A 65,900-nucleotide genomic window follows, 5' to 3' on the forward strand; every position below is an offset into this window, starting at 1 on the left:
CGATAGATTGTCCATGGGTAGAGGGGATGAAGTGACTTTGAACAATTTTCTAGATCTAAGGTCAAGGTTGAAAACTGTTTAATCCTTGAGTATATTTTCTCTCCTCATGGCCAAGTGGGCCCATACATGTACTTCACTAATAGAATACCTTTGGGTAGAAGTTGTGCAGTGACTGTGGATGAAAGATGGAAGTCAGGAAACCTCTTTTCATAAAAAAAAACCCTTGTATGGAGTACATTTTCTCTCCTTTGGCCCTGCAAAGTTCAAACTACACCCTTGGAGTGTCCGTGGGTATGAAGTGTGTAGAGACAAATCATTTATCCTATCAAAGGTCAAGGTCATAAAAGTTGTGTAAAATCCTTGTCTGGGGCGTATGTTTCTTTTTTTGGCTCAGCCTGGTTCATACGGTCACACATATAGGGCCTGTGGGTAGAAGGTGTGCAGTGAATTTTAACCATTTTTTTTTTTAGACCTGGAAAGGTCAGCGTTAGAAACCTTCTGTGTAAAATCCTTGTCTGGAGCATAGTTTCTCTCCTTATAAAGTGCCTATGAGTAGAAAGTGTGCAGTGCCTTGAAGCAATGTTTATGCCCCGCCATAGGGGCATAGAATGTTACCTTGCTCCGTCATCATTGAATTTCTGTTCATTATCTCGGCAACAATTGCACACATTCAACTCAAATTTGACATATGGATACGTCATAGAAATACGCAGGTCAAATTTGAATTATGTCATGGTCCGATGATTTTTTGAGTTATCCCTCTTGAACTTAGAAAAGATTTAAAAATCCACAATTCCTAATCATTATCTCGGCTACAAATGTGCAATTTGAAATTTTAGCTGCCTGCCTGGGCATTCTTGGCGTTACGACACATCTAGTCTAGATCAAAAATAATATCAAATAATCTCTGTGTAAAATCCTTGTCCAGAGTATATTTTCTCTCGAATTGGCCTAGTCGCCTTAAACTTCACGTAAAGCATGTCCCTAGGTAGAGGGTCTGCAGTGACCGCAAAACAGTTTTCTATATTAAAGGTCAAGATCGAAAAACCTTTGTGTAAAATAATTTCCCTTCCCTTGGCACAGTTTGGATCATACTTCACCCGTAAACAGGTTGGAGAGAATACTCGAAATCGGGTATTATCCGTGAAATCGCGTATAGTCCCCGATATCAGGGTATCGTTGAATCCGCAAAATCGGGTATCCCGTGCAACTTTCTGAAACAGCAAAAAATTTAAACAACGGCGCATAATGTCAGTTAGTGTTACATGTACATCAGTATCTTGGGGATTTATTTTTATTGAATCCAATTTATATGGTTGTCTGACAAGTTTAAAATCACACGACAAACACTGCTGGGGTAGCACAGAAGACACGGTAGCGTCATTATTTTTCAATACAATTTCTAAAAATTAATAATTACATGTCGTTTGTGTTTATTTCCCAATATATTATTCCGCAAGCTTAATTTCCTAACTCATGTATTATTCACAAAATGTAAAACTTTGTTGAAATTTAACGACTAACGCAGTGTTATGTTATTTTTACTTAGAAAAGTATGGCGCCCCTTTCACGTTAAATTAACATTATTCCTCAGTTGGTAAGTATTTCTCATCGATATAGAAAGCCGACGTTATCGTCAGGGGAAAATAAAATAAATGTTTAAAAAAAAAAAAAAAACATATGGGAAAGCAGGTCGAAAAATGATATAATATGAAACAAATTTTAATATGTATATGTTCCTAAATAGATTTTTAAAAATATATACAGTGTTTAATTTCTAAAAACAAATAACTACATGTCGTTTGTGTTTATTTCCCGAAAAATTATTCCTCAAGCTGAATTTCCTAATTCGTGCATTATTCACAAAATGTAAAACTTTGAAGAAATTTAACGACTAACGCTGTCATATATGTATTGATATATAGGTAAAGTAAAAATTATATAGTAAAATCATCATTTCTTCCTATGATGTATGTATGCAGCGCAGTCCTGTAATTCCCGCGGGAAAAGAGGAGGCGCTAATTTTTTAAGAAAACAAATTAATGTCAATTTGGCATGGAAAATTTCATTCAAAGACACATTCAATGTTTTGCTTGCATTTTGATCGATGCAAGCGACGTTACTTTACCTGTATGTGTTTGTGTGGAAATTGAGAGCAAGAAGTCGTGTTAAAAGGATTTTTTGGCTGGGGGGGGGGGGTCATATAAATAAAAAATCCAATTCGGATTCATGTGCTAATTTTACATTCCCAATATAGAGCTAATATTCAAATATGAATTTTATATTAAAGTTTTCACATATCTTATTTTGTAAATAATTATGAACAAACTGAAATGGAACCTCGAATGTAATTCCTCATCGGATATTAATATTTCATACAAATTGGAGCCACTTCTTTGTTTATTATAATATTGGATAGACAGGGTAGATTTTCCCTTTTGTAGTATAGTTTATGGTATATCGCTTTATTATACCTTATTATAATATTTTACAAAACGCGTTGTTTGGTTCTAGACAGTACGTCACGCGACATGGAAATAAAATTTCATAACTGACAGTCTTTTTTCTATTCTTTTCATCATTATATTTAGCTATTTTCAATACTTGTCGTACTTGGTAGAAAATAACAGGTTGCTATTTTAACCTCGTATTGTTTTGGTATATAAGCAATTACTGCATGTGATTGAATGTATTGGAGATATGAAGAATTCTATTCACTCAGAAGGGCAATATAGGGAATATGATTTTTATTAGTTGAACAGATCTTCCCCCTTTATCATGCAATGAATATATAACATTCAGTAACGTTTAGCACTAAATTTGCAATGAAATTTTATTATTTTTTAATTACTTTGAAAGGGGGTGTCCCTTGGACACATGCATAACACATTCGAAGTCGTTTTTTGCTTGTCTGAGATGGGCCGAGTAGTTGCGATATCGGACAAGAAATAATTGAAAAATGAATTTTTCCCTAGTAATCAGTAATAACAGCCCCCCGAAATCGCCGAAAAATGGTAAAATATTGCCGACTCAGCAAAATTAAACGATCAATAGTTATTTTCTCTCACAAGCTGTGTTGCTAAGAACATCATTGTCGTTGCTAAAACGTTGGAGGCATATTGAATCCTAAGGAAATTTTAATATTTTTTTTTAAATTACCTTTATTTGTCATTCTCTTTTTGTAAAGTATATGTACTGGTTCATGTACATGTACAAGATATATATATGGAAGGAATGCTACTCTGCAAATATGTATATATGTAAATGATAAAAAAATCAACTCATCAAAATAGATTCGTGAGCCCCCCCCCCCCCCAAAAAAAAACAAATAGAGTACGTATGTATACGTATTATATTGGATTTATAGCCGCAATTTGAAACATCTTTACCATAAACTAGTTTATACATTTTATAATAAATTTGATTTTATGCACAAGATGAATGTGAAAGCAATTAATTGGATACGATAGACAGTCCCCTGTTCACACGTGACATTATTTAGTGTTTCCGTATAATTTGAGTTATTTACAAAATGTTCATGTTTGTCGTATTGATGTGGAAATATTATAAATTCCCGACTTTGGATATTTTACAGTTTTGTTGTGTTAGGTATGACTTTGAAGAAGTTGCAAATACTTTTAACATTATGAAAAATGTAAAGCAGAACGAACGCCTGTTTTGGTGCAGATCATGAAATGCACGAAGCTCCACGGGTATTTATTGCCATATGCGCATTAAATAAGACTTCCAGATCGTTACTTGGCTAGTGATACCTTAAGATAACATTCATCTCTAAGTGAAAATTGACTCGGTAAAATGCGCCAGCCCATTGTTAAAGTTTTATAAAGTAATTACACCGCCTATACCCGATTTCGCGGATACAACGATACCCTGATTTCAGGGACTATACGCGATTTCACGGGTGATACCCGATTTCGAGTATTCAAGTACCCGTGGATAGAGGGTGTGCATGAGCAAATTTTGTAGGTGTTGGATCAACGTCAAAAGACCTCTTTGTTGTAAAATGTTTGTCCGGAGTTTTTTTTTTAATCTTTTTTAATTTGATTTTTTAATGCTAGTGCTAGGATTTTCAAATTTCACATTCCTTGTGACAAAACTTTTTGTTGTGTACCAACATTTATGATTTTGACTTCTAAGTTTGACGTTTGAAAAATCTTTAACCTTGAGCGTCATTTCTGAATGGTTGGTGCAAAGGCTTTCTTAACATTCGAAGGCTTTCTTATTTCACAGGTATGTTCCTTGTGACAAGACCTTTCTCTGGGTACCAAAGTTTGACCTCTCGACCTTGTAATTGACTTTTATTTGAGAAAATCTATACTTGGCAATGATTGTCATACAGGGGCATCAGTGTTTCACAAATACATTTTGCTTTCCATTTCCTTTTTAGCTCACCTGAGCTGAAAGCTCAAATGAGCTTTTCTGATCACATTTTCTCTATTGTCCGTCCGTCTGTAATTTTTTCGACTTCATCTCCAGAATCACTAAGCCAATTTCAACCAAACTTGCCACAAATCATCCTTGGATGATGGGGATTCAATTTTGTTAATATGAAAGACAATGCCCTCTTTCAAGGAGAGATAATTAAGAAATAGTGAAAATTTGGTATCATTCTTAAAAAATCTTCCCAAGAACAACTGTGCCAAAAAAATTTAAACCAATGTGAAACCTTCGCTACGTAGTGTTGATTCAAATTTGTTCAAATCATGACCTCCGGCGTTAGGGTGCATCGGGCCACAATGGGGATAAAAGTTTTACATAGGAATATATATTAAAAAATCTTCTTACCGATAACAGCAAAGCTGTGTATAGTCATATTGATATAGATGCATCCTCGGGTAGTGTAGATTCAAATTTGTTCAAATCATGATCTCCGGGGGTACGGTGGGGCCACAATGGGGTTCAAAGCTTTACATAGAAATACATAGGAAAATCTTTTTAAAACTTTTCAAGAACGGTAAAGCCATGATTAGTCATATTTTTATGGAAGCATCATTAGGTAGTGTAAAATTAATTTTGTTTAAATCATGACCCCTCCGGGTCGGGAGGGGTCACAACAGAGGATCAAACTAATAAAAAGGAATGTAAGGGACATATCAAAAATAAAATTCTCAAGAACAGCAAAGCCCTGATAATTCAGAAGCATCCTCAGTTAGTGTAGATTAAAGTGTGATCCAATCATGTCCCTGGGGATAGGGCAAGGCCTCAATAGAAGATCAAATGTCGGGAACAGTTTCAATGAAAGTGGGGGATATGAATTTGGGTCTGTCTGTCCGTCATCCGTCTGTATTTCTGTCTGTCTGTAACACTTTCGTTTCCGCGCGATATCTCGAGAAACCTTTGAGCTTTCGCAACGAAATTTTGCATACCAACTCCCTATGGCCTAAAGAAGAACCCTATTAATTTTGAGGTCCAAAGGTCAAGGTAATAAATTCTGTTTTAACACGTTCGTTTCCGTGTGATATCTCGAGAATCCTTTGAGCTTTTGCAATGAAATTTTACACAACAACTCCATGTGGCCTAAGGAAGACCCCTATTATTGAGGTCAAAAGATCAAAGTTCAAGGTCGTTAATTCATACATTCCTCTATGTGTAACATTTTCGTTTCCGGGCGATATCTCAAGAAGCTTTTGAGCTTTTACAATGAAATTTTATACCATAACTCCCTATGGCCTCTCTCATCCCTCTCAAAGTGTCCCACCCCGTTTTTTTTTATTTGTTGTATTAAAAGTCGCTTTGCACTATTTTTAGCACAGCGGAATCTGGAGAGTTATTACCGGTCAAAAAGTCAAAGTTCAAAGTCGTAAATTCATACATTCCGTCTGTGTGTAACACTTTCGTTTCCGGGCGATATCTTAAGAAGCTTTTTAGCTTTCGCAATGAAATTTTATACCATAACACCCTTTGGCCTCTCTCACCCCTCGCCAAGTTTCTCGCCCCTTTTTTTTTTTTTTAATTTTTAGTATTAAAAGTCGCTTGGCACTATTTTTAGGGGCATCTGGAGAGTTACTACTTATAATACAGGTTGTCGGCGGACTTTATATTCTAATTACATCTATTAGAACTGTTTAGTAAAGGCTTGATTAGACACCATGTATTGTGTAAAATTTTGACAATATCGAACGTGAATATAAACATTATATGTGACCTAATTGTCATCTCTCGAGAGAGATGACACATTAAGTTTATTACCCGGATCTGAAGTCCCAGTGTAAGCTGCCATTGATAAGCTGGTGGTCTGGCAAATGACACGATTTCTAAATATAGAGATGTAAACAAAACTGCTCAATGACAAAGAATGGACGATCTGTCAAACACACAGGCGCTCCCCATGTAAGTTTGTAGATGACGAAATGATAGTCTACATAGGTCTACCCCTCTTTACTATAAAATCAACATTGATTTCGTCATCTACAAACTTACATGGGGAGCGCCTATGGTCAAACAGGCCATTTTAGAAAAGAAAAACTACACATAAAACATAGAGAGTCACAGAGACAGAATCGCTTGGGTAGTGGTCTTCAAAATACATGCAGTTACATGTACCTAATGATGGTCAGCGCGTGTGTATCAGAATGCACTAAACATGGCCAAGGTCTGTATTAACAGAAAAACAAAGTGGCGGGTCTTCAGATAACATGCAGTTATCTAGGCTGTTGCGTAAATGATGGTCAGCGCGTGTCTATCAAAATACACTTTACATGGCATCGATTAGATCAGCCAAGGCGTGGATCCAAGAATTTACAGAAAAATGATATCAAAGTAAATACTCGCATTAAAAGTTTAAATACATCTGTTGTGAATTGATGTCGAAAATTTTACCTTTATGTGTACCTTAGTCATTCAATAACTTGATGCCATTTTTAAAATATTTTTTTTAAACAAACAGCGAATATGTTATATCCAAGGAAAAAAAAAACAGAACTTGATATAAAAACACAAGCAGAGACAAAAATATTTCTGATAAATTTAAGAAACTACAGGCATTGGAAGAAAGATTATAATCACTGTGAGTTTTCACGCATGTCTGCACTATTCTTTTTTTTTTTTTTAATTTTTGTTCTATAAAAAATAAATGTCAGATATACAATATTGTTATCTCTGTATAAAAGACGCAATATCTTTACCCGACGGGTATTTTAAGAATTTATAATTAAAGCACCTGCAATCATTTTCTTTTTGTAATTTTCAATTGCATTATTAGTTAATGACAAAAAAGCTATCAAATCACTTCTCTTACTCTTGAAATAAATCCAACATTATTATATAAAATGAATGTTTCCTTGAACAACCTAAATATCAGGGTTGGCAGATTGGTACTCTTTCAGATAATTTGCAAATGCCTAATTTTATAACTTATAGCTTATAACGTTTAAATTTTATTACTGACCTTTATTTAAATGTATGTGAGGGTTATTTCGGGAAGACTGGCTACATAGTGAGAGGGTGAGACCCCCCCCCCCCCCCCCCCCGAAGATCGACTGGCTATAGCAGGCCCGTAGGAAGCAATTTCACTTTGAGGGGGCACAACCATACATTTTCAGTTGGGGGAGGGGCACTATGAACTACCAAAATTCCTTGACAAGCAAAGCAAACAAACAAAAAAAAGGTCATCAGACATTATCATTAAGGGGGCACAAGCATATAGCAGCTTTGTTTTCTATAGTATTATATATATCGGCAAAATTAGGGGGGGCATAGCCCCCGTGCCCCTGGTTTCTACGGCCATGTATAGAGTGAGACTTCTCCCGGGGAAGTCTCACTATATAGCCAGTCTCTCCCCCCTTTTGTAGACTTCCCCTCAAATGTAGTTTCCGGAATATTTTTTTTTCATTGTAAAACAATATTTTTCTATACAAACGTTTTCAATATATGAATAAAAGTTCTCCGTTAATTAATAATTAAACATCTTAATAGCCTTTTAACAGTTTGTTAGCCAAAAATAATTTTGGGATGACATGTACATGTATTGATGTGAGGTAACTGAATGAAAAATGTACGTAACTGTTACAAGTATACATCTTTCTTTAATATACTGTATTTATTGCATTCTCCATGCAGGTTAACATAGGCAAATTCCAAGAGTATTTTGGAACAATTCAATAATTACTGTGCAGGATAAATTTTCAATGCGCACTTTTATATTTATTAATTTGTAAATATGCATACATGTATCTATTTTATAAGATCGTTATCAAAATGCAAGTATATATAAATCGTCGATGTAAATAAAATACTACAGAACGTGGAAGGGGGAAGTCTCACTATGGTCGTTTAGAGAGGAAGGCTCACTATATAGTAACCCCCCCCCGGGGGGGGGACTCTTACTTTATATAGCCACACTTCCGGGGGGAAGTCTCACTATATGACATTGGACTAATTCAAGTTAGCGCTTCAAACTTTTTGGCTGTTGTCCGAGTAAGCTGCTGTGAAATAAAGTCAATAGGAACGCCAAGGTTTTACCCAACGTCTTGTATAACGATTGTTTAAAAATTTTACGAATACTGCTTAGTGGTTACATTTTTTTAAACACATATACAAAAATTATTTGAGATTACTGTTGCAAATGTTCACTGAAAGGCAGCTTGCTTCCCCCTTCCCCGCGTTTTTGTTGGAGTATATTCATACCCCCCCTCCCCCCGCAATGTTTTTTTCGAGAAAGTCAGAAAGTTTAAATCTTCCCTCCCCATCCACGAAATAAGAATTTCGAGTTTGAACACCTTCTTTTTTCTTAATCAAAGATTATTCAGGTAAGTTATATATTTTTTCTGACTACCCCCCTCCTTTTTTTGAAAAAAAATTCTTCTGCCTTTAATAGCTGAGAAAAAAAGTTACATTCCACTGTTTATTCTGTGCCCCCTTTTTTGAAAATAAAGTTCTTCTGCTTTATTACAGGCAGAAGAACTTTTTTTTTCGTAATAGCTGATGAAAAAATGTTATGTTCCACTGTTTATTGTGTGTCATTAATGAAGCCAAAGAGATGACATTTCAGGCTTTCTGGAAAGCCAAACTTGTGTTTGCATTTAATTTGATGTATAATCAAGTGCCTCCGTGGTCTAGGGGTATGACTCTCGCTTAGCATGTGAGAGGCCCAGGGTTGAAATCCCGGTAGATCCTTTTTTTGGAATTTCTTTTCTTTTTTTTGGATATACTACATAAATGATAGTATTCAGCATGTGAAATGAAAAAGTGATGACGTCTGGCTTGTACAAACTCATTAATCATTATTACAGTGTGATAAATATTCTATACAAAAAGAATCCTCTATACACATATTAAAGAATAAGCAATCAAATCTTTATATCCATACTGGCATTTTTTATTTGCTTCAATACATGTATACATTTAATAATTCTACAAATCAAGGGAGGGGGGTCCGGACCCCCCCCCCCCCCCGAACTGCGCATGCTTTTCTTTTTCCGCTAGGCAGGGGACACAAATTCTCTGAATTAGCTTCTTAATCAGTTAATTGCATGTACACGTTTTCTATAAGTCTTTTGTACTTTTCAGCACATCGGTCCGAAAAAAATATCGGCTATTCATCTATCAGACCATTGCTTGTTTAGATGTCGAAATCTCACAGAAGAAAAAACATCAATTTGAAACACATGTGGGTCAAGATGTACATTAGTCAAGGTGAAATAAAAAAAAATCAAATAAAATATTCATCAATTACTCCTACAGGTTACACAACTGCTGTGAATTTAATCCTTACTTCTTTGTATCGAAAATAAATCCAAGAACGTCGGAATGAAAGATTCACAATCCGTACTATTAAAGTGCTAGGACATTACTTGTTTTTACTAACTTTATATGATTTTTGGTCTATATTTAGTATTTGATAGCTTCTATGGCTACATCAGGCTGTATGTAGAAAAGCAATTTTCATACGAAGTACATTATGTAGAGGACAAACCATGCAATTATGTATTTAAAAAATCAGCTGGAATCTCATTAAGGTTATATTTATACTACTAAAAGTTGAAGAAGTTAAATACCTTCTTCCTGTTTTCTGTCATATGCCGACCACTTTAAACAAGGAACCCTTGGGCAATATCGTTCACCTGGTCATTTAAATATAGGAAAACGGATATTTGTTCAGTATTAACAAATTTAAATATATACATGTATGAGTGGTGCAAACTTGAATCATCACTGAAGATGCTTCAATATTAATATAACTAATCGTGGCTATGCTGTTCTTGAAAAAATTTTTAAAGATTTTTTCTTGTACATTCCTATGTAAATGTTTGAACTTAGATTGTGACCCCACCCTTCTATGATTTGAACAAATTACATGTATAATCTATGGGATGCTTCCATATTTATATAACTAATCATGGTTTTGCTGTTCTTCAGGAGAAGAATTTTTCTTATACAGCGTCATGCCAAAAGTGTTTCACGTTATCGTGACGTCAGTCTTGCTCAGTACTACTTGTACAGTTCAATGTTACAAAAAATCCACTTACCTTACTATAGTTGATTATAGACTTCTGACTTTTTTAATGTTTGCTGGCATGACCTTTAGCTTTAATTACAGAACTTAGTCTGTTGGGTAAGGTTTCATATAACCTGCTTCGAGGGTTATTCGTGACACATTGCCGTACAGAAAATCTCTTCAAAAACTTGGAGACTGTGGAGCGGCCATATCCCGTAATTTTGGCAATTTCAGATTTTTTTTCTACCTTGATCAACTCTGGTCAAACTATCCAATCGTGACTTGGAAAACAAACAACTGATGTCCCCACCAAAGTTTAAGTTTATAAGACTTGTGTTATTAGCACTCTGCTTTTTAGTAGCAAATCTTGGGCAACCTACACACATCAAGAAAAGAAAGTCCATGCATTCCTCATGATATGCTTGCAGAAACTTTGGTATCATCTGGCAAGCAGAGTCACGGACTTGTTAACAAGGTACTGTATGTGTACATAATATAGCGGGCTTCATATTTTAGCGGCTTTGGCGCGGACAACGATGCAATTCATGTATACCGCTAATAAATAATTTATAAACACAATATACATGTATGGCGCGTTTGTGTGCAGCAATTTGGAGCGATGTCTGGTAAGTACTCTCTCATACTTTTGATGACAATGATCGAAGTTAATATTGTTCATCTCCTTTGTAGACATTGAAAAATCGTGTCATACTTTGTACGTATCAAATCTGGTTAAAAACGATTTTGATATTATACTTATTTTATGTTAAATGATATTACTTTTGATGCAACCCAAACTTGATCTCCAATTGTCGCGCTTTCACTGTGATAAGGAAGTCGATAAACAAAATACATGTAGGTGGAAACTTTTTGTTCCTTCGCTTAGCGCTACTTTAAAGTGAAATTTGCGGGTCTTTTGAATGAAACCTAAAAACCGATTCCCCGTGTCACAGTAGGTGTTTGACACGAAAAAACCCTCACTGCTCAATGAACCTGAATGCCGTGTATCTATACTTATAAATAAAAACATTTTCAAATCAACACTCAAATTCCAATGTTCATGCTTACTCCCTCTAATATTACACTAGGTATTCAAAAGTAGTCTTCCGTCTTCAGTAAACAGTAGTGAAATAGCGAAAAAGAGATTGTTGTGGTGGACACGCATTGGCGGATCAAAGTTATTGGCAATTTTTAATGAAACTGAAACTAACAATCGTTTAATATTTGATAAAACGTCACGAGTGAATTATTCACTCAAATCTTGACTTAAGTGGTATTGAACAAACTTATAAGTTGTGTTCACTGAGTAAAACAAATTGTGTAAAGAGTTTTCCTCGGTAGCCGATCATGGTCTTGATGGACATTTTTATAGAGTCATTGCATCGAACTCAATGTTTAAAAAAAAAAGAGGCAAAGTGAAAAAGAATGAATATTCGGGGTTTTTTTAAATCCTTGATGGGAATGAAAACTGAGCACACGATGTACAATGTGTTTATAAACGCTAGACGGTACAATGTTCAGGTAGGCGTTTATAGTACGAGTTATCGTTCATTATGTAGTAGATCTATTCACTCGTACATGGAATATTCGACATGTGTTAAAATACATGTCTGTATGGTTCGTTTATACAGCTAGTATCTAAAATAACGTTGCTTACATGTCAAGAGAAAATGTCAATTAATGAATATGATATTGTTCACCTTGAATTATGTGAAGTAAAGATGATACCTTCGGCTAAATTATCACATTTTTTAAAACTGTTAAAAATTTGTGCTTTGATAAATAAATTTCATTTGATTTTTAGCTCTAATGGTCAGAGACCAGAAGAGCTTATGCGATAGTAAGGTGTCCGTCCGTCTGTCTGTCTGTAAACAATTTTTAAAATGCTACTCCTCCAACAGTTTTGGTCTGATTTCAATATAACTTGGCATACAAGTAGACTACACTAAGATACATAATTCTCTTTATCGGTTTTTGATTTCAATGAACGCTGTTGCCATGGTTACTAAAAATAGAAATTTCTGTGAAATAGATTCAAAATGCTACTCCTCCTACAGTTTTGGTCTGATTTCAATATATAACTTGGCACACAAGTAGACTACACTAAGATACATAATTCTGTGTATCGGTTTTTGATTTCGGTGAACGGTGTTGCCATGGTTACTAAAAGTAGAAATTTCTGTGAAATGCTTTCAAAATGCTACTCTTCCTACTGTTTTGGTCTGATTTCAAAATAACTTGGCACACAAGTAGACTACACTAAGATACATTATTCTATGTATCGGTTTTTGATTTCGGTGAACGGTGTTGCCATGGTTACTAAAAGTAGAAATTTCTGTGAAATACTTTCAAAATGCTACTCTTCCTACAGTTTTTGTCTGATTTCAATATAACTTGGTACACAAATAGACTATACTAAGATACATTATTCTGTGTATCGGTTTTTGATTTCGGTGAACGGTGTTGCCATGGTTACTAAAAATAGAAATTTCTGTGAAATACATTCAAAATGCTACTCCTCCTACAAGTTTGGCCTGATTTCAATATAACTTGGCACACAATTAGATTACACTGAGACACATAATTTTGTATATCAATTTTTTGATTTTGGTGAAGTGTTGCCATGGTTACAAATTTTTTTTATTTCTTTGATATACTTTCAAAACATTACTTTGCCTACAGTTTGGTCTGATTTTAATATAACATGGCATGCTAGTAGACTACACTTAGATACATAATTGTCTTAATTGTTTTTTTTTCATTTTGATGAATAATGTTGCCATGGTAACTAAAATCAAAATTTCTCTAAAATTCTTTTAAATGGCTACTCCTTCTACAGTTTTAGTCTTATTCAATTCATCTTGCCACAAAAAGAGAGTAAACATGGATTACTATTTATTTATTGCTGTTGCAAAGTTTCAAGTCCAAGTGCTACTTTTCGCTTCCTTAATTGTTATAAGTACAAACCAGTATAGCTACAGTCTCGACAGAGACTTCTGGGGGGTTTTTCGGAATGAAATGCTTATTTTTTCTATTAAATTTTAGGTCTTAATATGCATACATGTAAATGTAAAAAGAAAGTTTTTATAAAAACAAAGGAAGAAACAAAAAACAAAGAAAACAAAACTAAACAAGAGGGTGTATTTATGTACTTCTGTTCCTACTGTAACTAAATGTTACTAAAGAGGGGGTGGGGGATGGGACAGTTTGATTCCTTCGTGCTACAAGACTGCCGTTTACTGTCAATAGAAACTACAAGTATATTATTTCGTCACCAAGAAGGCAAAAATTCAATTCCCCGCGCCTACGCGGGATTTCATCTAGCAGGTCTGTATGTGAAGTTCTTGACCGGAATACGCTGACGTCTCATATGCGTGAAATAATCTTTCAAGGGACGTAAAGCAATAAGTATTCAAAATTTGAAGAGCTCAAATGGCACATGGTATACACCTCCACCTCGTACAGTAAGAAGTAATTTAACAAATTAGGAACTTCGCAGTAACGTTTTCCTACTTTCTTGTGCACGTTAAATTGAACGATAAGTTTGTATCCATAGTTCATAGCAGTGCATGTTCCTGCACTTTCTCAAATTTAATGAACTTTCATCAATATTAAGAGTACATTTTCATCAATAAATAGGGTACATATATTGCTTCAGACAAAATGTGTCCATGTAAGCTTATCTATCAAATTAACATTTTTCATCCATTTAAGTATCGGACACATCTTAATTGGAAAATCAAAAACTCACTTACGCTCAAAGCAATAAAATACGTAGCATATGGTGACAAAAATGAGGATAATTCGAAAATTGCTCCTTTTTAGTTTTATTGGTCAGAAACAAGAAGCCTTAGAGCTTATGCACTAGTAAGGTGTCCGTCCGTCTGTCTGCAAATAATTTTTCAAAGCGGTACTTCTCCTACAGTTGTGGTCCGATTTTCAGCAAGACCTGGTACACAAGTAGACCATTCTAAGATATATAATTCTAAACATCGGTTTTTAATTTCGAAAGCGTTGTTGCCATGTTTCTAAAAATAGAAATTTCTTCGAAATTCATTCAAAACGCTACTCTTCTTACAGTTTTGGTCTGATTTCAGTAAGACTTCGTATATAAGTAGACTGTACTAAGATACATAAAAAATGTAATTCTAAATTTCCGTTGTTGATTTCGAGACGATGTGTTGCCTTTGTTGCTTAAAATAAAATTGTCTTCTTTTCAAATTTTTCTCCTCCTACAGTTTTGGTCTGATTTAAAAAAAAAAAAAAGACTTGGTACACAAGTAGACTAATAATATACATAATACCAAATATCGGTTTTTGATTTCGTCACAGGGTGTTGCAATGGTTACTAAATGTAGATATTTCCATGATTTTCTTTTCCGAAACCTTTCTCTTCCTACAGTTTTGGTCCAATTTCAATACGTAGACTTCACTAAGATACATGATTCTGTAAATCGGTTTTTAGATTTTTGATAAGCAATGTTGCTATGAGGATAAAAAACAGATATTTCTGTGAATTTCTTTCAAAAAGCTAATTCTCTTACAGTTTTAGTTCCATTTCAATATGACTTTGTACACAAGTAGACAACACTAAGATACCCGTCTATAATCTCTATCAGTTTTCAATAATAAACAGTGTTGCCTTGGTTACTAAAAATAGAAATATCTGTGTAATTCCTCCTCCAACAGTTTATCCAATTTCAGTAAGACTTGGTACACAAGTAGACTATACAAAGATACTTCTTTCTTTACTATAAGTGCACACCAGTAAAGCTGCATTTTCGTTAGAGACGTCTGGTTTGACCTTGATATCTGATTTTTTATGTCAAAGGAGGGGCCAACTTTTACCGTTATCACTTAAACTAATATTGTATACTAATAAAAAAAACTTTTTAGTTTACTGTGTATACTCTTTTTTTCCCTTTAACATTGTTATATGGACAAACAAAAAGCGTTGGTGAAACACGAATGACTCTGTAGTATAACTTTGTAATGAGAACTTTTTTGGCTGAATATGTTGTCCAAATAACCAATTTTCAAAGTCCTGACACATTTTCTGATGATAACCTAGATATACCTAAATGTACATACTATGTATGAGCTGCCATATAAAATTATTAATTGATTAGAACAAACATTTTCCAGTTTCTATGAACTTATCCAAATACCCTTGTGGTAGGATCATTAAACTCTTGCTGATCGTAGTCTACTTAATATGTTCCTATTTTTTCTCTCTCTATGTAGTTAGGTTCTATGTTTCAAATTATTTTACCTTTTTTAAAAGGATACGTAACATAAATAAAAAAATTTCCGAAATATGTGACTTTGTGCCATTTTCTATGCAAATCTATACAGAATTTTGGACACATTTTTTAACATTATTACAATATTTTACAAAATTTTACAATTGTCCTAGCATACGTTATTATATTATATATTAAATATAAAATTAATCTATATGAGGTATTGCTTATTTATGAAAAAATGTGTTATTTATCCTTAAACGACACTAGTTTGGGGTCAGCTGTCTACATGCATGTACATGTATGAGGTTTGGCTGCTGTTTACGCAAAATATATAAGTAAGATTAAAATTGTCTTCTATTAATTTGACAAAAAGATGGGTCATCAACAATGTCTACGATTTCGATATCTGGGATATAAATAAACAACATATAGTTTTCAACACTAAAGCTCAAAAAATAAAAATAAATAAATAAAAAGAGAGGAAAACAATGCAATACATATGAAAGACAAATACAATTCTATGCATCTAATAGTATAATATCTCTCTAGTAACAAATTCGATTTGATCTGTTTTGGCGGGTTTATTTTTTATGAAGTCTTGTTTCCTATAACTTGAAGTCCTGAGCAATGTTTATTTCCACAGACAGTCGAAGATATGGCGAAGACATACCAAAACAATATTTCACAGTATTCATGATGTACATGAAGTTAAAACCAAAAACAAGTGAAAAAAAGAATGTAGTAGAAATAATTGTATATAGACTGTTATGACAAAACATGTCAATACAAAACTATTGTGTTGCAAATTCACTATCTAGAATGAAATGAACAAAATCTACGAAAATCTTGACTAGCTTAAATTAAACTCTTAGATTTTATTTATATCTATTTAAAATTTGGCATTATTTATATGAAAGATTTTCATAACTAAATTCGTTCAGTCGATGCACTTTTCGTTCGTCGTGTTGATGTCCACCCCTGGCATAGAGATCTGAATCGAGCTGGTTTTGATCAGATAGGAAATTCCGAATAATGCGCTCTGCATCATATCTCTTCATTTTGGTCAACGCATCCTACAAAAGTTACATGCGCATAAGTTTATATATATATATATATATATATATATATATATATATATATATATATATATATATATATATATATATATATATATTCTAATTAATTATTCAAGTCAATGATCATTGAATAACAGTGGGAAGTGTCAAGTTTCAGACCCATCAAATCATTTTGATTGATGAAAACTAATAATTTAATAAACCGTCGTTACGAATACCGGTTCATTAAATAAACAGCCCTTTACTGTCATTACATAAAGATAATAATAAATAATGAAAAGTTTATTACATTGATGGTGATCATGTTTATCAAATATATTCATCTATGAACAAAGGAGTTCTTCATCATTATAATAATTATTCTGTTTGAAAGCTAAGAACCAGTGTAGAGTTGTGTACTAGTAATCACTTTCATCAGAAGTTGTAGACACTGAATCACTTTATCGCCATTTACTGACAATTGAAGGATTTCAAAGAGAAAGCCACAACAGAGCAAACTTGAGAGTAAACGAAGACTTTTCTAGATGCACATTAAGGAATCACATCAGTTGAACCAGACTTTGATATGGAAGAAAAATAATAAGAGACTGCACTATTGAAAAGCTAAAATGCGTCATATTATATATATATATATATATATATATATATATATATATATATATATATATATATATATATATATATATATATATATATACATTAAAGAAGCATTTTTATTATCTATCGGTGTTTTGACGATGTGCCAGAGTAACATTATTTTATTAGAAACTTCTTTAGATTAATAGCCACAATTCTTTTTACACAATAATCGCACTATATTTCTTTTTCATCAACACACATACAATGTGCATGTAAAATTTTAATTAATTAATGCACAAATTACGCTTATATCAATCTGAATCAAAAGGAAAGTAACTTCTTTACATTACAATGTAATTTTACAGCTTTCGTATAAGTATATAATGATGGTAACTATCATAATATCAATCCAAATTTTAAATACATGCAACTTGTGTTTTATGTTTGTCATTCAATAAACGAAAGATAACTCTTGACTTCCAATGTGAGAAAAGTCAGTTTTTACAAAAGCAAAAAGTAGGGGGTATTTTCAATTAAATATTAGTATTTGGGCTGAATTTAGGCTTTCAAATCAAAAGCCCTCTTAAAATCACTGGGAAAAAATAAGACAAACGTGACACAATGACATTATATAGTAACGTGGTTCAAGAGGCAAAAGGAAAATAAAATTATAGTCCCAAAATGACACCAGAATCAAGCGCAATGCAGAAAATTTGAAAAGAATTAAGCCACAAAGTGAAAATGAAAAAGAAGTATCACTTTACACATTGACACATTATTTCTGGGGTTCCTTAGACGACCAGCAGCAGTGAATCGAAACACTATCCAAAAGACCCCCTCTAAAAACAACTGACCACCTGAACAAGAAATCGAGAAAGCATATTTTAGTCATATAAGAAATTAACAACGATCCCAAGTAAAATTCAAAGATAACACGGAGCTTATGTTTCAAAAAATCTTGGATGAAGAAGTAAAACATTAAAAGATGCAAGAAATACATGTACATGGTGAGTAAAACAAATTTTTGATCATTTTTGTAAACATCTATTAGTTAAACATAATCAACCGCACGCTATTTGAAAAATAATGTAATTTTCTCTTGAATTTTTAATTCATAAATGTATTATTAATTTTATTTACCGCAAGTTCTGCAAGAGGAATATTGCGATGCTCAGCTACACACAGGAGCACCTCGGTGGGACTGGACTTAATACTGCTCAAGTAGTTAATACACGGGGTCATCTCCAGGAACTCTGCGAGTTGGCGCCAATCATTTCCAAGGGGGGTCAGGGGATCAAGTTTGATTTTGAGTTGATTTCTGAGGTCATATGAAATATAATGTCTAGAATTATTGCTTTTACACACTTCTTCCAGAAATGCCACTGAACAACTCTGGTTTGGATTTACAGACACATTTACCCTGTCTTCAGTTCTGTTGACCTCCACGCTAGGTATTGGAACACTTTCATGTTTTTGACTAGCGTTAATATTGATTATACATGTATTATCTACAATTCTTTTTGATTCCTCTGTTGCATGCACAACGATTTTTTCACCCTCATTTTCAAGTGTTTCCTGATATATGTTCAGGTGAAAATTCAGCTCACGAACTGAATATTGAGCTTTCTTTTTGAAACACATACTAATATGTGGACACTGTCCGTGCCAGATATGAAGGTAAGGAACACGTTCGTATTCGTCGTTTTCTATACTTTCCCATTCGGGTGACAAATATCTGGAAAAAAATCAGTGATTAATACTTTAAAACATCATATACAAGTAGTCAATGACTTCGCAAGCTCGACCCGCTTTACCGCGCAACGACCTCGGGCGGGCATGCATATATTTCCCGATACTCAGTTGATAACCTGTAACGCCATGTTCAATTTTACATCTTCGTAGTTCGTATACATGTTTCCACCGAGAAATGACAAAGTTTTAACGTGATCATTACTATTTGAAACTACATATATGTGGTAAAAATAATGTTAAAATTGTCATGAATAACTGTGTGAGCATATTCGCAAGATACCAGAGGATGTTATTTGCTACATAATCCTATTAGAAATCACTACCACTGCCAATATAACATTTTTCGGTGTCTTTATCTACTAAGACATTTTGAGAACAGTTTAAAAATCGCAAGATAATGATAATTATGATTTATTTGTTATACATTGCGAAGAGAAACAAAAAAGATATTCGAGAAACGTTTAGTTCGACCTTAATAAAAATCAAAATACAAGTAATATGCACAACTCTGATATATCGTACAATTGACCCGAAAAAAAGAGCTCGAGTTTTTTATGATGGAAACTGTAGGAGGAGGACAAATGATCTACCAGATACACAATATTTTGCTTAAAATTGAACAAGTTTTGATTATCGGCTAATGTTTTTTTTTTTAAATAATTAAAAATCAAAATCCAAGTACATTGTACTATGCACATCTCTGATATACGTACAATTGATCTGCAAATCAAACCTTCCTATTTGAAGAGTTATGCGAACAAATGATGTACTCTATATGCAATATTTTGCATAAAAAATGACCGAGTCCAAACTGGTATTTTTTCCTCATAAATTACTAAAATCAAAATCCAAGTAATATGCACATCTCCGATATACATGTATGTATATTAATTGATCTGCTATATTAAATAAAAGTTCCTATGTTGAAAACAGTAAGAGGAGTATTATCAGGACAAATGATGTACCTTTCTAGCTTTTTCTCCATTTCAACAACCAAATTTTTCCCAAGGAAAATCGGTTAAATAGTACTTGAATTGCAATTGATCATACCATTTAAATCAACAACGATCGATATACGTTCAATTACAAGTGTACCTTGTAAACCTATCCATATCAACTTGGAGGCTAGGTGCATATACTGAGGATATGTACACAGAGATTTTGTTCAACGATTCTGAAATTGAAATTTAAACAAATCTGATTTTTTTTTTTTTGCATATTGTTTGCAATTAAATATCTTTTCTTAGTAGAGTGGTTTTAGTTTGATAAGAAGCAGTTTCAAAAGTCCCATTCAATTCAAAGACAGATCTTTGAATGTTTTTTTTTTCTTTTTGGTTGATTAGCAAAGATTCTATAAAGTTACATTGTATTGTCTGAAGATAGAAAAAAAAAAGTAGACAAAATTACCAACATGGCATACTCAAATACTTGTTTTTAGATCGTTTTCCCACTGAAAATCTTTCATTCTAAGATCATTAAGATCATGTAATTTGTTTTCTTAATCTTGTATCACACAAAAATATTTAAAAAAGGAATTGAAATTGTTTTGATACTTATTAAAAAAAGATAGAACTGAAAAAAAAATAAAATCTTTACACTAAAGGAGGTACGTGGATACTTCCATTTATCTAATTATCATTGTGCTTACAACAATCCTAACAATGCAGCACCCATATACAGATGCGAAGTTCATAATGCATGGTGGACAAATTCAAATAATACACAATAATTGATTTAAAAAATAATTTTAAAAAAAATCTGCATGATGTACAATGTAAATACTTACTTCAATGTCACTCTGACGTCTAAGATGTCTTCTACTTGACCGTAGAACAGAAAAGCCTTCTCTGGACACAAAAGCTCGTGTTGAAAATGAGCTTCATTTTGAATCGCCCATTGCAAAGCACAAGGAGTTTTATTTAGAAAGTAAACCCTTACCTAAAGAAAACAGAAGTAATTCAAGATTGATGAAGTGAATAAAACTGGAAGGTCTTGATATAAGGATTTAGTATAGGGTCTTTGTGGTTCAATTTTAAACTTGGTAGTTTCTTCAACAAACAAGTATTCTTCAGTATTGCATAAGTGATCCTAGTCTTCTACCAGCAAGTGTAATCTGGTTCCTCATAAAAACTGAAGAGGCTACAGTTCCGTCAAAAATCAAAAACGAAAAGCAAACTTGATCTGTAATTCAGATAACTCATCAGAAATCAGGTCAATATCTGCAAAGGTGCGAAAAAAATGCAAATGGAACAGACAAAGGGAAAGACAGACGGACGGACAGACGAGGAAGAAACCTAAAATACCCTCTGGTTCAACGGTAGGGGATTAATAACACTGAATACCAACAGTTATCCGCAACGTATTTTACATGTACTTATGATTCATTGATTGTTAATTGCACATGACACACCTAACGCCAAGAGGGATTACAGTAAAACACACTAACAACGGACAACGTTTAAGCGAATGTCCAGGTATTCAAAACTGTCTTGCAAAATTACTTTATTTCTCGCTAGAGGTAATTAATTGACTACAGTTCTTAGAGTCTACGTTCCTTGCAAGATTTCACTCATATAAGACATCACCGTATGCCGGTAAAGGACTTCGAAATTCGACCTTTACACGGCACTCAGGGCCATTGAGCAATGACGCATCTTTACCGAGCCAACACCAGCTGTTACATGGAGGCTCGGTTTTTAAGGTATCGTCCCAGAGACCCTAACTTTCATTTCGATGCAAATAAACTGTTGCTACCTACTGATTGGGTCCTTCGGATGAGACCGTATAAACCAAGGCCCCATGTCGCAGTAGGTGCTTACACGAAAAAGATCCCTCACTGCTCAATGGCCCTAAGTGCCGAGTGTAGGTCAAAAATTTGCAACTCTCCACCGGTAATTGGTGGCGTCTCCATATGAGTGAGAAATTCTCGAGAGGGACTTTAAACAATAAACAAACAAAACTTATTGATTGAACACATAAAACAAATATGCTGAAGCAATTTCAATGTCCTAATTCGATTGGCAACTGTATCAGTCCAATTCCTGATGTTTTTTTTTTCACTTATGTTACATGTACCAGCTTTAGGTAAAATACCAAGAATTCTGACCTATGCGCTTACAGTTGTAGCAGTAATGGTTCTTAACCATGCCAATGACTACCATGACCTCTATTTATAAGTCATATCCGATAGACCCGTAACTTTCACTTTTAATACAAGATGCTTGGCGAAGGAACATTCACTACTATGATACTTACGTCATCTTTTGTTTGACGCGGTGCCGGACACGAGAATCGAACCCGAGCCTTCTTTCATCTTCATTTGTTTGAATGCATTATTTGAGGGGATTACTAATTTACGTCGAGCAAGTAAAAAAAATGTGATGTCAAAAACCATTAGGGTTATCAACGCTCGTGATACATTTTACATTACAATCAGTTTCAGTGCAGATAACTAAACCAAAGAATTGTTTTCGGACGAGAGAATTACTTCAATAAAAAGAAATCAAAGATAAATTATAAAGCCCCTCGAGTAAAAAGAGTACCTCATGATGGTCGATGCGCTTTTCCAGAGGGTTAGAGAAAGCTGCAATTTGTAACCACTTTGCCATTTTCAAATTCCTCAATGGCCTTAGAATGCATGTGTACAATGTAAAAGTATTGATTTTCAATCTGCATTCATCGGACGAGAGACTACATTTATCATCTTGATTTTCTTGATTGTACATTTCCATCCACGATTTGTCGCCATAGAGGTCAGTTTCACTGCGCATGACAACGATATGACGTGGATCGTAAGCACAATGTCGAAAACGTAATTCACAGGGCTTCCGCAGTTTTAGTCCATGTGGCCCTACAAATACCACCGGGCTCACAAGAGACTCTGTTTCAGTCATATAAGGATTATCACCTAGATCCCAATTCAGAACAAGACATACGAGAGTTTCTTCTCCATTTGGAATTGCATTTGGTGGTATATATAGGGATATACCCATATCGTCTAGCATCAGGCAATCTCCACTCGAAGTCACATTATGGGCAACCGATACAATGAGTTTTCCTCCCACTGTTTTCATTTTGCTTCGTTCTGAAACGGTATACATGTCATTACTGTAAAAGAAAGGTCTGGTGAAGCGGTTTGACGTTTCACCACTTACCGAACAAGACGAAGACGACGTGCCCAAATCATTTAAAGTTTGATTTTGAATGTCATGGTTTAAATGTTCTTCTGGCTCTCTAAAGGAAGTGTTAAGCATCGGAGAGACATTCCCGCTTACTGTCGACAAAACGCCGGCTGGTACCGGACTAGGATACAAAACAGGAGACTGATAAGTCCGAAGTGAAGGAAGCGGCCTTTCATCAGCAGTATTCCGGCAATGAACACTCTGTTCTACATGTATATCATTTCTCCTGTGCGATATTGGAAATTCACCACAGTAAGATTTGTCATGTTGCATACAGTCATGACAATGGTTTCGCTGGGAGACAGAGGGCCCACTTTCTCGCCTGTTACGCTTACGGCGAGAGACACATCGCCACATAAGAAAAAAAATACCACAGGCTACGATGGAAGTTGTCACACTGGCCCAAATGATGTATTTTGAGCATTCCTCGTCCTTCATCTCTCATGTTCCTAGCAAGAAAAAGACTATTTTGAATTGTTTAGCAATGCAATTTTGACGAGAAAAATAAATTTTTTTTGGCATTTTTTTTTTTCAAAAACAATGTTACATGCAATATTTTGTTCTTTATACAATGATGTCAATCTGCATCATACAAGACTGAATATCTTACAAATCATAAAAAGTGTGGAACATACTAAAATAATACAATGGGTTCTTTAATAACAATTATAATGCATCTAGTATTGGTTGCTAAGTTTTATTTAAAAATGTCTAAGTTACTATTAGAGCAAAACACTGATTTTTAGCTCAACTGGTCAGAGATTAGACGGGCTTATGCGATAGTAAAGGTGTCCGCCGTCTGTCCGTCCGTCTGTGAACAATTTTTCAAAATGCTACTCCTCCTACATTTTTTGGTCTGATTTCAATATAACTTGCACTTGGCACACAAGTAGACTGCACTAAGATACATAATTCTGTGTATTGGATTTTGATGAACAGTGTTTACATGGTTACCAAAACTAGAAATGTCTTTAAAATACTTTCAAAACGCTATTCTTCCTATAATTTTGGTCTGATTTCAACATAACTTGGCACACAAAGTAGACTTCATTAAGGTACATAGTTCTTTTTGATTTCGATGAACGGTGTTGCCATGGCTACTAAAAATAAAAATTTCCTTGAAACTTTCAAAACGCAACTCCTCCAACAGTTTTGGTCTGATTCCAGTATATTTTTGCACACTAGGAGTCTGCACTAAGATACATAATATGTATCGGTTCGATGAAGAAATACTTTCAATATATTCCTCCTCGTACAGTTTTGTCTGATTTTAATATAACTTGGCTAGCGAGTAGACTACTTTGAGATTCATAACTGTCTTTATCGTATTTTTATTTGATGAATGGTGATGCCATGGTTTGTTTGTTTATTGTTTAACGTCCCTCTCGAGAATTTTTCACTCATATGGAGACGCCACCACTTGCCGGTGGAGAGCTGCAAATTTTGACCTACACTCGGCGCTGAGGGCCATTGAGCAATGAGGGATCTTTTTTGTGCCAGCACCTACTGCGACACGGGACCTCGGTTTATACGGTCTCATCCGAAGAAGCGGTCTCCATGTCCCACAGTGGGATTCGAACCCGCGACGTAAGGATCAAGTCCTTACTCCGCGACTCTAGAGCGAACGCTCTAACCACTGCGCCAGACTATCACATTTTCTCTTTTACAGGCCTAATACAATGTTTGGAGAGGATAAATTATCCATGTGAAGAATATGTAGGTCATTCCACAATGATAGAAAATGGTTCCAAAATGTTTCAATACAAGTACAATAATAAAACTTGTGTTCTCTTGTATTTTCTTCTATACAGAAACTGCATAGGGTTGAAGATATAATTTTTATTTTACGCAATAGTTTATCATGAGATAAAAAAAATATCTGGGATTAATTTTGAAAAGAGTAGTGATGTTTCATTAGAACTTATAAAAGTAGCATAAAATAATTTTTCAAAGTATCTTGACGAAAAAATAGGCAGCATTAGTTATATGCATCGTATAAGTGATTACAGTAATTACATAGCAATGCGGGATAACTCGTACCTGTATATACTGTAGCGTACGAAAGTAAGCCGCCGAAATATGGCTGAAATATTGCCGATTCGGCGTTAAATAATAAACAATCAATCAATCATTGAAAGTGAGTATGCATAAACTGTAAACGTGCATAATTTTTGCGATTTCCGTTCGCGGAATTTACAAAATGAGTTGGATTGTTGCTTTGTATGGTATCCCTTATGAAACCGTTCGCGTGGTAATAACTTTTGCAAAACTTTTCTAATCGCAGAATTTGCAAACAATTCACCTACGCACACATTTTAACGTTTACAATACCCTTAACTGATTTGTATGCATCGAAATCATGTTTGTACATCATTTGAAATATTTTGATTGACTAAAAGAATATAAAATGTACATTGTAATGGTAGTTATTCTTATATAAAAATTGTAATATTATGACATAAATCCAATTATGGCAATGATTAAGAAACATTTATTAAGACAATTACAATATAAGGATATGAACACCACTCCCCTTAAACCCGAGCCATACTCTTTCACATCTATGGAGTCCATTGATTTACAACACCTACAGGTTAAATTTTCTACAGGAAGATTGACCTATCCTACAGCGAGTGTTTGTTCGAAAATTTAAAAAAAAAAGATTATTTATAATATCAGAGACTTTTTTTGAAAGAAAATTCCATTGTTATAGTTTTTCCACAACATTTGCATCCAGACCAGAATCTTTGAAAGCATGTATCAATGCATAGTCACTTTCTTCAATGTTATCAATAATTTTGTGTTTATATAATATATATTCAATAAAAGAGAAAAAATGATTGTCAGTCTTATTTTGCTGTTTTGAACATAATAAAAACCAACAAGGATACGTTTCCATTAAACATGATATCCAACATATTATTCACTAACTGTGCTATATACTTTAAGAATATTTTACAATCAAAATTAAGTGTAATATTTTCCAAATGATTATGACATATTTTACAATGTTTATTTGAATATCCATTATTTCACTTAAAAACAAGTTTTTGCTTTAATATACACTTATTTCATGACTACGATGGGAAGATGAAACTGTTGTCTCGAGGTAACCCTCAGAAAATGTAAACATCATGATGTGCAAAAACATTAAAGTGAATCAGGAAACAGTTCAAAATGCCTAATAACATATAGATAGTGGGTTCGGTAATAATGTATATTATTCAATAGTTTGTAATGAAATTATGGTTTTCTATTTCTCACAATAATTTTATTTTACATAGATAACATTTAATGATATTCCAATCTCTCCACGATAACACCTGCGTGCCCTGTTCACCTGAAGTGGGTCATTTCATTTCTGCATTATATTGTGTAGAATGACCGAGAAAAAAAACGGTCAGTTATTGCTAGATTAGGAAATACCAGGGGTATATCTGGACATCAAACATTGACTCATAACGATCAAATCTTCATGCCTAGTCCAGCAGAGATTCGTACCTTTACCATCTGTAAGGTTGATCAGTTCTTTAAGTGTTTTTTTTTCTTTTATGCTCAATGTTTAACATAAATGGAGGAAATCCTATTTGAAGATTTACTTTTCAGTTTTTTTCTCTCACTGGTCTGTTGGAAAACAGAATTAACCTTTATATCAAACTACCTGTAATATGGGCGTGACTCGATTTACTGCCTGCTTGTGATGCATAGGCTTTAATTTTGTTCGGGTCAAAAATAATGTCTTTTTTATCAAGCAAAGAACCCTGATGACCTACATGTATTACAATCAGATTGGGTCGGTCATCGAGCGCTGTTCATTTTCGTTTGAATATAGACCGTTTTTAAGCAAACTTTTAATTTTAATTTTTTGTGTGATAACATTTAACCATTGCAACTTGGGATCCTAGAAATTAGGTGTAAACGTCACTGAACATTTATCACGATTCAAAATTGATTTTAAAATGACTTACATTTGCATGCATGGCTACCGTGATATCTATGAATTATGTGCACCATGATAAATGTGAAAATATTCCCGGGAAAGGTGATCCTAGCAGCATAAAGATGTCAATAAAATAATAAAGATGCTTTAACTTTGAAAAATTTCTACTTTTGAACATTGGTCAGAGAATCAACTGGTACAATTTTTAAATAAAGTAGCCCTCGACGAAAATGTTTGGTATGTTAGTAGCGCAGGTGTCGCTGCAAGGCTTATTAATGGATTAAAAAAGGGGTTGTTCCCATTTCGCCTAACGACGTCAAATCTGGTTTATAGAAGTACATGTCATTTACCATTTCGCCGTAGTAAACTCCGAGGTGAAGATGGAACTTGTGTAAACATTTTATGACATGAATTAATATCGAACTATTAATTAAACAATAAAACGCTTTCTTAGTTTTTAATGCCGGAAATAACGGTTGCAACTATTGCAGAAGTAACCAGCGTGAGCGGGTTATGTTATTTTTTTCTCAATAATTGTAACCGTTAATCCCGCATTAACCGAAAAAAAAATAAATTTCATTAATTATATCTATGTCTATATAAATAATCATATGAAGTATGTTTACGTACGTAAAATATTTTATTATTGATCTGTACATCAAAACATCCCATTGCTTAAGAAATCTTTGTGACCTCGAAAAAAAATAAAAACAGTTTAGCGTTAATGAATTGAATAAGGGAAGTTGTTTTCATAAGAAATGAGGAGAAAGTATTCAATGGAGGTAAATACGAATGTTATTCATAAAGTTAGCGGACAATGACGTTTGTCAAACTGAATCATTCTAACTGAAATACCATAAACAGTTATAAAAATCCAAGTCAGAAAAGTTTGGTTTTAATTGTTTGAATTTAATATTTATTTTAGAATCGCGGTTCATGAAACACTCCAAAGCTCAATGTCAAAAACGTCAAATTAAGCAGCTTTTTTTCATTTCTGATATTTTTAGCATCGATTATTGGACAGATAGTGAAAATATTAAGGAAAACAAAAATATATACATGTATACGCAAGAAATTGACAGAAAAAAGCGAAGTTGGTCATCCGAATGGAACGGCTTCTGTAAAATGCAATCCTATTTAACGAAACCTTTTCAGAGTAATTTAAAAAACATATTTCCCGCATTAGACTTTCGTCTCATTCTCTTAACAGAGAATGCGGAAGGTACCAAGGCAAAAGTAGAGAGGATAGATTATGCGATGTTTGTAAAACTCGTCAAATAGAAGACGAATTCCATTTCATTCTTCAATGCCCTAGATATCTAAATTTAAGAAAAAATATATATAAATGAATATTATTACAAATCGCCAAGTACTTTTAAATTAATCCAATTGTTTGGTACAAATTAAACCGCATATCTACCTTGGTTGGTTTAGGGAAATATATCTATTATGCTCTAATATTACGTACCAAAGAACTAACAGCTTAACCTAATTTATCAGTGTAAGATTTATATTTTCAGATGTCTGTACATTAAAATAGCATTTGCTATATATTGTATTATAACTTTGAATTATTTATTGTACTGCTTTATTCAATATATTATTGTATTGTATACTATAAATGAGTGGAACTGGGACTGAGGAACTCTTGACCAGGGGTTTCACCCCCCCCCCCCACCCCCCGTTTAGGTTCGTTGAGAGTCTTAAATTCTGTAATATATGTCATTATATGTTATTTTTGTAAACTGATGGGCTTTACTGCCCAAAGTTATATACCCTGAATAAACTTATGAATCTTCCAATCATTAAATTCATGTTTTAATACGGTTGAAACGACGCCAGAGACAAAATAATTATTTCATCACTGGAAATGATTGGAATATATTTAGTTCATTGATCTGAAATAGATCTAAACGATTTTTCAACGGTGTGATATAATTTGGGAGACACTGCAAGATGTGGAAATAGAGGATATTCAATGTTTTTTAGATGAATATGGAATTTATTTCACGAGTGGGACTGGATTTTTTGATATTTTCACGAGTGCGAAGCGCGAGTGAAAATATCAAAAAATCCTGTCTCACGAGTGAAAAAAATTTCATATTCATCTAAAAAACATTGAATTTTCTGTTTATTACAGTTTCTTTGATTTTCCCTTTGCCTCTGTCTTTTCTTAACAAAGTGTCATAGGCTTGACGTCATAGTTGAGCGGTTGAGACGTGACAGCTTAGCAGTTCTGAGATTGAAAACATTACATAGCATGGCTTTTAGCAACATATTTGGGAAGAAATTTGCAGTTTTAGTTCTATCAATTACTATCTCTATCTTATGATAGTCCAGAAATTATTCTTTACTTACTTTGATATCCTTTCACACTGTGAGAGAATATCATTTTGGTATCCTTTCACACTGTGAGAGAATATCACTTTTATTCAATAAATAAATCACAGTATTTCACTGTTGAAAATGTAATGAAATGTAGTTATTGATTTTGAATTTTCGAATATTTGTGACTTTTTTGGGTGGGGCTTTTCACAGGACGAAAGACCGTGTTTAAGCAATCGCTTAATGGTGGCTTAATGGTAGCTTAATGGTGGCTTATAGAAGTTAATTCCTTTAAGCCACCATTAAGCCACCATTAAGCTGCAGCTTCTAGGTGCTTAATGTCCAAACTTCATTAAGCTACCATTAAGCCACCTTTAAGCTGCAGCTTAATGGTGACTTAATGTCCAAGCTTAATTAAACCACCTTAACGCATCCAGTATCAAGTCTTTAAACTAACTTGTTAAGTTTGAAGTTGTTTCAGTATCATTTCCGCAAATTCTTATTCAATTCATACTTTTTTCTCGCTATTTCTAACATCTTTGTCAATGCGTATAAACCCGGGAACTGAGAACAGCTTCATCAAATGCCTTAAAATTTTCGCTCCCTAAAATCAGTTTGTTTTAATACTTGTTTTAAAATTATTTTTATCCATAAATACATAATATATATTAATTTTTTTTAAAAATCACATATTTTTCTTTCGTGTTTGGAGAGCCACGTTCCACTGCCGAATTCATAGGAAATGTAATTAGAGTCATTTTCTTCTGGAATATCTCTGTCTCTTAATTTTCCTTTGGGTAGAGAAAAGTTTAAGATATAAAAAAAAAATATATAGGTATAGATTATATTGCCAATCTTTGAATTAATTCATGAATAATTTGAATTAATTCGTAGTTTAATTGCCATTATTTTTTCCTTTCTTTTAAAATAATGCAGAAGTAAGAATTTATTTAAAATAATGCAGAAGTAAGAATTGATCAAAATATAGTCGGTCTTCAATGATTGTTATTTCAAAATCAATTTTCAGAAGAACAGCCGATCAGATTAAACAGGGTATCACACCAAATTTATACACATTGAGAAGCGGGGTAAAATAATCAGTGTACAGTATATCGACTAGTTAGACAATAGACCTTAATTAGGTGTCCCCACCAGTCCCCGGTCAATTAACAGGAAACTATACACGGGAACGTACAGTGATAGATTTTGATGATCTATTTTTTTTACAAAACTTAAAATTTACACAAGCATATAACAAATTAGAAATTATGATTTTACACAAAAAGACAATTATTTTGATACCCATAATGATATAAAAAGAATTAAAACTGAAGATATGTTACAAAAATATTTTATAACTTAATTGTTACGCAAAGATTGTCAAAAATCGTAAATATTCGCAGCATAGTTATAAGAACTATAATATGTTTTTTTTTTCCCAATCGTTCTCTTTCGATGATATATTCCTTTTTAATAACAAAATTTTGTTATATCTGTGGAATTTCAATCTTTTCATGCTTATAAATCGGCGAATAAAAGAACGAGGAATTCAGTTACTTGAAATCAAAAAGTTGTTTCACACCATCACACCGAACTCCGGTCCACGGTTGAGAAATATTAACGTAATATAAAACTTCATCAAAATTTCTTTTTTAAAATATATTCATATATATAAATATAGTTATTCGTATCATTGATTAATAAATATAAACATCAGAAAAAAATGCATGTACGGTACCTGTAACCATTCCAAACAAGTTTTGTTAAAAATAAAGGTTTTATATTTCACTTCAATTTCAACAGCCTCGATAGCTCAGTAGTTAAAGCATTCGCCCTCCAATCTAAAGGTCGTGGGATCGAATCCTGCTGGGAATGATTTTTTTTTTCATTTATTTTTTTTTTTAATTTTCGTTCTTTTACATTATTTTCGCTGAATTAACAAATGTTTAAACTCGACATTTATAATTTTTGTGAAAAAATCATTATAAAAATAATATTTAACCCGTAAAAGCAGTTTTATCGACTGCGTAATGGTGACTTAATGGTGGCTTAATGGTGGTTTAATGGTAGCTTAATGGAGTTTGGACATTAAGCACCTATAAGTCTGGCTTAAAGGTGGCTTAATGGTGACTTAATGATTGTCTAGAAGCTACCATTAAGCACCTATAAGCCACCATTAAGCCACCATTAAGCTACCTTTAAGCATCCATTAAGGACTTTGAGATGGCTTAATGGTTACTTAATGGTGGTGTATTTATTACTTAAATGTAGCTTAAAGGTGCTTAATGGTGACTTAAAGACAACCATTAAACCATCATTAAGGACCTATAAGCCACCATTAAGCCAAACTTAAAGGAAGTGTTTCATCTTGTGTTTAGGCTTCTTGAACAGCTGTTGAGGGTTACCAACTTCTAGTCCGTCGTGCTTTGTTTGTCGTTTTAAACAATTTCAGCTACATGTACTTCTCTGAAACTTCTGGATCAGATATGGTGTACTAGTATAATAGTTATACTAGTTCTTGCAACGGGGGTCACATTTGGCAAATTCAAAATATTTCAGAGGGGAAAAAATAGCATGAAAAATCATTTAATGCTAAGATAGTTCTTGCAGTTTTAAAATTTTCAACAGATATTGTTGTCGTATGCATGCTCATACATGTAATTACGTGTATATTCTCTCCGCCTGCTAATGAAGCAAATAATTTGAAAATTCTTGACTGTGTATATGTGTGTCTATACTTTTTACTGCATAGATAATAACATGCATTTATGCAGAAATGAGGAAAATTACATGTTTAATTATACATGTTCTTCTTAAAAAGGTTGCCTATGATCGGAGGGTTGGTCGGAAAAATTAGCAAGGTCATTTAGTACACAAAATTAAGGCCATTGAAACTGGATATTATGAATTTTGTTATGATAAGAATTAGTAACTGATCATTAAAATATAAGTCGTTCAAACATGTTAATAGAATTGTATAGTGAACTTGGCTGAAGGTCAATATTCATTTCATAATGTCAAGGTTAAAAAGTTCAAGAAAGTATGAGAGGTCTGTTTGGGCCATAACTTTGTTAAAAAGAAATACTTTTGGAATTTAGTACATATATATACGTTACAGAAGTGGCTTTTTACTACGAGTTAGAATTTTTCATTTAAAAAATTGTTTGTTTTTTTTTAATTAATTTTTTTTTTTCTTTGAATTTTTTTAATATATAAAGATTACAGTATATTCTGTTAATATTGGATGGGGTCTCAAGAGAAGATTATATCGAGTTTTATTTATGAATTCATATCAATGAAAATTGTATTTTGAAGTAGTTTTAACTTGATTATGGACGACAGGGGTATTAATGTTGTACCAACAAGTCTAATGTATGAATACTTTAACTAAATAATCGACCAATGAATAGGCAATTCTTAAGTAAAAATATGTGTTTGCCAGGCTATGAGTTATGTATTTTCTGATAAGAGACTCGTATTTTTCTTTCTTCATTCAGGGAGTAGTAACAGAGAAATCTTGCTATAAAATTATTACAGTCCCCTCTCAACAACATGTTTTATGTTTTGAATTTACAGTCTTTATCTAATTCATAGCCTTAAAGGAGAACAGGTCTCCGAATGTCGTGTTTTGTGTCAAAAGAAGTTCAAGAGTTTTACAATTTATACAACAATCACTTCCCAGTATAACACCGCACTGAGAGCATTGTTGAAGTCTCTTAAACAGCGACACAAGACAGAATGACATCCATTTTATTTTTCTGCACTGTTGTGTCATTATGATTTGTAGGATATCAAACAAGGATAACTCATTCTTGCAAGATACTTAATGATGAATTATCCTTATAATTGAGCATCCTGTAAAAGAAGGCAAGGTCAAATATATTTCAGTGACATCTGCTGATATCACACTTTTTTGAAGCATGATACTTTTAGAGCCTTTATCTATAAGGATTTGAACTTTTATTTCAGGGTGTGGCACGCATGGGGTTTTCCTTTAAACGTTTCATAACTCAACAAGACTTCTTAACGAAATAATTATGAGAAATTTTGGATAAATAGATCATTTGCTGCCATGGCAAGCGTTCTTAAATTTTTTTCTTTTCAAAATCAATTTTTTCTTATATTTTTGAAATCAAACCCAAATATTTTGCAGCATTAGTAGTAAAATACAAAAAAGGTGAAAATTCATGGTTTTACATTGTCAATTTTCGTTGATTTTTTTCCGGATCCTTTTATTATTTACATTTGATAGTACACACCAACGATATATAATTACCTTATGAGTTATTGTAGGTTAAATAATTATAATAATACCATTGTTTCCCATGACATGACATCATCAAAAGAAATTCAATAGAAAAATAATATGTTTTAGTATTTTTGTGGCTAGCATCAAAAATTAGTATTGCTTTATGAAATTATGTATTGCTTTATATTATTAAGGGGTACCTATTGGTGTCTAGTAATAAAGAAAATATAAAAAGTAAAGATAAAAAAAATAAATCTTTAAAATCTAGGGAAAATGAGAATAAAGGCACAAATGTAAAGCGTTGCTTTGGCAGTAGGATGAACAATCATTTTTATTGCAGGTATCATTTCATTTGTTTCCTTGAATTTTCCTTGAATAGATATCTATCTTGGAAAATCCCCAGTATTTTTAAATGGTAATTTCTAGGGATGTTAACGAATATTCGAACATTCGAATATTCATTCGATGAGTTAATATTCGAATATGAATTTAGGATTCGAATATTCGGTGTTGTTCAGATTTCACAAAAAGAGATAATAAATTAAATTAGAACAGTGCTGGAATTATCCCAATTATACTTACTAGCGATCACTCGATTTCTTTCACTACTTTCTTATCTTATAGATCTTCTAAATTATTTCATTCTGAGTAAGGTATAAAAGAAATAAACAAGAATTATTAATTTATAATACAAAAAGTACTTTCAATAGTTTAATGTGATCGGAACTAGAATCGAGGACGACGAAATAAAACCCTTCTCGAATGTGTAAGAGACGTGAAGAATGTAGTTATGAAAATAAATTTTATTGATCATTGAATTACATCTTTGGTAGAATCAGCCTGTAATATTGTAAAGGGCTCAATTTCAGAATAATGCATCAATTACTTGATTATCTCGGGTTGAATATATTCCTAAATTTTAAAATCATTATCGGGAAATTAATGACCTAGGAAAATTGTCTATGGAAGTGTTCTTTCAAAACAAAGTGATAATTTCAAAACATTGTATCAAAGATTATATCTCATATTAAGCAGATAATTGTAATTAATTAATTTAAATCTGAAGAGTAAACAACAATCTTGCCCCTGGTTAGACGACTGGTTCGTCAGTTTGAGCCTGCATAGATATCATTTGCTAAAATTATATGTCGATTGTGTACACTTAAATCAATTATATATCAAATGTTGAATTCCTTATTGTATACCTACAAAGACATGCATCCAATTTTACTTCCAAATACCGTCGCAAAACCTGCCATGACAGTAAGATGATGTACATTTGAAATAAAACAGATTTCATTTATTTTATCGAATATTCGAATATATTCGAATACTTTCATTGAATATTCGAATATGAGCTATTGACAAAATTGACATCCCTACTAATTTCTAATCATTTTACTAGTTTTCCATCCAACCTAATAACTACAAATTGTTGAAATTTTTTATAGTTATTACTTTTACTGCTTAGTGACTATAGAAACCAAGCTGAATTTTAATGCCTTTCAATTCAATTATAAAGTTTTAGAATAAATTATGACAATTTGGCATAGTTAACATGTAAGTACATTTCAAATAAAAATCAGAGATGAAATGATATATAGTTCCCTATAGCAAAAACTGCATGATTCTTCTGAATATCTGAAATCTTATCTCCATGGTCGCGCGCCTATAGAAATCTTATCTCTATGGTCGCGCAGATAGAAATATAATCTCCATGGTCGCGCATATAGAATTATTTTTTCATGGTCAAGCCTAAAGAAACAATTTTTCTCCCAAATATTATTTTTCCTTTCATCACAAATTACTATTTGTCTAATTACACCAAATAAATAGATTTTGAAAATATTCGCGTTTGTTAGAGTTTGAGAGATAATGAAACTGTTCAATACATAAATCATAGCATACAGCCCTGTTAATATGGCAACTTGTCAGGAAATTATTAATTGATTGTTCTGATTACATTTTAGGATTTTTTTTTCAGCTGCTTGATGCCTTTTTAGTTGTGTCCTTCCTTTAATTGTAGTATGAAACTATTAAAATAATTACCTTTTAATATTTCACTTTTTAAAACAAATATTCCAATTGTACCCAAGATTCATTTCAAGTGGATTCCCCACATAAATTCTATATATGTGCTTACTTGTATTCATTTTTCCATGACAGGTTGGCATGGAAACAGAAATCCACGGCTACCAAATAATTAATTAGTAATTGGTTTCCGTTTGCAGGATGAAGGCCTTCTTACATGTATGCATAGTCTCAAGAAAACACGTGATCATACGTGCCAAATATTTTTAAGTGCAAGATGGCTTTTAAATATTTTATTAGAAATGATTTCTTTAGAAGCATACTAAATGCAAGCAGTGTTCTGCTGTTCTGAATTGGTAATAATAAATTATTAAATTATAATGATTTTAGCTCTAAATCACTATTTAATCAAGATGTTTAACAAGTAAATATCAGAACACTGCATCCATGTTCAGTATGTTTCTAAAAGAAGTAGTTGTCATGTTATTTTTTCGAAATTACATGTGCATAGTATTTTTCGTATTTGGTAGGGGGATATGTTAAAATAAAAATAAAGTACTTTTACTTGCATTTGTGGTTCTTGGAATAATTATTTTCTTAATTGGCAATAACTGCCCTTCAGAAGCAGCGCAATGACTTTTATTCAAAGCACGAAAAGATGATTTTCTATATATGATCATGTGTTTAAACATTTTACTTTTCTGTCTTTAAACATTTGTAAACATCACTAACAGAGGATAAGCCCAACGTTCAAGATGATCCTTAAGATTGTAATATACATTGCTGTCTAGGTAGGAAAAGAATGCGCCAGTTTATATGGTTCAGGGAGTGATAACTGGGCTGCATGTTTAACGTTCGTCAAGAGTTTGGTTTTTATCTGGGACAGTTTTCATATGATCTAAAACTTGATCAAATATAAGTACAACTATATGAAATGTATATCTCGTATAACCATGTTCTCGTTTTTTTTTTGTATAGAGGAAACATACGGTTTTCATCACATTTAATAAGATTTTTGATTAACAGTTTTCTGAAAAAGGGGAATCTATAAATTTGAATTCAGGATAAGTGGCCGATGTATGATCTAGAATATTTAATATTGTAGGTAGCTGTTCATGGTTAATCAAAGACATTTGTTTCATGCGACGTTTTTACGGCAACTATAACGTACTATTCTTAGGGTCATTATTTTCTATATTAGTGATCAGGATATTCTGTAGTTTTAATTTAAGATACAGGTAAATATATTCAATATGTTATTTAAAAAAAAAATAGGTAAGAAGAAAAAAAAGTGACTATATTTTTTAGGCTTTAAATTTTGCTTTGGAGTTTTATTTTTTTTTTTTATTATTTAAATTTGGATTAAAATTAGTTATAGATGTGAGAGATAACTGGTATTTCCCTTCTAGATTTTATGTGTAAAGTAATACCTCTCTTCATTTAAAACAGACAAAGACATCGTTTATATATAACCCGAGTAACCCTGCGGAGAAAAGAATGATTCTATTTTTAAAATCGGTAAAAACACTGAAATTGATATTTTAAAAGGTAAAGTAGAAAACAAAGATCAAGATCATGCATATTTAAGTTCGCGTTTACATTTGACGCTTCATTCTGGAAGCTTCATTCTGCTGTGTGTGTGGTTTTATTTTCCCTTTTTTCAAATCAGATCGATACAGTTAGAAGGGTAGCTTAATGAATGAAATTATTTACAGACAGACAAACAACTAGACAGACAGACGGTTATAGATAGTATACTAGTACGAACTAAAACGGAAGATACACGCATCTAGGCCAAGGGATCATCAAGCAAAAATGCAAATAAGATTTATTTTTTACTCTAATCTGAACTCAAAATGTGTAATCTGTAAACAACATCCTGGTGATGCAAACTAACAATTTTTATTTTGAACAGTTTGACTACTTCAAAACATACATTTTTTTTATTTCATCAGAACTACAGGTATGTTTCCTGATCCTGAAAGTAGACCCTTCAACAAAAATAAGAATTCCCTATATCACTGAATTGTCAAATGGTGCATAATTTATATTGATATTTCAATACTAATGAAATCTTCATAAAGTTGTTGACTTCTGTTATTCAATATTTTAATGATTAGATCAATTTGAAATATTGACTTAAGTCAATACTAAGTTTCTGATCATGGAGCCTGGTGTCCCACCAATAGAACAAATGAGACTTCAAGATAATATACATTTAAAAATACGTTTCGAAGGTATTCTTTTTCTTCCTTAGTTCTTTTTTTTCAAAAATTGTTTCATGAATGCGAGTGAACAGAACAAATTTCGTTACTTTCTTAACCAATATTTTGTGGGTTTATAAATAAAGACAATATCGATTTTTTTTTCAACAAGTATCTACCGAATCAAGTTATTTCAGAATTTAATGCATTGTTTAAACAATGTATCTCAATCAAGTAACTCGTGTAGAACTTCTTACCTTGAAGTTTCTATCCGTTTACTCTTAAAAGTTCATTTATACAGAATCATTTTTATCATGAATGAACAGCTAACACAGAGATTGTCCAATAGTAATTTTACTTCCGGGCTTTGAAATTTTATCAAAATTCTATTTTTAACCTTCCTACCTGGTACGGTCAAGTGATAAACCAGTAAAAGAAAGGCTGGAATTCCCTCTTGACAGTATTGTATTATGTAAACACTGTTTCACGAAGAGTAACGAATTAAATGTTAATAGAGGTTTTCAAGATACAATTTAGAGAAAAATAATTGCAAAATCTCATTTTGTTTGAAAAGAAACATCTCTACGTACGATAATTACACGTATAAGCATTAAAGATACCTACTGTTATGAACGGTAAGTCCTTTTACTACGTATTTGTAAAACATACGAGCAAAAGCTACTCGATTTACTTCCCTTTGAGCGAGCGAGAATAGATTATTTCACGAAGTCCTCCGTAAAAAAAATTAACACATTCATAATAAAAATTGTTATCTAAAAACTAAATGATACAGTAACTCTGTAAATGAATTTAAAAAATTGAAATGTAAATTATTTTAGCAACATTTTTTTAAAATTTCCAATCAGATGAGGCAAATTGGTTTTTACTGGATTCTATATCAAAAACGCATTTGGGACTTTTTTCTCGGTTGTAGTGATAAGGAATAGCAAATCTCATAAATCCAGTGAACAAAACGAAATACGGGTAAAATCACGGACCCTGGAAACACCAGACGTGGGATTCGGTACCTAGGAGGAGAAAGCAACCCCTTTCGACCGCGGTCACACCCACCGTGAGACCTTTGTATTGATCAGGTATACGGAGTACCCTTTAGTCACATTTAGTATAAAAACAAAGGCCCAGCAACTGGTATGAAACACGTCAGACAAAATATGATCCAACGATAGGCTGTATTTACAAACAAGGTCATTATAATGACCATAGAATTCGCAAAACGCTGACTTTAAACGAGATTGTTAAAATCCTTGTAACATCAACTTATTTGTCAGTAGCTTGTCTCGGTTTAAAAATCCATACGTGCTCTTACGTATCGAATCAGTTTGGAGACAAACACCATATGCAGGCGATGATGGAATATTAATATAAAAATAAGGGAAGTTGACGATGGAAAAGCTGAAATCCCGTTTGCCATAAGTTTCGTTATTACATGTAGTTGGCGTAATCGTCTATAGTTAGTAAAACATCCAAATATGGAACAGATGTGGTAGACCAGTGTCTACTGGGATATATTGAGTTGACGTATGAATGGAAATAACTATTGTTAATTGATAAAACGTCCAATTTCTGTCGCATAGGTTTTCTGACAAGCAAACAAAAAGGCAGTAAAGACCACAAAATGTATTTCGTGATTTTTCGGGGGGGGGGGGGGGGCACTATGTTTGCCATCTTGGATGGATCCCCATGATCTCCGCTTTACAGATTCTGCATTTATAGTGTTATACTTGGTATTGTCATGAAACGTATTAGAAATCGACAGCACATCAATCATATTTAGTTACTGGTAATATATAATACCCAAAATACTAGTACTTGTATACTTTGAATTTAATTCTGGTAATAATGCAGCATTTCATTGGATATAAAAAAATAATTTATATGCTATTACCTTGTATAACCTGGGTTGGAACCGTTTTCGCTTTGCAGTTTATAAACCGTAAACTGCCTCAACCCAGGTTATATATACAGTATATACTATGGTTACATGTAGCTATTAAATTCATTCTTTAATGGTTGTAGCTAAAAAAAAAACTTTCTATCTTCGCTACATTTTATATTAAGATGGGTTCTCTTTGGATGATTAATATTCTTCAATGAATAGTTTTACATATGTTTTCATATACAAATACTCTTTAGCTACATGTATACATACTGTGTGCTTTTTGTCAACGAGACAGTAAAATGAAAATTTAAATGATAATCACGTGACCGAAGACACGTATATGTACACTATATTATTCAGCCTTATCATTCTGTCCTTACAAAGTGTGCCAGGATGATATCATTTCTGTGGATTACTGCATTTTTGGGCAAGTAAACCGTATTTTCATTGATATATATTGAAATGAAAGGTACCCTTTTTTATGTTAGTTCGAACATTCAGTAATTGGTCCCTTGAAAAAGAGCAATTTTGTGTTTAATTTTAAACGAAACTTGAAGAGTTCATGGTTTTTTTTTCTCATTACTTTCTGATCACAGTGGGGGGAAAACAAATCGAAGAGTGACTTTCTTTAATACATACCGCATAAATTTTACATCCCATCCAGTATCAACGGTTAGAGCTTACACTTCATTATCCCTTTGGTCACTCACATAAATATTTTCTTTAACGCTTATGATTTTCAAAAAAAAAAAAATCCAAATTGTAATTAAAATGCAAATAATTTAAGCATACCTTGCAGGACAAAATTGAACAGAAATAAATGGTCTTTTCACTTGAAAATATGATAAAAGAATAATACTCTTTTATTCCAATTTATCCCAATTAGAGTTATCTCTCTTATCAGACTGTCGATGAAGCTTAAGAGTAATGACCCTCTGCTATAAATTTCACGTTCTTTTTAAACTCCCCAACATTGGTTTTCAGCAAAAGATTCAAAAGAAAAAAGTAAAGGTATGAAGCGGTGCTTATTTCTACAATATTTAAATTCATACCGCCGAAATATGGCTAAAATACTGCCGACTCGGCGTAAAACAATAATAATCAATCAATCATTCAAATACCGCTTGTACAATGTACACACACATGCATGGCTCGCTTTTAACATATTTCCCACTTCCTCCGGGATTTTCAGAGTTTTTTTTTCCTGGAGTTTTCCAGAGTACATGTACAACAAAAAAATTGTATGGTTAACTGCTGCTCCGTGACGTTCTACGACGTCATCTTTTTTGCATTTTTCAATGAGGACTACCTATCTTCTGAAATTGATTTCTTTTAAACGAAGCAAAATATCATGTCATAATTATAATTTGGAAGAAACGATGAAACAATTCTTAATTTGAAAGTGTAGAATTTTTCCGTTTTTGTGTCATTTTACAGAAGATATGACTTCAGACATTATTTAGTGTCTTGATTGTAAATTACAAAATTTTGACCGGCTACGTGATCCGATTTTCGCATTTTTTAAGGCCTAAATAAGTTTGAAATAAACCATGATATTTTATATTTTTTTAATATACATCATTTGAATTTACTGTTGAAAAATTTCTTCCAAATTTGGATATAATGGATATAATATGACGTTAAGTAAAAAAGTTACGACGGTAGTCCACGAACTTTTCGAATAACCCTCGTATATATGAAAATCATACTTAGTGTCACATATTAAGTTCAGATTAGAGAACACAAAAAAAGCTGCTTTTTGAGTCAGAATATTACATTTTTATCGTGTTTGTAAAAAATGCATTCACCAATTGAAAACGTCTTCGAGCTACCTATAATTATTCTCAAGGTTGGAAATGCCAAAGAAACATTTAACTTCCATATCTGATTTCACGACTCCTACATATAACACTTCCAAGGAAAAAAAGTGAAAATCATACAAGATTTTCTTGTATTGGTCGGGGAAATTGTATTTTCATATCCCAGGCGTAGGGTCTCTACATGGTTGTGTCTGGAAAAAAAAACTTTTTTTATTTCAGCTGTTGTGAGTTGTCAACATTGCAATGACCCCCACAAAAGGAATGGTAAGTATATATTAGCATTTTGCACGGAAGAAGTTTTCATAAATAAGTACTATATATACATGTACAGCTGTACATAAAGTATACCAATGTGAATGTGTATGTAGTGTTTATGGAATATGACAAGTAATATTTGTTGTTAATGACACTCTTGGAATTCTGTGTCATAAAACGTGTGTATACCTTTACAGGAGTATTGACCTGAAAGTCAACATATGAAATCTACTTGCATGATTAGCGAGAGATGGCCTAGACTGGTATGAAACAATGTGTCCAGGTCATTATCATAGGCATAAAAATTAAGTTATTTCTATAAAATTATTAATAGTAAACTGTTTCAGACTTTTCCATGTGATGCTTTTTGAGAAGGAAATAATACAATTATAAACAAAGCAATTTAAAGTTTTCTTATTTGTAAAAGTCGCGAATTTAACCATAAATGAATTAACATAAAATCGAAGATTTAGTGGGTTTTTTTTTCTATGCTGCACGATGTCATACTAAATCTGAAACGATGTTCCGTACACGTTATTTCTAAAAACAAAATGCAAAGATCAATGTTTATATAAAAACAAGGTACTGCATGGAGAAAAACGACCTTGGAAATTAATAAGAAAGTTTTCTTTTACATGTAGTTTGGACAATCCCTCTCTGCTTTTGTTTGTCAAACATTTTAGTGAAGACAAAAGTAGAAGAAAAAAAAGCTCTTGTTATCCTAGAAATTAATATATTCTGTCATGTGAAGGCATGATCTGACTCGACAATTTTTGACATCCCCCCTTCTAGAATCAAATGGCCGTCCCCTGTTAAATATTCTCTGTCTTCTATTCCTTTTACGTGTCCTTAAAATTATAGGCTAAAAAACTCATATAAATATGAATTTCAAACAACATGTATCTGGGAACACAGGCACTTGGGGTATGGACCCCCCCCCTTTTCCATTTTTTTTCTTTTTAAATCTGGGGTCGAGTCACCTTTTTCCTATTTTTATATTCTAATATGTACTGTATGTTATCAATAATGTAACTCTTTTGTCTCTATAAGCTGTTTTTAAATATATCGTTTTCGACTGATACATAAAAAGAGAGAAGGCTTGCAACTCTTTTCTCATCGTCTGCCTCACCTCGCTTAAACTTCGCCGGATTATTTATCGAAAGAATAAGAAAACATGGAATATGCATACATCAATAAATTCGTTATACATTCTTCTTCCTTTTCATATTTCCATTTAATTTTTACGTGCCCCCGATTTGTAAATATTTTGATTAAATCACCCGCATCTAGGGTAAATTTTGTTTATTTATCAGCTGGGACGGAAGTGCAATAACGGTAACTCTAACTTTATAAATGTTCTGCATTAAAAAAAATTCCAGGCTTTGTAATAACAATATTGTGAAATTTGGTTGTCTAGGTCGTCTGTTAAAAGTTAATCTTCATCCATTAGAATTTGCTAGTTAAAGTTATCTTGTAATTCACAGAACTTACCGTTACATGTTATATGAAGAGAAAATTCGGGATTTATTCCTTCTCGCATTTAATGTTCCGAATGACATTACACGTAATGATGATACCCGAAAATACCGGGCACTTCCGTCCCAGCTGGCGCACATCAACAAAATTTACCCTAGATGCGGATGATTTAATCGAAATATTTACAAATCGGGGGCACATAAATATTAAATGGAAATATGAAAAGGAAGAAGAATGTATAACGAATTTATTGATGTATGCATATTCCATGTTTTCTTAATATTCTTTCGATAAATAATTCAGCGAAGTTTAAGCGAGGTGAGGCAGACGATGAGAAAAGAGTTGCAAGCCTTCTCTCTTTTTATGTATCAGTCGAAAACGATATATTTAAAAACAGCTCATAGAGACAAAAGAGTTACATTATTGATAACATATAGTGCATATTAGAATACAAAAATAGGAAAAAGGTGACTAGATCCCAGATTTAAAAAGAAAAAAAAATGGAAAGGGGGGGGGGTCCATACCCCAAGTGCCTGTGTCTGGGAATTGAAATTATTTGTCTTTTGGATCACGCATTCGCACATTAGGTTTGAAAAACAGCTCAGGTGGATTAAAGATGAATTTCAAACTAGAATTTCAATCCAATGTTTTCTCGGACGTTCGTGTCGAATTGTACCCGCCCATTTCATTGTCTATCATTAAGCATTTTGACTGTAACAGATGGAAATGACGTGAGCTGCGTATTTCTAATTTTTCCAGTTAATGTTCTGCGGCCTTAGCATCCCCCTTTCCGCATATTCTGCGCTTTTACATGGCGCTGTTTCGTCATCATCTATGGCGCATGGTTTAGACTGAAGTTGTCCGTTTCATGTAAACTTTATTTTTTACGTACGTAAAGAATTACTCGTTAAAACCTTCACTTGGGTATGGAGTGTTTGGAAGATCGTCAAGTCTACCATAAAAAAAATGCGGGCTTCAAATGTATCCAACTCACATCATTCCCTATAAATATATTTTGACGACTTCATTGACGTCTTAAATGAAATAAATTAAAATAAGATTTTTTTAAAAGTTTTTTTTTTTAAATAAAATTCAGGATTGTTTGGTTTCAAAAATTACTAGTCATCATCGAGATGGTGACCATCTCAAATGACCCCATTTTAGCAAAAAACATTAAAAAACAATAAAGTCCCTTTATCCAAGGGCACTCTTTAGATGAAGGTCGAGTAAGATGGGACCAATGGGACAAACATTCCCAAGAAAAGAATTTTAACGAGATTTGATACAACCTTGAACACTAACCTAGAAAACTGCACATCTATGGGCACTCTTATTGGTGAAGTTTGAGCCAGGCAGGACAAAGAGGAGAAAAATATGACCTAGACAAGATTTTAGAGTTCTAACCTTGATCTTTCGTCAAGAAATTTGATTCAAGGCCCTTGCATACCTTTATACATGTACCACAAGCGCTCTATGGGTGAAGTATTAGCCAAACTGAGCCAAGGGGAGAGAGAATATGCTTCGGACAATGTTTTATATATATATTTTTTTCAGTCTTAACCTCTGATCTAGAAAATTGGTTCAAGGTCACTGCATACCCTAATCAGTTGCCTGACTGGGCAAAGGAAAGAGAAAATATGCTCCAGATAAGGATTTTCTGCAGAAGTTGTTTTTCAACCTTGACTTTGAACCAGAAAATAAGTTCAAGGTCATTGCACGCTCTCTATCCATGCAATAGGCGAGTTTGAGCGAGGTAGGGCCAAGGAGAAAGAAAATATGCTGTAGCTAAGGAAAATTTGGTAAAGGTCACTGCTCACCCTCTGCCCAAGGACACTCTATGGATGATGTTTGACCTCGACTGGGCCAAGAGGAGAGAAAATATGTTCCGATCCGAACTAGGATTTTTTACGCAGCAAGATTTTATAACCTTGACCTTTCAACCAGAAAATTGGTTCAAGATCACTGTATACCCTCTAACCAAGGACACTCTTTGGGTGAAGTATGAGACAAACTTGGCCAAGGGGAGAGTAAATTACTTCGGACAAGGATTTTACACTAAGAGCTTTTTCATTTCTGACCTTGATCTAAAAACTTGGTTTAAGGTCTTTGCACACCCACTACCCACAGGCAATCTATGGGTGAAGTTTAGAGTCGGACCGGGTCAAGGGGAGAGAAAATATGCACTTGTCATATAAATCGGACAAACAGACGGACGACAGACTGATCTCTATAGTGCACCCGCGGAGCTGGGCCCTAATTACACCTTTTTTACCAATTTGATGAATCTGTTTCATAACAGTTCACAAACTTAAACCAACATTAATTTATATCATCGAAGTATATTTTTTTTAATAGTAATAAAACTCTTCTTAATATAAATCACCCTTTTTGCAGAAATAATCCACAAAGTAGAGGACTATTTCAGACATCACCCTGACCTAAATCTCCTGCAAACAGGTATGTACAAGGTTTAATATAAAAAGTCATCTAAATTTGATTATAAAGAGAAAACATACGTAGATAAAAATGTTCATTTAACATGTGATTTCTCAATATAATTTCTTACTTTAAAGAAATATAACTTCACAATTTCATGAACTACAACTTATGTACGTTAAAATGGGGTAAATAAACCACAGACAATTTGAAATGGGCCGTTTGAATGTGAAATGAATAGCTGAAATGTAAAAATAAGTTATTTTAGTTTCAAAAGTCATGAGGATATGACTTGATACACACATACGCTTCATCAAGTACATACAATTTAAAGTTTCAAGTCATATACTTTTATGAACTCTCAAAATGGAAATATATTTCTCTATGAACATTGTCTTGCTCTCGTTGAAAACAGATGCTCTTGGGAAGGTAAATGCAATATTGACGTTCAGTATGTTTACGGTATGGCATTATTGGAATAAACAACTTGTTATTTTAAAAAAAAGATACAAAAAGAATTTTTCATTCATCTGTCGTCCGAGGAAAAATTGTTTTTTCCTTCATGCTTTTAGTTGCAAAAGTAGGGAAATCATATTTTTTCTTCATTTCTACCGATATCTTGGACTTTCAAGTGTTACTAACAACGAAATGACGTAAGCCTAACCTTTTGATCGTAGGAAACAGTGTTTACACCAACTAAACTTGGTGAAATTTACGCGTATTTCCTTTGCTAACGCTTGTGCAGTTACAATCTATGTCATTCTTTGAATGTTTGGTGTGACGTAAAATTAAATATTAGCATATCACCGCCTACTGAAAGTCCAAGGTATTTGATAGGTGTAGTGGAATAAATAAATAAAATTACAGATACAAGTTTAAAATATATGAACGTCAAAATTCTTTGTTTGAGCGAGTGTTTTAAATTTGGCATCTACTGAAAGGTAGAATTACAAAGAAAAGTGCTGTAAGAGATTTCAATTCATTGTACTGAATGATACATGTTCCTGTTGTCCAGATAGAGAATGCACTGGCATGCTTTAAGAACATAATTTTGAGTTCGAACCCTACCAATTAGTTTCTGGATTTCCCAACTCCTTTTGTTCTGTTTATTATGGAATCAGGATCCAGTAATTCACTATCGCTCCATCGTCATCGCAATGTCGCGCCATCGCATCGTCGTCCTCGCACTACATATGGCACCGTCGCGTCATTGTCATCGACCTATCGCATCATCGCTTCCTCGTCATCGCGCCATTGACCCTATAGTCGATGCTCGATGGTGCGACTGCGATAGTTAGCTACGTGGATTATCAGGATTCCATAGGTTACAGTCAATACTTCATGATGTTACGAAAGCGCCCCCCCCCCTTCCCAAAATTTTAATTGGTATGCGGGAAAAAACCCTCTGAATTAATGCTACAACCAGAACAATTTTTAAAAAATGTGGTAATACTGTAATACTCACCAAACCAGAAGTACGTTCAAATTTGCTGCAAACATTAAGGCTGTGCAATACTTAATGAGCATTTTTATGTTCTTGTGCTAAGTAAAGAAATTTATAGTTACTATATTTACTATTTACATTTCTTTTGAGAAACAAAGATCAACTTTTAAATTTTATGCTAAAGTTTTAAATGAGGTAATAGAATAGCCTTTTAACATTAGAATCTGGGTAACTTAGTTGTAGAACACTATATATATCCCGACATGTACATGGTTGACCTAGGACGGCACCCCCATCACTTTCACGAGCATCCACATCACCACGGACGTAAGTATTCATGAAACGATATACTTCACAACTTTATTTTGTATGGCATGATTTGATATAATGGGCCTAAGGACATAAAAAATATGCTATAGAAATAAGTAAAAGCTTATTTATTTTCTAAAGCATATATTTATCACAAAGTTGTGCTTTAAATCCATCCATACTTTCATATTCATATTGAAATTCATTGAAGAAACGGGAATTTCGGCACTTTTCAACTTAGATTTTTGGCCATATCTTGAATATAGAGATGAACAGTTTGTCAGCGCAACTCCTCATAAACCGCTGCAGAGAATTTGGTCAAACTATGCAGATATTTAGTACACAGTGTGTAGATGTGCATATTACCAGGAAATTCCGATTCCTTTATTTTTTCTGGGAATTTCGGCAGTTTTCAACTTAGATTTTTGGCCATATCTTGAATATATGGAGATGAACAGTTTTTCAGCGCAACTCCTCTTAAACCACTGCAGAGAATTTGGTCAAACTTTGCAGATATTTAGTACACAGTGTGTAGATGTGCATATTACCAGGAAATTCCGATTCCTTTATTTTTTCTGGGAATTTCAGCAGTTTTCAACTTAGATTTTTGGCCATATCTTGAATATAGAGATGAACAGTTTGTCAGCGCAACTCCTCATAAACCGCTGCAGAGAATTTGGTCAAACTATGCAGATATTTAGTACACAGTGTGTAGATGTGCATATTACCAGGAAATTCCGATTCCATTATTTTTCTGGGAATTTCGAAACTTTTGAACTAAGATTTTTGGCCATATCTTGAATATAGAGATGAACAGTTTGTTAGTGCAACTCCTCTTAAACCGCTGCACAGAATTTGGTTAAACTTTGCAGATATTTAGTACACAGTGTGTAGATGTGCATATTTTCAGGAAATTCCGATTCCATTATTTTTGTATTAAGAGTTTTGCCTATATTTGAAGAAACTTTCCAGCTACGTAATAAGGAAATCCACTGGAATCAGCTTTTGTAATGAAATTTTATGTGAAATATTTATGACCTTAAAAGACCCCTATTGATTTTGAGATCAAAATATCAATGATTTAACACACACACACACACACACAAAATCTTGGATAGTTCTCACCCCCCCCCCCCCCCCCCACTTCAAATTGGTGCTTTGCCTTAAATAATTTCATAAGTACAGTATATAAACAAATTCATATGACTACATCATAATTTTGTTTCCATCATTTATTTAAATGTGTAAATTGTCATGATGTTGGACATGGACTTACACTCATTAACAAATCGAAATTACTGAGGAATTTAACTAACAGTTTGTCAGCATAACTCCTGCACTGAATTTCCTGAAACTTCGTAGGTATTTCAGACATAATGTATAGATTTGTATATTACCAAGAAATTTTGATTATCTAGAAACTTCAGCCCAATTAAATTTGTAACATACAAAGATTTGAATGTCCTTATAGGCAAGAAGTTTTGGTGTGATGATTTTTTGCAAGTAATGCCCCTTTTTGAATTATACTGTGTATTTAAAATGCACTGTGCCATTCATTATGTGTTCCATTGTCGAGTTTTGGGGGAGCGTGGGGTATGTGAGCTTGCTCACTTTTTCTTTCATTTTCTAGAACATGTACGTAGAACAACACATTTTTGATGTTACTTTCTTGAAGTGTAGCAAAGCACACCTTTTACGTAGTTTTCTAGAGGAGTAGCACAACACATCTTTCATGTAGTTTTCTTAGAGGTGGTGTACAATACATTTTTGATGAAGTTTCTAGAGGTGTAGCAAAACACACCTTTTACGTAGTTTTCTAGATAGGTAACACAACACATCTTTGATGTAGTCTTTTAGAGGTATAGCACAACACACCTTTGACGAAGTTTTCCAAATGGTGAGACTCAACACATTTTTGACCTAGTTTTCAGAAGGTGTAGCATAACAAATCTTTGATGTCGTTTTCTAGAGGTGAAGCAAAACACATATTTTACGTAGTTTTCTAGAGGTGTAGCACCACGCATATCTGATGTAGTTTCCTATAGGTGTAGGACAAAACACCTTTGATATATTATTTCTAGAGGTGCAGCACAACATAAGGCTTTACAGTCTACTAGAGGTGAAGCTCAACACATACTTAACTAGCAACGCGTGCAGAGCAGAGCGACACTTAGGGATCATTTTACCCAGCGTCCGTCTGTCTACTATTTACGTGTTAATAAAATAAATAATCTGACTCGGAATAAATTTGCCAGCCCCAATCCTGTTCAGAATCAAATGGTCGTCCCCTTAATGCAGTCTTCCTGAGGTAAAGCACAACACATTTGACGTACATGTAGTTTTCTAGAAGTATAACACAACATACCCTTTGAACATAGTCTTCTAGAGGTGTGCTTTAACACACCTGGCCGAAGTCAGTTAGAGATGAAACACAACACACCTTTAATCGTACATTTCTATTTTACTTTCTACCGTTAAGGAAGAATCTATTCCTTTAAGTATTATAGTTCATTGTCATATTTTATATTTACTGGATGTTGGTGCACAGAAACGCCTTCATAATAAGAGGGATAAATAATATTGATGTGTTTTCCCCGAAATACGCATATCCCCTTTACGATAAAAATTTTGACCGTTTGGCGAAGAAACAATTATATCCTATAGCATTATAACGTATACCGCGTTATAAATTTGCATGAATTTTTAACAATTTCATAAATTTATCTTTATCAGTTAACACTCATGATTGTCATCTTACTAGCAAAAAAACATTTAAAAATGTCTCTGTTTCTGTCTCGAAGGGGAGGTGCTCCAAAAACGTCGCGGTCATGATGACCACCGAAAACATGAAATAGACCATCTACGAAAAGAAAGTAAGTGCTTAAGTATAAAATTTTCAGATACACGTGTAAGTATATCACGTATCCTTAAAGTAAATTCTCGATTAAATGAAAATATTTCTGTATTTTGAGATTTCATTGTTAATTAGTTAACACTATAGCAAACATATACACTGTCTTTGTTGTACACATATAGTGGAGCACCTCGTACATGACATGGATAATCTAAACAATGAATGTGTTTCGGAAATTCTCTACAGGATTGAAGGTAATTCAAAATATTTCACTGTTGATGTTTAATATATTTTAAAATTAGATTTTTATCAACTATAATTGTTTATTGTACTAAAATTATCTTGAAGAGATTCTTGGCTTGCCACATCTTGGGAAAACTACTCCTATCACACACGCACCACATCATACAACCACCACCACTCCTGCCCCAATTACAACAACCAAGGTACCATTCACCACCACCACGGCACCTACAACCACCACTGTCCCACCTCTGAACGTCTGTAAGTTAATCCTTACTGTTACGGTAGTTATGCAAAGGATTTCAGATGAGGTCGGTGTAATAGGTTCCCGAGAAAACAAGAATGCTTAATCTCCATCAGAATTGAAGGCCCTGGTAAGTTTTGTGTAGTTTTTTGTTTTACGGAAAGGAATTTGATATTTGTCTTTTGACGTTAGCATTTTCAGTGCCATGGGATTAATATTGAACTGGCTAAAAGTATCTTTCCGTTAAAGGGGATCCATGTTTGGGCTTCGTCTTTTTTCCAAGAAGAGATAATCTAAAAGTATGTTGGGCTGCTCAGAAGCTTTGATATTACATGTATTTTATACAGCTAGAATATTCTTCACTTATACCCCCCCCCCCCCAAAAAAAAAGAAAGAAAAGAAAGAAACGTCAATTTTATGTATAGCTTAATATGTAGTCGATTTAAGATTCTTTAGGCCATAAAATATGAATGATGTTGAATGAATATTTTTCATTCATTGAACACTGTTTTTCACGTCTTTTCTCTATTTAAGTTATACACATGTAATAGTCCGTCGGATGGAACGTTAAATGGTGCCCCGTGTCAAGGATTACAACCCCCTTGGCACGTAAAAGATCGTTTCTCTGGACTTCGAAAAAGAGTAGGCTTACTGGAGGCCTCCAGAGAAATCCAAAACCTTTCAAATACCGGTCAAATAAACTTAATTATCCGCCGAAATGTGGCTGAAATATTGCCGACTCGGCGTTAAACAATAAAAATACAATCAATCAATCTATTCATCAATACTTTGTTGTCTTTTAAACATTTTTTTTCTGGGAGTAAATCGCTTGACGATTTTTATTTTCAAAAAATGTTCTCATTGGCACCACTCTGATGAATGATACTTAATTAAAGCCTTTTATTTTTTCTGTAATTATTCCACTCGGTTCATTTTTCCTTTATCACATGTAGCCTGTTAGGCTTTCTATTACTGGATTTATTTTACCAAGAACAAATGTAAAATCAAATGTTTGGCAAACAAACACTCTAAAATAAGAAATTTCTTTTTGAGATTCAGGAAACGTAAAGTATTTTAAAATATGTAGTTAAATTTAACTTAATGAAATCTGTATATGTACAATTTTATCACCATTTACACACTACTTGGTTCAATAGATGAAATTAATGGATTTTTATGCTTAAGCCCATACATGTAACGGATTAGAATTTGTGCAAACTGTGGCAATTGGAAAAACAGTGGTGAACACAAAAGCCGGTTTGTGTACTGACGGAACCCACAGCCAGTCAGAGGCTCTGGTACTAAAAACGTGTCATGCAGCTGACCCAGCTACCTGGTCGAAAGGATACAATGCAAGTTTACCTTTATAAGATTTTTTGGAGCTGAAATAAATTTACACCTTTCCAAGTCAAATAGCAAAGTGGTTCTAATCCAATTTTATTCAAGCACTCATCAATTCCAATGACATGAAAAAGATCATAAAGAGTGTAATTTGCATTTACTCTTCATGTTGTCTGAAACATATCCACACTTTACATCCTTACTTAAACGATTCATAAGATCATATAAATGCCTTGTATCCAAAATTCTAACAGGTTATGCAGAATTGTCCAAGAATTCCTAAGTACACACCAATATCTACATTTGTTTTTGGGATGTATCCTATGGATGGGTCTGCAATGTCAGGAGTTTTTATCAAATGTACTTCGGACGGATTCCAGGTATCATTTACAATTTGTTTTAAAATTGTTGTTTCTTGCTTTCCTTGTTCGTTTTTATTTGAGCTCAGTTCGAATTTACGCCAATGCTTAGCAGCATCTCCTTTTAATGACCATGCAATAGAGATACTGCACTTCTGCAGATACATGTATGTGGTATTCCCTAACATGTTCCATAACTTGCCCAAACATGACTTGAAAGAAAACGATAATCATTTTAAAACAGAGATCAGGTCTACTCCAAACAAGTGAATTGTGAATATCCAAGGTCTTACAATGAAAAGGGTGAAGATAACTAACACTGATCGATCTCAAAAAATCTACAAACAATACAAATTTGTGAAGAGGGTATGAAACACGGATCCCCGGAAATTGCTGAGGTGGGATCAGGTGCCTAGGTGGAGAAAGCATTCTCCTGTTGACCGGTCACACCCGCCGTGACCAATATAGTATTGATCAGGTAGACGGAACATTCCGTAGTCAAATTTAGTATAAAAACAAAGACCTAACAGTTGGTATGAAACATGTCAGTCAAAATACCACCTAATGTTAGGTTTTATTTGTTAACTAGGTCAATATAATGACCATAGAATTTACGAAATGTTGAATTTAAACAAAATTGTTGAAATCCCTGTAACATCAACTTATCTATCAGCAGTTTGTCTCGGTTTAGAAATTGATAGTACTCAGAGCATGCTCTTGAGGATCAGATTAGTTGGGAGACGTAAACACCATATGCAGGTGGTGCGGAATAGTACTACACAAATAATGAAAGTTGACGATGGAAAAGCTGAAGTCATCTTGTTTGTCACTAATTTAGTTGTTAGTTGGCCTTTATCGTCTATAGTCAGTAAAATTTCCAAATATGAAACATGTGGCTGGCTAAGTGCTGTCTTATTTCAAGTTCGCTGGGATATATCGTGTTGAGGTATGAATGAAAGTTACTATTGTTAATTAAAAGCGGCCTTTAAACCGAGGTTCGAATGCACCGAAAACTCGGCAAACCTCTACTCTCTTGATATTAGATTTTCAAGAAAAAACAATGTTTACGAGAAACTTTCAAGCCATACTGTAAGGACGCTATATTCTTTAAATTAAGCATTAAATTCTTATTTTTGGATGTCGTCGGTCGTATAACAGCACTTGGCCGTGCCGACAATTTGAATACCGCGCTAAGTAAACGCGCGGTATCATAATTTGTCAGCACGGACAAGTGCTGTTATACGACCGACGACATTCAAAAATAAGAATTCAATGCTTATATTTACATTCCCTTATTTTCTTTCTTCATAAATGTTAATTTTATTCATTTTTGTTATAAATAATTATTTAGCACCTTTCACAACTGATGTGGTTAATAGACGTACATGTTTGAGCAGGGCTCTAATTGGCGCCTAAAATTTTTGATTGGCGCAAAAAAGTTTTCCATAAGTCGCCAAATTGGCGACCATTTTAAACTGACTTGACGATCGTCGAATTCTGGAAATTTTAACATTTTTAACATTTTTTTCTGAAAAAGCTAAAAGAAATTTAAAAGAAAAGGAAATTATTTTTAGCAATGTACATGTCGTGTTTTCTTAGTCACATAATGGGTCCCTATATTGATTACTATTAACTTTTAAAGTTGGCGCCTTAAAAATATTACCTGGCGACTAAAAATTTGCATTGGCAACTAAATTCTTTTAATAAGGCGCCAGCTGGCGCCTAAATTTTAGAAGCCTGAAGAGCCGTTTTGACGTAGTGAGTTAAAAAGGCAAATGAACATGGCGAGGGAAAAAATAACAAATTAATTTTGAAACGTACAATTTTTATATTTTTACGACAATTTAATAGAGTAATCGTTTTTAATTAAATTGAGTCCAAACAATATACATTTTGGTATTCCTAGTGTATTAAAGTGTATTTAGTTCCTACCGTGTATTCTACCGCGCTGTGACAAGGTTTCGCGTGTGCTATAGGGAACTGAATGTTGTAGATTTCCAATAGAAATTACACTAATGTAAATATAACAATATATTGGCAATTTTAGAGTTTATTTTCTTGCCTTCGGCAGTGGGCTTCATACAAATTTTAAAAAACATTTTAAAATCAGAGTGTATAACATTATGATATCTTTACATAGAAGTGAATATTCAAATATTGAAGCTTTGCTGTTTTTTTTTCGAATTGCAAGATTTCTAAGTTCCCAATCATGATAATCAGATTACCAAGTATTTGTCATCTGACATGTGGAGCATGGAAGTTCATATCATATACATGTACTCTCAGTTGAAGGTCATTTCATCGTAAATTAACAGTTTTACTGTTAGTGTGCTTTACATGTATATATGGGAGTAAAATTCTAGAACATCTTATCAGACTTTAAAGGTCTTTCACTTTCACTTAACAGATGTCTATTCAGGTTTGTGGACACGGTCCTCTAATATTTAATGTTCATGCCGGCCCTGGAAACCAAGGACGTGAGAACGCTAATAACTACTACACTATAGACTGGTGATTGTCAACTTTATTATAAACCTGTGATTTGACAATAAAAAAACGATTTTATCATTTTATTTAAAATGGAATTTATGATGTTGTACTTGATATTTTTTTTTACACATTGGGCTTACATCATCTCTTTGTGGAATCATATTCCAAACATTTTACCAAAATTGTTCCATGTCGTTGATATCAAATCTCATTTTATGTATGGTTAATGCTCTTATCCGAAAGATAAGACATTTGATCTCGAGGAAGCAAGCAAAAGGACCAAAGTTTTGTTTTTTTTAATTCACTTCTGGTGCAGTTACACTAAAACAGAATTTTGGTTTGGGCATTTAAGAATAAGTAGTGGTTTAGTGCGTTGTAGCTGATAAACTTAAGGTCAAATTTTTGGTGTTTTACATGTAACAGTTTGTAGCCTATTATTGGGAACCTTATCAAGGTCAAAAGAACAGTATCGCAATAACAGAATTTAGAATTAATATTAAAACAAATGGCGTGTTTTGTTTCTCTCTTGTTAACGTACATGTATTACTAGGGGGAAAAAAATTAGTAAAACCGGAATGTTATGTATAATTTTAAGGTTAACTATGATGTATAACTTCACTATTTTGAAAAATATCAAACGGAAAAGTAAATCATCTGTATATCTACAATATCTTTTTCGAAAATAAAATGCATCAAAACATTTATTATCCCTTCGCAGCGAGATTGGAGGGGATATGGTAATTAAAAGCGCTTGTGAGTGTGGGTGAGTGCGTGCATATATAATGGAAGTGATGTTATTTACATCGGGATCAATGGCATTTGCTGCCTTGCTGAATTGAATATTTGTTGTTATTCTAACTTGTTGGTTTTTTTTTAATTTTTGTATTGCAGTCACTGAAATACTAGTATTAAATTTAAAAAATTAAACATAAGATTCGGTATTTTCAACATTATTGTTCTTTTTTTAATGTGAATATAGAGTTGCATGCAATCAAGATCGGAATTATTCTTTCCTCGACTTGCAATTTACTTGTAACTGCTGTATCAGCGGAAGTATCAGCGGTAATATATCATTAATTTTAAAAGTTTTAGAGATAATATGACATGCTTTGTGTTAAATATAAATAAATTGATTAAACAGTGTAAACATGATATACGTTTTACAATAGCAACCATGCATAGGCAGTAATTTGATCGGCGTTCCAACACCGGCCAGCTGCCCAAACAAGCTGTGACAATAAAATGATTCTATTGAATGACTTTTTCTCTTTCGTTTTTTTTTTATTGAATTGTATTCTAACCAATTAATTAAAACGTGTTTAGTGATTGCTATAATGATAATCAGTTAATGGTACAGTTTTATCGATGTTATGAATTATAATAATCAGGAATCAAAAGCAGTCGGTAAGAATTTTGTTTTGATGTGAGTGTGTTGTAAGACACAGGCCTCTTGGAAATGTGATCTTTAGCGAGGGGATTCTCCGCTTTGCTGTGCCCTTGTTACATGTACATATGTTATGGACCTTCACGTAATTTCCTTGACTTCTGCACTTGTTATCACGTATGATGACCGAACTACTTAAAGGACACTTTATCCGATCGTGCAAACGAAGGTTGGCTTCACCCACATATTAGAGATAGAAAAATATTAACTGATATGGTTTAGAGTTTCTTAATACTTTTCCACACCCACCCACCCACACACATATACATATATATATATATATATATATATATATATATATATATATATATATATATATATATGCATACAATGATATAATAAGTGTAACTTAGTAATTTTTCTTTGATCGAGGTTATCGAAGAAATCTTGGACGGAAAACTAAAATTAATGCTCTACGCGGAAAATATGATTGTATGACAGTGTCACAATGACAACTATATCTGAATGTTAAAAAATGAATAATGAATTATCACAAACTTTTAAATTATTATTGATGGAGAAGACACTTGTTTTTCATTTCATAAAAACACGTTATGAAAGAAGAATTGAAGTCATGAAATCTATGGAAAAGTAAACCTGAATTTTTTTTCATCTGAACATATTGATTTCCATACAATTCTCAGCCGTCTAGTCTAATTATTTTAATAGTGTATTTTCCTTTTATGTAACGGGGATGTTTACCATCCAATACTAGATTGACATGATTCTGGACTTTCTCTCTCTCATGGGGGGAGGGAAGTCCGTTTTTGTCTATATCTGCACTTGCATTATACAATTTTCCGCATCAGTTTTCAAATGTGTATCTTTCAACCATTGCAAAACTTAACCACATCTCATATAACTAGACACTATCACCTGTGGACGCACTTAAATTGCAGAAACTTCACTTACACATCTGTTTTAAACTTGTGAAAGTGTAATTTCATACATTGGTCTTATACATGTAATAATTTCAATTTTTTAGGTCACCTGAGTCACTCAGGTGACCTATTGCTATCTGTTTTCGTCCGTCGTCGTGCGTCGTCCGTCGTGTGTTAACATTTGAACATTTTCAGCTTCTTCTCTGAAACCGCTGAACCATTTTCAGCCAATTTTGGCATATGGCATCTATGTGTGAAGGGGAACAAAATTTGTGAATTTCATGGTCCCTGCCCCCCTGGGGCCTGAGGGGTTGGGCTAAAACCATCAAAATTAATGCAATCTTTAAAAATCTTCTTCTTTACTCCTGGACATCAAGCAGTCAAACTGTTGACATGATTGTAATAAGCATTGAGCCTTCTACCAAAATTGTGAAATTCATGGCCCCAGGGTCAGGGGTTCTGGTGCTAGGGCGGGGCTATATAGATCATATAGTGAAAGTGCATTATTTCTTTGAAAATCTTCTTCTCTACTCCTGGGTATTATTTAAACAAATTAAATACATAGTTATGATAAGCAAGAGTGACTCTACCAAAATTGTGAATTTCATGGCCCCTGGGTCAGGGGTTCTGATGTTAGGGCGGGGCTCTATTTATTATATAGTGAAAATGCATTAATGCTTTAAAAATCTTCTTCTCTAGATCTGCTTCTGGGTATTATTTAAACAAACTAAGTACATTGTTATGATAAGCCAGGACACCTCTTCCAAAATTGTGAAATTCATGGCCCCAGGGACAGGGGTTCTGGTGTTAGGGTGGGGCTAAATAGCTCCTACAGTGAAGGTGAATTATTTCTTTGAAAATCTTCTTCTCTGCCCCTGGGTACTATTTAAACAAACTAAGTACATTGTTATGATACGCAAGGATGCCTCTTCTAAAATTGTGAATTTCATGACCCCAGGGTCAAGGGTTCTGGTCAAAAGGTTGGGGGGGGGGGGGCTCTATTGATTATATAGTGAAAAATCAAAATTTCTTTGAAAATATTCTTTTCTGATTCTGGTTAAAAAGCAAAGAAGCTAAGTATATAGTTATGATGAGCAAGAGTGCTTCTTCCAGAGTAATGAATTGCATGACCCCTGGGTCAGATGTGCTGGTATAAGGGTGGGGCTGTTGATAATGTTGTGAAAATTCATTAATTCTATTAAATAATCCTGTCTGCTCCTTAATGTTAAGCAGTTAAACAAAGTGATTACTTATAATGAGCAAACTTGAAACTTCTGGTCCCAGGGTGAGAGGCTCTGGTGTTTCTCGGTGGTGAAGGGGGGGGGGGGGAAGGGGCTCTATTGATAATATAGTGAATCTGTAGTGAAAAAGCATTATTTCTTTAAAAATCTTCTCTGCACTTGGGCATATCAGAGGCAAAAAGTGTAAAAGTTGTAATAAGAAAGGGTATTTTTACCAGATTTTTGAACATCTGCACCATTTGGTCAAGTGTTCTGGTCCTAGCCAGGGCTCAATTAATTTGCCTTCTACTGAGAGGAGTTATTCCCCTTTACTGTTTACCTTTGATAATTAATCACTGTAAATAATGTACTTGAAAAATTAATAGAATAAGAGAATTATGCAAGAATTTTTATTGTATAATCCAAAAAGTATTTTCTTAGTTTTAATGATCATGTGGACTTGTAAGTAATAGATAAATAAAAATGAGACAAAAATAACTTAAATGTTCATCAAAGACCAAGAGAGGCCAATGTAAGAGATTACAACAAGGAATTAAAATAGTACTAAAGCACTGATATTTTGTTAATATGCTGTATGGTGATAGTGATAAATGGGGAACAGATTAGAACCTAATTTATGAACTGTTAATGAATAGTAGACTAATTATTTTGTTGATCCTGATCACCCTATTTTTCTTGCTTTTGGGCAACAAAGCTTCACCTTTCATTTCATTTTAATACTCTATGGATCCGCTAAATTGTTGTATTGTACTCAGGTGACCGTTAAGGCCCTTGGGTCTCTTGTTTATTCATAAAATGAAAACAGATATATCGTAGGGTCATCGTCGCTAGCGGGTTTGGTGTGCATTATATTCCGTAGATCCGTGGATGCAAGATCGTTCTTGCATCAGGCAGCTAATGTCTGAGTCACATTTATAACTCGATGGCCGGGCGACGGACACTAGTATCGGGCGACGTGTAGTTAGAATAATCTAACTGTGTCTCAGGACAGTTAGAATGCATATACCCGCAATGTAGCAGAAAATTGCAGAATCGCTCCGAAACGATTTTGGAGAAAATAAATAAAGTTGTATTGAAAAGAACTATCAAATTAATAATAACAAACCTTAATTTTTGAGATTGTAGATACCTTTCATCCAAAAATTAAATCCATATAATAGAAAATTCAACACTTTTTCTCAACCTTTTTTACTCGTTTCAAATTTTACACACCATATTGACATTCGGAACTCTCTGGACTTTTCTTCATAGTAAATGCACTGAGTAAGAGTTATCCCCCGTGTTTACTTTGCTACATTCTATCTAGGCGACACGGAGCAGTCACATTAGTTCCTAGGAATACCGATGACTTGAAAAGTTTCAATATATTGATCAAAAAAAGAAACGCATAGTAAAATTTGTTACACACAGTTCAAGGTCATTTAAGATCAGTATCTGGTATGCCCCCTACAGACAACAATGATAGCCTAAAACGTTATCCCAGGGACGTAAATTAGTGTATTAAAACTTTATTACGATAGTTTCCTACTCTAAATAAAGCTATTACAGCTAGTCTGGGGACGTGGTTGTCTTTGACGAATATGTCTTTCCATTTTATCCATGCTCAGTGAGTTCAAATCTGGCGATTTAGATGACCAAAGCAGGACTACATGTAGATGCTGTGGCTTTGAAAGAATGCACTTGTCAGACGAGCCGTATATGGCTTTGTATTGTCAGATTGAAATATGGCCCAAGAATGCTGCCTTATTGGATTGTTCGATTGATTGTATGTTGTTTTACGTCCCATTCGAAAATTTTTCACTCATATAGAGACGTCACCATATACCGCGGAAGGGCTTCAAATTTTGACCTTTACTCGGCACTAAGGGCCATTGAGCAGTGAGGGATCTTTATCGTGCCAACGCCTGCCGTACGCGTGACACGGGGCCTCGGTTTTTAAGTTCTCATCCGAAGGACCCGCAACTTTCACTTCAAAGTGCCGAGCGCATGGCGAAGGAACTGTTTCTACCTATTTTTTATCGACTTAGGTCTGTCGCGGCCAAGACTCGAACTCACGACCTTCCGATCACGGAGCGTGCGCTCTTCCGACTGAGCTACCGTTAACGGTCATGCATTATTGGAAAGACGTGTAGGTAGGACATCGTCAGAGTACCTTTGTGCTTTCAAAGTCCTTTGAATATGAACCAAATCTGTCTTGCTTTAATACAATACTGTTGCCCATATCATAACATTACCAATACCAAATCTATCTATCGATACCAAAGTTTTCTGCAAAACGATAATTCAATATGAAGCTCATGCACTCTTACTCTTCCATCAGGCTTTGCAGTAAAAAAAAAATCTGCACTCGTACCTAAACCGACCTGTTGAGCGGTGTTGCTGTGGCCATACTCTGTTGGCCTGATAACTTCGAAGTCGATATTGGCGTTGTTGTGGGGTCAGAAATATGGCTTGAAGTCCTCTGGCTCTAATTTCAGCATCCCAAAATCAGTTACAAACGATTGTGTTCAGTGATAGCTAATGCTGTAGACGAAGTTATTATGAACATTGATGAAGATGACGCATATCAATGAAGCGATCCTTTGCTGCAGATGTCATGGGTGGTATGTCATAGTTTTGGCGATCATTTGTTGTACCATGCTGTTGGTATCTGTTTTATAGGTGAGATATGGTGCTTTGTGCAACATTAAAACATCATGCAATTGGAAACTTCCAGTCATCCAATTTCGTTTTTGTGTGGTGCATCATTCAGACGCGGCATTTTTAAATAGCGTCAATTTTCTAAAAGACAAGAATAAATAAATCGAGAACCCCAGCTTTTCATAGACTTTTTTTCTTCCGAATGATGAGGATCAGAAACCAATAAAAGAAAAGTGTTAAAAAGACAAAAATTTTGCATTTTGCAAAATCAGGTCTTTTTCTGTGAGTTTTGAAGACTGGCTTTCTTGTGAACAATAGCTGTAAATATGATATGTTTTACGCGAATGAATCATATACATTTAAAATAATAGCATGACAAAACTATTTTATATTACTGTAGACGTACTTTTTTCCACGGGGTCATAATTCCGCGGATTCACAATTTTTGTTAGATCCGCAGATAGAAAGTTAAGCGGATATTTCTAGGATGGCCATTGTATGTCTTGGATGCACTTTAAGTATACTGAGAAATTGTTTTGTGGAAAAATTGTGATCGCGTATATAGCGTATATTAATTCCACGCGGAAAAAAGTACGTCTACAGTATTCAGTACATTATTCCTATTTTGCGGGGTTTTCCCCTTTTTTCTTTCCTTTCTGAACAGTATATGTACGTACAAGTCGGCCAATCGTCGATCATTCAGCACTGAGCTCGACCGATTATATAGTCCGCAGACAATTGACAGACTTTTCCAATAGTTATTGCTTGCATATGCATGCTTTTATGTACCGTATACCAAATCGAACATATTGCTTTTTATGCCCCCCCCCCCCCCCCCGAAATGGCCGGGGCATATAGTGTTACCCTGTTCCGTCATTCTGTCATCATTGACTTTCCGTTCATTATTTCAGCAGCAGTTGCACACATTCAACTCAAATTTGACATATGGATATGCCATAGGAATACGCAGGTCAAGTTCGAATTTGGTCATGGTCCGATGATTTTTGACAGAGTTATCCCTCTTGAACTCAGGAAAAAATAAGAAATTTTCAGTTTCCACTCTCCAATTTTTGTAGGGATGTATATAAAAGGTTGAAATTGCATATGCAAGTATTTTACCAGAAGATACAGGTCAAGTTCGAATCAATGATTTTTAGGTCACCTGAGTCACTCAGGTGACCTATTGCTATCTTTTTCGTCCGTCGTCGTGCGTCGTCCGTCGTGCGTTAACATTTAAACATTTTCAGCTTCTTCTCTGAAACCGCTCAACCAATTTTAGCCAATTTTGGCATATAGCATCTATAGGTGAAGGGGGACAAAAATTGTGAATTTCATGGTCCCTGCCCCCCTGGGGCCTGAGGGTTGGGGCTAAAACCACCAAAATTAAGACAAACTTTAAAAATCTTCTTCTTTACTCCTGGACATCAAGCAGTCAAACTGTTGACATGATTGTAATAAGCATTGAGCCCTCTACCAAAATTGTGAAATTCATGGCCCCAGGGTCAGGGGTTCTGGTGCTAGGGCGGGGGTATATAGATCATATAGTGAAAGTGCATTATTTCTTTGAAAATCTTCTTCTCTACCCCTGGGTATTATTGAAAAAATTGAATACATATTTATGATAAGCAAGAGTGACTTTACCAAAATTGTGAAATTCATGGCCCAAGGGTCAGGGGTTCTGGTGTTAGGGCGGGGCTATATAAATCATGTAGTGAAAGTGCATTATTTCTTTGAAAATCTTCTTCTCTACTCCTGGGTATTATTTAAACAAATTGAATACATAGTTATGATAATCAAGAGTGACTCTACCAAAATTGTGAAATTCATGGCCCCAGGGTCAGGGGTTCTGGTGCTAGGGCTGGGCTATATAGGTCATATAGTGAAAGTGCATTATTTCTTTGAAAATCTTCTCTACTCTTGGGTATCATGTAAACAAATAGAATACATAGTTATGATAAGCAAGAGTGACTCTACCAAAATTGTGAAATTCATGGCCCCAGGGTCAGGGGCTCTGGTGTTAGGGCGGGGCTATATAAATCATATCGTGAAAGTGCATTATTTCTTTGAAAATCTTCTTCTCTACTCCTGGGTATCATTTAAACAAATTGAATACATAGTTATGATAAGCAAGAGTGACTCTACCAAAATTGTGAAAGTCATAGCCCCAGGGTCAGGGGTTCTGGTGTTAGGGCGGGGCTATATAAATCATATAGTGAAAGTGCATTATTTCTTTGAAAATCTTCTTCTCTACTCCTGGGTATTATTGAAACAAATTGAATACATAGTTATGATAAGCAAGAGTGACTCTAGCAAAATTGTGAAATTCATGGCCCCAGGGTCAATCTGGTGCTAGGGCTGGGCTATATAAATCATATAGTGAAAATGCATTAATGCTTTAAAAATCTTCTCTACTCCTGGGTATTATTTAAACAAATTAAATACATAGTTATGATAAGCAAGGATGCCTCTTCCAAAATTGTGAATTTCATGGACCCTGGATCAGGGGTTCTGGTGTTAGGGTGGGGCTCTATTTATTATATAGTGAAAATGCATTAATGCTTTAAAAATCTTCTCTACTCCTGGGTATTATTTAAACAAATTAAGTACATTGTTATGATAAGCAAGGATGCTTCTTCCAAAATTAGGAAATTCATGGCCCCAGGTACAGGGGTTCTGGTGCTAGGGCGGGGCCATATATATCCTATAGTGAAGGTGAATTATTTCTTTAAAAATCTTCTTCTCTGCGCCTGGGTATTATTTAAACAAACTATTAGTACATTGTTATGATACGCAAGTATGCCCCTTCCAAAATTGTGAATTTCATGGCCCCAGGGTCAAGGGTTCTGGTGAAAAGGGGGGGCTCTATTGATTATATAGTGAAAAAGCAAAATTTCTCTGAAAATATTCTTTTCTGCTTCTGGTTAAAAAGCAAAGAAGCTAAGTGTATAGTTATGATGAGCATGATTACTTCTTCCAGAGTAGTGAATTGCATGACCCCTGGGTCAGATGTGCTGGTGTAAGGGTGGGGCTCTTGATAATATAGTGAAAATGCATTAATTCTGTTAAATAATCCTGTCTGCTCCTTAGTGTTAATCAGATAAACAAAGTGATTACTTACATGTATGATGAATAAACTTCTGGTCCCAGAGTGAGAGACTCTGGTGTTTCTCGGTGGGGATGGGAGGGGGGGGGGTCTGGGGGGCTCTATTGATAATGTAGTGAATCTGTATTAAAAACTGCATTATTTCTTTGAAAATCTTCTCTGCACCTGGGCATATCTGAGGCAAAAAGAGTAAAAGTTTTAATAAATATTTTTGAACATCTGGACCATTTTGTCAAGTGTTCTGCTCCTGGCCAGGGCTCTATTAATTTGTATTCTACTGAGGGGAGTTATTCCCCTTTGCCATTTACTTTTGATAATAAGTCACTGTAAATAATGTACTTGAAAGGTTAATAGAATAAGTGAATTTTGCAAGATTTTTTATTGTATAATACAAAAAGTACTTTCATAGTTTTAATGATCAGGTAGACTTGTAAGTAATAGATAAATAAAAATGAGACAAAAATAACTTGTCTTATTCAATGTTCATCAAAGACCAAGAGAGTCCAATGTAAGAGATTTCAACAAGGAATTAAAATAGTACAGAGGCACTGATAGTTTGTTAATATACTGTATGGTGATAGTGATAAATGGGGAACAGATTAGAACCTAATTTATGAACTGTTAATGAACAGTAGACTAATTATTTTGTTGCACCTGATCACCCTATTTTTCTTGCTTTTGGGCAACAAAGCTTCACCTTTAGGTTCATTTTATACTTTATGGATTCTCTAAATTGTTGTATTATACTCTGGTGACCATTAAGGCCCTTGGGCCTCTTGTTGACAGAGCTATCTCTTGAACTAAAAATAAGAAATTTTCAGTTTCCGCTCTTTAACTATTGTAGAAATGTATGTATGAGGTTGAAATTGCATATGCAGGTATTTTACCAGAAAATACAGGTCAAATACGAATTTGGTCGTTGTCTGATGATTTTTGACAGAGTTATCCCTTTTGAACTTAGAAAAAAACAAGAAATTTTCAATTTCCGCTCTCTAACTTTTGTTGAAAGGTATGTATGAGGTTGAAATTGCATATGCAGATATTTTACCAGAAAATACAAGTCAAGTTCGAATTTGGTCATGGTCCAATGATTTTTGACAGTTATCTACCTTCAACTTGGAAAAGATTTAAAAATTCAAAATTTCTAATCATTACCAATGCATCAAATGTGCAATTTAAAATTTGCAATTTCTATTTATTATCTAAGTTATAAATGCACATTTTGTGCATGGCATTTGAAATTTTGGCTGTCGGCGGGGGCATTCGTGGCGTTTCGACACATCTAGTCTTAAATTAGCATCATAGGTACACTGAAATGAAGTTCAAAAAAAGGAAGAGAAGATACACTAACGTTATACCTGCAAGAAGGCATGCAGAAATG

At 33.8% G+C, this 65,900-nt stretch overlaps 2 protein-coding genes across 2 annotated transcripts; one reads left to right on the top strand and one right to left on the bottom strand.

Annotated features, from left to right (window-relative positions):
• Positions 1-16,604: 16,604 nt before the first annotated feature.
• On the bottom strand, positions 16,605-38,326 carry LOC133181239 (UNC5C-like protein). Its single transcript, XM_061315777.1, has 5 exons — positions 38,297-38,326; positions 22,652-23,739; positions 20,896-21,047; positions 18,498-19,092; positions 16,605-16,775 (listed from the first exon to the last, which is right to left on the bottom strand). The coding sequence occupies exons 2-5, from the start codon at positions 23,726-23,728 to the stop codon at positions 16,605-16,607; spliced, it is 1,995 nt and encodes a 664-aa protein (XP_061171761.1). The 5' UTR covers positions 23,729-23,739; positions 38,297-38,326.
• LOC133181249 (uncharacterized) lies at positions 38,000-55,235 on the top strand. Its single transcript, XM_061315787.1, has 9 exons — positions 38,000-38,072; positions 41,979-42,023; positions 45,885-45,947; positions 47,608-47,697; positions 50,716-50,787; positions 50,882-51,037; positions 52,206-52,372; positions 52,616-52,741; positions 55,128-55,235. Exons 1-9 carry the CDS (start codon positions 38,000-38,002, stop codon positions 55,233-55,235), a joined length of 900 nt encoding a protein of 299 aa, XP_061171771.1.
• The last annotated feature ends 10,665 nt before the right edge of the window (positions 55,236-65,900 follow it).

This window comes from Saccostrea echinata, unplaced genomic scaffold, assembly GCF_033153115.1.
Source record: "Saccostrea echinata isolate AGI-Se365-2 ecotype Australia unplaced genomic scaffold, CSIRO_AGI_Sech_v1 ptg000001l, whole genome shotgun sequence".
Taxonomy (NCBI): Eukaryota; Metazoa; Mollusca; class Bivalvia; order Ostreida; family Ostreidae; genus Saccostrea; species Saccostrea echinata.

What these genes read in the sequence shown, in the direction of transcription:
- LOC133181249 (XM_061315787.1), top strand. Translation starts at nt 38,000, where the DNA reads ATGGAGCCTGGTGTCCCACCAATAGAACAAATGAGACTTCAAGATAAT. An exon ending in GCATCCACATCACCACGGAC is followed by an intron (nt 47,698 to 50,715) that starts GTAAGTATTCAT and finishes GTACACATATAG; the next exon opens with TGGAGCACCTCGTACATGAC. An exon ending in CCTGGTCGAAAGGATACAAT is followed by an intron (nt 52,373 to 52,615) that starts GCAAGTTTACCT and finishes AAATTCTAACAG; the next exon opens with GTTATGCAGAATTGTCCAAG.
- LOC133181239 (XM_061315777.1), bottom strand. Translation starts at nt 23,728, where the DNA reads ATGAAGGACGAGGAATGCTCAAAATACATCATTTGGGCCAGTGTGACA. An exon ending in AGCGCATCGACCATCATGAG is followed by an intron (nt 21,048 to 22,651) that starts GTACTCTTTTTA and finishes TGTTTTCTTTAG; the next exon opens with GTAAGGGTTTACTTTCTAAA. An exon ending in GACGTCAGAGTGACATTGAA is followed by an intron (nt 19,093 to 20,895) that starts GTAAGTATTTAC and finishes ATTTTTTTCCAG; the next exon opens with ATATTTGTCACCCGAATGGG.